The 72,089-nt window shown below is 32.2% G+C and overlaps 3 protein-coding genes and 3 long non-coding RNA genes across 6 annotated transcripts; 1 reads left to right on the forward strand and 5 right to left on the reverse strand.

Annotated features, from left to right (window-relative positions):
* Positions 1–4,341: 4,341 nt before the first annotated feature.
* LOC107933879 (rust resistance kinase Lr10-like) lies at positions 4,342–9,756 on the reverse strand. The gene is made up of 3 exons (XM_041116517.1): positions 9,468–9,756; positions 8,831–9,322; positions 4,342–4,427 (listed from the first exon to the last, which is right to left on the reverse strand). Exons 1-3 carry the CDS (start codon positions 9,754–9,756, stop codon positions 4,342–4,344), a joined length of 867 nt encoding a protein of 288 aa, XP_040972451.1.
* A 7,482-nt stretch (positions 9,757–17,238) lies between these two features.
* Positions 17,239–18,060, reverse strand: LOC107933875 (uncharacterized). Its single transcript, XR_001693734.2, has 2 exons — positions 17,898–18,060; positions 17,239–17,598 (listed from the first exon to the last, which is right to left on the reverse strand). It is a non-coding gene; the product is annotated as an uncharacterized lncRNA (long non-coding RNA).
* LOC121204464 (uncharacterized) lies at positions 17,888–18,373 on the forward strand. The gene is made up of 2 exons (XR_005899383.1): positions 17,888–18,029; positions 18,108–18,373. It is a non-coding gene; the product is annotated as an uncharacterized lncRNA (long non-coding RNA).
* A 12,054-nt stretch (positions 18,374–30,427) lies between these two features.
* On the reverse strand, positions 30,428–31,889 carry LOC107933880 (uncharacterized). Its single transcript, XR_005899384.1, has 2 exons — positions 31,851–31,889; positions 30,428–30,501 (listed from the first exon to the last, which is right to left on the reverse strand). It is a non-coding gene; the product is annotated as an uncharacterized lncRNA (long non-coding RNA).
* A 12,367-nt stretch (positions 31,890–44,256) lies between these two features.
* On the reverse strand, positions 44,257–47,339 carry LOC107933911 (uncharacterized). The gene is made up of 4 exons (XM_041074288.1): positions 46,208–47,339; positions 46,021–46,122; positions 44,826–45,926; positions 44,257–44,651 (listed from the first exon to the last, which is right to left on the reverse strand). Exons 1-4 carry the CDS (start codon positions 47,297–47,299, stop codon positions 44,583–44,585), a joined length of 2,364 nt encoding a protein of 787 aa, XP_040930222.1. The 5' UTR covers positions 47,300–47,339; the 3' UTR covers positions 44,257–44,582.
* Positions 47,340–66,791: 19,452 nt separating this feature from the next.
* On the reverse strand, positions 66,792–70,467 carry LOC107933902 (uncharacterized). The gene is made up of 3 exons (XM_016866205.2): positions 69,662–70,467; positions 68,849–68,952; positions 66,792–67,244 (listed from the first exon to the last, which is right to left on the reverse strand). Exons 1-3 carry the CDS (start codon positions 70,438–70,440, stop codon positions 66,961–66,963), a joined length of 1,167 nt encoding a protein of 388 aa, XP_016721694.2. The 5' UTR covers positions 70,441–70,467; the 3' UTR covers positions 66,792–66,960.
* Positions 70,468–72,089: the final 1,622 nt, after the last annotated feature.

Below are 72,089 nucleotides of genomic sequence, written 5' to 3' on the forward strand. Positions count from 1 at the left end.
GAACCAGAAGGCCGTAAAAGAGAGTGCGATAGCAGATTTTCTAGCCAGTAGAGCCCTAGAGGACTACGAGCCTCTAAACTTTAACTTCCCAAATGAAGATCTAATGTGCATAGCAACCACTGAAGAAGACCCTCAAGAAGGTCATCCTTGGAAGCTAAACTTTGACGGAGCATCAAATGCCGTGGGCAATGGAATCGGGGCAGTCCTGGTATCCCCGAACGGAGATCATTATCCCTTCACTAGTAAATTGGATTTTGACTGCACGAACAATATGGCAGAATACGAAGCATGCATCATGGGAATACGTGCGGCCATAGAACGTAAAATCAAGGTGTTAGAGGTATATGGAGATTCTGCCCTAGTGATTTATCAACTCAAAGGTGAATGGGAGATGAGAGACCCCAAGTTGATCAATTATCGAAGGCTGATCCTTGAATTAATTAAAGAGTATTATCTTCTGCTACCTCCCGTGAGAGGAAAATTAGATGGCTGACGCCCTAGCAACTTTAGCTTCTATGATCAAGGTGAACCAACTAGAGGATGTGAAACCAATCCAAATGAGCATTTACGAGGCCCCGGCTCATTGTTACAACCTCGAAGAAGAAGAAGAAAATGATGATCACTCTTGGTACCATGATATCCTGCGATATGTGAAGAATTGTGAGTACCCCGACCAAGCTACTGAGAACAACAAAAGAACGTTGAGAAGACTGGCCCATAACTATGTCTTAGATAGGGAGATCCTATACAAAAGAAGGAAGGATCAAGTACTGTTGAGATGTGTAGATGCTATAGAGGCTAAAAAAATCTTAGAGGAAGTCCATAAGGGCGTCTGTGGGACACATGCTAATGGCTTTACAATGGCCAAGCAAATTATGAGGTTTGGTTATTATTGGCCCACCATGGAAGGAGACTGTATTAACTACGCCAAAAGATGTCATAAGTGCCAAATCTATGGAGACAAGATTAATGTACCTCCCTCACCTCTGCATGTCATGATTTCGCCATAGCCTTTCTCGATGTGGGGCATAGATGTGATTGGGCCAATATCACCAAAAGCTTTAAATGGGCATCGTTTCATCTTTGTGGTCATCGATTATTTCACCAAGTGGGTGGAAGCCGCTTCATATGCCAATGTTACAAAATCGGCAGTTAGCAAGTTCCTAAAAAAGGAAATCATTTGTCGATATGGAATGCCGGAAAGGATCATATCTGACAACGCGTTGAATTTGAACAACAGTACAATAGCAAAGGTCTGCAGGTAGTTCAAGATTAGACACCACAACTTGTCACCGTATCGCCCGAAGATGAACGGTGCAGTTGAAGCAGCCAATAAGAACATCAAGAAGATTGTGGGAAAGATGACAGAAACTTATAAAGATTAGCATGAGAAGCTACCATTCGCCTTCTATGCTTATCGAACATCTGTCAGGACTTCCACCGGAGCAACGCCTTTCTCATTGGTCTACGAGATGGAGGCAGTTTTACCTATCGAAGTCGAGATTTCTTCCCTCAGAGTTTTGTCAAAAGTAAAGTTGGACGAAGCAGAAGGGATCCAGTCCCGATACGATCAGTTGAATCTGATTGAAGAAAAGAGGCTAAGGGCTATTCGCCATGGTCAGATGTACCAAAAGCGAATGATGCGAGCTTACAAGAAAAAGGTTCGTCCTAGGGAATTCCACGAGAGAGACCTAGTGTTGAAAAAGATCCTGCCTATACAAAAGGATTTCAGGGGGAAATGGATGTCGAATTGGGAATGACCTTATGTGGTAAAGAAGGCTTTTTCTGGAGGAGCATTGATATTGGCTGAAATGGATGGCAAGACCTTACCCAATCCCGTGAATTCGGATTCGGTTAAGAAATACTTCGCCTAAAAATAAAAAAAATAAAAAAGGGGGAGAGGCCAGGGTGAAAACTCACAAAGAGCACCTTGAGACCAAAGGGATTTTGGATTGAAAACCCGTAAAGGGCGATTCAAATTTTGATCAAAGGTGGGGCATGCGGTAGTCTTATGATACCTAAATTAACAAGGAAGAGAGATGTTACGTCTTGGGGCATCTACAAGGGTACTCTAGATCCCCTAAGCACATATTGGGCAAAAAGGGAGTCCTCAAGAAGTTCGTGCAAAGAAGCTCACACTGCGATATCTGGGGCACCTATTCCCTTTTATTCATTTTTTATTCCAGCAATGTTTGTTGACTGTGATTAATCTATTCCCTTCAAATGTTGTTTCTGATAAATTTCAGTTTTGTCATTATTATGATCTTTTTCAAGCATTTTGCATTGAAATGATGATTAATGGACTAAAGCCATTTTCGCAAAAAAAAAGTTCTGCATATTACCCTGAAAGTTTCTAAATAGTACAGGAACCTGAAACAGGACTATTTTTTAGAACTAACCAAACTCAAAGATTGGGAGCATCTGAGAAGAAAGAGTTTAAATTGGGACTACCTCTTCGGGTTTTCTGTTCAAAATTTGAGTTGAACAAGAAGACAGGGTACCATTTCTGTGAAGGAACCTTGATGAACAAAGAGCAATGGCAACCTAAACAAGGATTCAGGCTCACAATATGCTGCACTCATACATTCATAGATCATACATAAGTGCATCTAATTAGGAACATTTAATTCATTTTGATCATAGCATCCTAATTCTTTGACATAAGCATAAATACATGGAACTGATTCTACAGGTCATGTCCCTAGAATCAGTGGATTTGCAGATCTTATCTCCCTAAGCAGTAGGGAAACAAATCGAGGTTGATGGGCCTTAAACCCCTAAGAAGTAGGGTAACAGACCGAATTGCAGATCTTATTTCCCTAAGCAGTAGTGGAGCAGATCGAAAACGAAGGGTCTTAAACCCCTAAGCAGTAAGGTAACAGACCAAATTGCAGATCTTATCTCCCTAAGCAGTAGTAGAGCAGATCGAAGACGAAGGGTCTTAAACCCCTAAGCAGTAGGGTAACAGACCAAATTGCAGATCTTATCTCCCTAAGCAGTAGTGGAGTAGATCAAAGACGAATGGCCTTAAACCCCTAAGCAGTAGGGTAACAGGCTGAATTTCCAGATCTTAACCCCCTAAGCAGTAGGGAAACAGATCGAAGACGAAGGGTCTTAAACCCCTAAGCAGTAGGGTAACAGACCAAATTGTAGATCTTATCTCCCTAAGCAGTAGTGGAGCAAATCGAAGACGAAGGGTCTTAAACCCCTAAGCAGTAGGGTAACAGGCTGAATTTACAGATCTTATCCCCCTAAGCAGTAGTGGAGCAGATCGAAAGCGATGGCCTTAACCCCCTAAGCAGTAGGGTAGCAGGCTAAATTTACAGATCTTAACCCCCTAAGTAGTAGGGAAACAGATCGAAGATGATGGGCCTTAAACCCCTAAGCAGTAGGGTAACAGGTTGAATTTACAGATCTTAACCCCCTAAACAGTAGGGAAATAGATCGAAGACGATGGGCCTTAAACCCCTAAGCAGTAGGGTAACAGGCTGAATTTACAGATCTTAACCCCCTAAGCAGTAGGGAAACAGATCAAAGATGATAAGCCTTAAACCCCTAAGCAGTAGGGTAACAGGCTAAATTTACAGACCCTAAACAGTAGGGAAACAGATCGAAGGTGACAAGCCTTAAACCCCCTAAGCAGTAGGGTAACAGGCTGAAGATTTACAGATCTTAAACCCCCTAAGCAGTAGGGAAACAGATTGAAAGTGACAAGCCTTAACCCCTAAACAGTAGGGTAACAGGCTAAATTTACAGATCTTAACACCCTAAGCAGTAGGGAAACAGATCGAAGATGATAGGCCTTAAACCCTTAAGCAGTAGGGTACCAAGCTGAAAATTACAACTTTCTTCTCCCTGAAATGGCACTGGAGAGGCTCGAAGCCACTATTCATACCTCCTTGAAGTTTCAACGGATCTCTTCTCCTTGAAATGGCTTGGAGCGGTTAAAAGCCACAGCAGATCTCCTTGAAGTTTCGGCGGAGAAGATTAAAGTCACAAGTCTTATTTTTCTGAAGTTACAATGGAATAGATCGGAGCATCAAGATGTAATAGACTGAAGTGAGGCTACATGAAGAAGTGGAGCACAGAAGAAGTCGAGACCGGGTGAGACCAGGTAAATTTGGCCATTTTTAAGTCTTTGCTCCATTCTCGTTACACGACAATGAGCAAAGAGGGGCAACTGTAGAAGCCCAAATTTGCCCGGCCCAACAAATTAAAATCAAACCTAAATCCTACCCAATTCACAAACCCGATTACAAAATCGACCCAAAACTAAGCCCAAATAATAAAAACCCTAGCCTAATACAACCTAAACTTATTTAAAAAAAAAAAGACAAAACCCTAGCCACCTTGCCTCCCACTTGCACCTACTCCACCACCTTGCCTCCCACTTGCAACTACTCCACCACCTTGTCTCCCACTTCCACCTACACCATCAAATGGAGAAGAGACATAGAATGATAAGAAATGTATGTAAGATGGCTATAAAAGCAAAAACCAAAAGTCCATTGTAAAATGGGAGGAGGAAAGAATTGTATTTTTGAAAGGTTTTTTTGATACAAAAAAAAAGAGAAGAATGTAAAAGCAAAAGGTTTGCAAGCAAATCTGAAATAAAAAAAAGCGAGTATTGAAGAACAAAAGATTCAAACGCGTTAAGGTTTTTATTTCTTTTTCCTTTTTATTTTCACTTTTTTTGTACATATAAACATTTTTTTCTTTTTTTCTTTTCTTTTAAAAATAGTATACATATATTTAGATATAAAAATAAAAAAGAAAATAAAAAATAATACATTTTTTAAATTCCGGCCACCGTACGGCAAAGACGGCGGACGGCGCCGGTACGGCGCCTGGGTACTGACCAGACCATGGGCGGAATGGGGAAAGAGGGAGAGAGTTGAGAGCTTTGTTTTATTTTTTTTATTTTATCATTCTTACTATTATTTATATTATTATTATTATTTCTCATGTATATATTATTATTTATATTATTATTATATTATATATACCATCTCTATATTTATTTATATTATTACTATCATTATTGTTACTTCTATTATTTTTTATTTCTAACTACTATTATTATATATGTATATATATGTATTATTGTTTGTATTATTATTATTATTATCACCCCTATTGTTATTACTTTACTTTTGTATTCTAATATATTATTAATATTACTCATATTTTTATTATTTTTGCTATTACTATTATTATTATATATTAGTGTATATTTTTATGTATATATATTTATATATAGTATTGTTTTTTATTACTTTAATTTAATATTTTTATTATATTTGCTTTTTGTATTTCTATATTTATTGTTATTATTATATAGTAGTGTGTATTTCTATTATATACATATATATATAGTTTTATATATAGTATTATTATTTACTTTACTTTAATATTATTATTATTATCATTATATCCAACCCAATAATAATTCTTTCATAAAAGTAATATTCTGTATTTGGTAATTCGAGACAATCGTGCCCTAACTTACTAGGTTTCGATTTTTCTCCTTTAACCTAAATAACGGAATACTCTTTTAAATCGCGACATGAGTTTTGAAAAATGCTTATTCTCGGAGATACGAGGTGTTGTGCCCTAACTTACCGGGTATGGCATTTTGTTACCTCGAACTAAGATTTTTGCAAGTAAAGGCAATATTCGGTGTTCGAAAATTCGAGGAAACGTGCCCTAACTTACTGGGTATCGATTTTCCTCGTTCACCTTAACTAACTGAATAACCTTTTGAAATACACGAATTTTTATTTAAAAGGAAAGCTCGCTCTCGAAAATTCAATATGTCGTGTCCTAACTTACTGGATGTGACATTTTATATTGTGAGACAAGAAGGTCTTTAACATTTGAGCATTTTCTTTACAAAAAGGGATCGTATTTTAAATTCTTTCAAGTTTTCAAATTTTCGACACTAAGACACTAATTAATCAACTAGGTACCAATTTTGGGCGTATCGAGGGTGCTAATCCTTCCTCGTGCGTAACTGACTCCCGAACTCATTTTCTAATTTTCGTAGACCAAAAATTATCGTTTTAGTAAATCTTAACTTTTATTAAAATGATTAATTTAAGGTGATCCGATCACACCTCATCAAAAAAGATTGGTGGCGACTCCTCTATTCGTTTTCATTTCCAAAAATCTAAGTCGATTCCCGTTTTTTCAAAAAAAATGGTTACGACACTCTCTTCTCTCTGTTTTTTTCTTTTCTTTTCCTTGCTTCCTATTTCTGAAAAATAGAAAAGTAGCATTATTATGTGTTTAGAACTGATAGATAGGCATAACATTTGGACCTCCAAGAAAAAGTTAATGAACAACCATTACCTCCCCCCCTTTTTTTCGTCTATTATATTGTTTTTGACCAAACAAATTGATGAATGAATCCTATCTAGTTGTTGCTTCGAGACCATTTTTAATTCTTCTAAACCTTATAAAAAGAAGTGTAAGATGGAGATGAATAAAGCTCAAATAATAAACAGAGATCAAAATAGAGAAATGAAAGCCATTACACAAAAACAGTAAGATTATCATTGAAGTCCATACATTACAATCTTATTCAATGGGCCCGCCACTACATAATTTGGCATAAAAAATTGAAAGACTTTCATGTTCTGACATTCTCATTTCTCAAACTTGGTACTTAACATTTGAAGCATTGTCCTTTCATGTGGAGTTTGGAGTTTTGAGAATAATCCAAGCATCATAAGTAGTACACTTGGACATTTTCCTAAATTCTTAAGGATTTACACTATTGAAAATCATGTTCAAAATCCTGTGTTGAGTTAACAACTATAATTATTTTATTAAAGATATAATTAATTAGCATAATGAAACTTACATATCAAAAAGCAGAGGCAGATGTTCTAAACTGGCCTATCAAAAAAGAAAGATGTTCTAAACACATCAAGAAACTCGCTCATACCGAAATCAAAGTTTGTTTTCGTAGGAGCAGCTCTGGTAATAGCAGTAATCTCATGAAAGAAAAATACCCTCCTATAGCTTTTCTTTGATATCCAACGTAGACATGTTTGTTATATTATAAATCAAATTGGAACTTCGGCTTCCACAATGCAAAATTGATGGAAATCAGATGCAATGGTATGTCCATTTAAAAAATAGGAGTAGAAAGTTGGAAGGGAAGAGATATTGGATTTGGTAATACAACAAATGGCATCAAAATAGAGATATGATTTTGTAGGATTCGTGCAATTAACTATATACATAATGTTGGCATCATATGAATAACCATTAGAATAGTCATGATACGAACTTCCCAGAGATAAGGAAGATCATATACAGAAAAAGAAGGAAAGGGATTGCAATCATCCTTGTCTAGGCCCGCATCAACCACTTGCATTGTATAATTTTCATAAAAAAATTCTTGAACATATAATTTCTCTTATCTTAAAACCAAAGTAGTGCAATTATTCTCACACTCAAGCTCAAGGCTTTGTGGTAACCCTACTGACGACGTTGATTTTTTAATTGGAAGGGATATCTAATATTCAAACTTAGAAGAGAAAAAAAAAAGCCACAATCCTGGTTTCAATGCCTAGAGACACAAGCACCTGGGAATATAAGTAGAAATAAAGCAAAGGCGGCCATGAGGTGACCCGACAATGGGAGTTTTGCTATTAGTTGTGGCATCCTAAACATTTGGGTCGGGAAGAAGAACAATGGGATTAACAATTAAGTTCCTAACTAAGTCAGGGAAATATATGAAGTATATTTCTTTTTGAAAAGAAGCATTAATTGTGGAGAAAGAGTAACTTACTCAAAGCTCATGGACAATAATTAATTCTTATAAAATTGTGGAGAATTAATTCTTACAAAAACAACAAAAAAGGAACTTAATTGTTTTTGTAAGAAAACTAGACAGGCAACAAAAACAATAATGCCAACATTCACAAACACAACAACAAAAATGATTAAAAGAAAGACAAGACATCACACTCAAAGTGTAGAAATACTTCAACTCGAGCATTGTAACAACAAAAATGGAAACAAGACATCCAGCATCTTTGTCACCATGAAGTATACTCTGACTCACCACCGGCCAATGAATCATTGCTTTAATTGCAGAGTTTCTCCCTCAGACTCCTCTTGCTCTGCAACCACACAATAATAGGTGATCATGCCAGCAATTCTGTTGAAGTTGGCCTCCATGCAGCTCATGCAACCAAGGAGAAATTCATGCAACGTAAGTTATGCAGATGAAGTATGAAGAAATAGATCAAGCTGCTACAACATTACCGGATGAAATACATGCAACTGAGGATGTTAATGCTACTGTTCTATTTCAGTTTCATTTTGTTACTTCAATCAATATTTTGTAACTTAGTCATATTCAAAGTAAGTGAATGACACAGTTAGGTAGCATTGAGCTGATAAATCAACTTGCAAAGTGTACAAGCAATGTTTTACAAGTTTCAATGTTGCTTAGTGGTAGTAGGTGTTTGTTTAGGTGAAATTTGTTCATTTTGACCAGCTTGTGTCTGGTATATGTATTGGCTTTTAGCCTTCATTCAAGTTAATGAAAATTCATTAGAATTTCATCCAAAACTACTCTCTTTCTTTGCTTTCATTCTGTTTTTCAAGGTTCTCTTCATTCTTTATCCAGATTTATTATTTTGTTGCTTAAGTTCCAGACTGAGCTTCATACTTCCTCCAGATAAAATTAGTCACAAACCTTAACAAATTCTTATAAATAATATAAAACTCAAAGGTGAGGTAACAAAATGAAATATTTCTAATCTTATACAATTTTAGAATTGGTCATTAGTAACAGTCTCCAGTGAAGTACTTGTCTCATCATTTAAGTTCTTACCACTATGAACTTCTATTGATGTTTCAAGAGGAAGTTGATAAAATGGCTTAGGAGGCATCTCAAGGAGTTCAACATCAGTTTCAAGCATTTTCAAGACTTTACTCATTGAAGGACGATTAGTCGGCAATAATTGTATACACCAAAATGTTGTTATTATCATCTTCCTCACCATTACTTTTTCAGCATCAGAAACATCTCCAAACTCTATGTCCTCTCCGTGATCCAATCGATCATAAATCCAAGCTGGAAAATATATCTGACTAGTGTGGTCAGCGAATGCATTCACATTCTTTCTTCTTCCTACCATTTCCATCAGTAGCATTCCAAAGCTATAAACATCGGCTTTGTATGAGATACCTCTAAGATTTTTGTAAATCAATTCAGGAGCAATATATCCTATTGTCCCTCGTGCTACAGTGAGAGAGACAAAACTATCATCTACCGAATACAATTTAGCAAGACCAAAATCTGAAACTTTTGAAATAAAATTCTCATTTAGAAGAATGTTGTGTGGCTTGATATCAAAATGTAAAATTTGCCTCTCACATCCTTGATGCAAGTAGTCTATTCCTTGAGCCACCCCAAGTACAATATCAAATATTTTTTTTCCAACCCAAAGTATATGTGTTTTCTTTGGAAAATATGATTTTATCTAAAGATCCATTTGACATGAAGTCATATACCAAAGCTTGCTTTGATCTCTCTACGCAAAATCCAGTAAGTTTTGTCATATTGGCATGATGAATTCTCCCAATAGAAGCAACTTCATTTATGAAATCTTGGCCGTTACCCTTTAACATATCTAATAGTTTTACAGCCGCATGATGTCCACTACGAAGCTTTCCCTTAAACACCGAACCATAACCCCCTTCACCTAATTTTTCTTTAAAACTTCTAGTCATTTTTATGATTTCTTTAAAAGAATACCTAATCGGCACTAGATTATTTTAACTTTGAAGGAAGTCTTCGATGATATCATCCATGGATAAGTGTCTCCTTCTCAATTTATACATAACAAGAGCAAGCAAGCAAAATATCCCAGAGAAAGGCCTGAATAAGATAACTCCAACTTTGTAGAAACACAAGGTAGTAAATTAGTACTTGAAATAAATCAAATAACATATAACCTACATTCTTAAAAAAAGTCTATAATATGACAGGTATTTGGAAGAGTGATGCACTTTATTAATTTATGTAATTAATTTTTAGATAGCAGTTGACTTATTTTATACCATCATTGATGCATTGTGTTTCTTGTTCAATACCAAACGAAGATAAAATTAAGATAGATCTTTTTAATGTGCCTTTTATAGATTTTTTCACTTTTAAATCAAGAGAAATATCTTGGATTATTGTTTCTATTGTGCATTGTTTTCGTATATATAAAATTTGAGTCCACAAACATACCTGTTGCTTCAATAGAGTGATCATAAATTGCTGTAGAAATACAAAGATAAAAGATATGTATATCATTATAATTAAAGAACAAAATAGTAAAATATAAACATGCAAATAAACTCTGCAAATCATACTTTTATACATTTCATTAGCAAGGGGTCGATAGGGCCGATGGAAAATGAAATGTTCAAAGCTCTTTCAGTATCTTCTCAAACCAATTTTAACTTCATTCAATCTGCAATATGAATACACCCAAAGAAACAGATTGGTGGGTTTGATTCAAAACTTATTAAATGTTTTACTATTAACAAATTAGCTGTGTACTAATTACATATCAAACATTAGAGTTTAAAACCATCATTTGTTGCATATAAAACCAAACTCTTTACATAAGCACAAATTTTTTAGTGACAACAACTGTACCAATTAAGTTGGAAGGAATTATAAATTTCGAGTACTAAAGCATGATACTTAGCTAGCAGTAGAAGAATAAGGTAGAGGCAATTGCTTTAAACCAAAATATCTCAATTTGATGATGTTAAAAATAAAATTAAAAAAAAACACAGATTTTTACGTGGAAACCCTTTCGGGAAAAAACCACGGTCAGAAAGAAGAAAATTCACTATGTCGAATTCGAATAATTACAAGAGGATAGACTATGTCTATTTATAGGCTTGTAAAGCCATATTCTAGTAAGATTGAAATACCTTATTCTAATCAATATCAAATAGATGAAATTTAATAAGGTTTAAAAAACCTTATTCTAAAATAAAATAAAAGAAGTGTAATTCTATATGGATTCTTCTTTTATTTTATTTTATCACTGTATTTTATTTAAATAAGGATTCGGGTCACTTAAGTCTAACAATCTCCATCTTGACACGAATTCTCAATGAACAAGTTCTTCATCGTAAACTCTCAACGAACAAGCTCTCCACCTCTTCCACAAAACCCCTTAAGGGTTTTAACTTCAACAATGAACACCAACCAAGTCTAAGCAATGCTCAAACTTGGTTATAGGAAGTGACTTAGTCATCATATCTGCAGGATTTTCATGAGTACTAATTTTGCTCACAACTATATCACCACGAGCAATAATATCACGAAATGATACCAAACATCAATGTGTTTTGTTCTCTCATGAAACATTTGATCTTTTGTAAGAAAGATGGCACTCTGACTGTCACAAAATACTGTGCTGATTTGAAGGTCTTCATTGAGTTCACTAAAGAGTCCCTTCAACCAAATAGCTTCTTTACAAGCCTCATTAATCGCTATGTACTCAGCTTCAGTGGTAGACAATGCGAATGTAGTTTGCAAAGTGGCTTTCCAACTGATTGCACAACCTCCAATGGTAAAGACATAACCTGTGAGAGATCTTCTTCTATCAAGGTCTCCAGCAAAATCAGTATCAACATATCCAATGACTCCATCTCTAGTTCTTCCAAACTGTAAGCCAACATCAGTAGTACCTCATAAATATCTTAAAATCCACTGAACTGCTTTCCAATGTTCTTTACCGGGATTCGCCATATATCTGCTAACTGCACTAACTGCATATGATAAATTTGGACGTGAACAAACCATAGCATATATGAGAGATCCCACTGCACTAGAGTATGGAACATGTGACATGTACTCAATCTCATCATCTAATTGTGGAGGCAAAGCCGATGAAAGTCTGAAACGGGCTGCTAAAGGAGTACTAACAGGCTTAGCACTCTGCATATTAAACCTGCAAAGAACTTTCTCAATGTACCCCTTCTGACTTAGGTACAATTTACTTGTTTTTCTATCTCTGAGAATCTCCATACCAAGTATCTTTTTTGCTGGTCCTAAATCTTTCATCTCAAATTCTTCACTTAGTTGGGTTTTGACCTTTCTTATCTCTCATTTATCTTTTTCTACTATCAACATGTCATCAACATGAAGAAGTAGATACACAAAAGAACCATCACTGTTTTTCTTAAAGTAAACACAACTGTCAAAACTACTTCTTTTGAAATTATGAGAAGTCATAAAGGAATCAAACCTCTTGTACCACTGTCTTGGTGACTATTTCAAACCGTAAAGGGACTTTTTTAGCAAGCAAACATAGTCCTCTTTTTCTGAGACTGTAAAACCCTCTGATTGTTGCATGCTAACATCGTCCTCAAGTTCTCTATGCAAAATGCAGTTTTTACATCTAACTGCTCAAGCTCCAAATCATGCATGGCCACAATACCAAGCAAAGCTTGAATTGAACTATGCTTAACAACTGGGGAGAACACATCTGTGAAGTCCACTCCTGGAATTTGACTGTAACCCTTTGCAACAAGCCTTGCTTTATATCTGGGTTCTGCAACTCCTAGAGTCCCTTCTTTCTTTTTAAACACCCATTTACAACAAACATCCTTTTTACCTTTAGGAAGTTTTACAAGATCCCATGTTCTATTTTTGTGGAGTGATTCCATCTCCTCTTGCATGGAAAACATCCACTTTTCTGAGTCTTTACAACTAACCGCCTCAGAATAATTAGATGGCTCTTGATTCGTATCTATATCTTCAGCCACATTTAAAGCATAAGCAACTAGGTCAACCTCAGCATACTTCTTTAGAGGTTTAATTTCTCTTCTAGTTGTGTTTTTGGCGATAGAGTATTGCGGTGAATAAGCAACTCTATTCTCAATTTTTGTACTAGCTTAAGGAGTCGACTCTGTATTAATCTGATGCTCCACCTGCTTTTGATTTTCTTTATTGGAAGAGTCTTTAAGAGATAAGTTAGGTAGCATAGCAATTTCATCAAAAACAACATCTCTGCTAATCACAACTTTTTTATTTTCAGGACACCAAAACTTATACCGTTTTACATCAGCTTTATAACCAAGAAAAACGCATTTAATGGATCTCGGTTCCAATTTTCCATTATCAACATAGGCATACGCAGGATACCCAAAAATCTTTAAATCAGAATAATTAGCAGGATTACCAAACCATACCTCTTGTGGAGTCTTTTTCTCAATGGCAACGGATGGAGATCGGTTGATCAAAAAACATGCATTAGAGGCTGCTTCTGCCCAAAACGACTTTGGTAAGTTGGTATTTGAAAACATACATCGAACCTTCTCCATGATCGTTTTGTTCATTCGTTCTGCAACGCCATTTTGCTGTGGAGTATGGTGAACTGTCAAGTGTCTCACGATCCCTTCTGACTTGCACAATCTATTAAACTCATCGAACAGAACTCTAAGCCATTGTCTGTGCGGAGGTATTTTATTTGTTTTCCGGTCTGTTTTTCAATCATAATTTTCCAAGACTTAAATGCGGAAAACACATCCCTTTTCTGCTTCAGGAAGAACGCCCAAACTTTTCTAGAAAAATCATTAATAAAGGTTAGCATATAATTAGCTTTACCTCTCGAAGGCACTCTGGATGGCCCCCACAGATCAGAATGAATATACTCGAACGTTCCCTTCGTGTTATGGATTCCTCTGGTGAATCGAACTCTCTTTTGCTTCCCCAAAACACAGTGCTCACAAAAATTCAGTTTGCAAATTCCTTGCCCCTTAAGAAGTTCTTTTTTGCTCAATTTTGCCATGCCATTCTCACTCATATGCCCTAGGCGCATATGCCAAAGTTTAGTAATATCATCATCTGACAAGGAAGAGGAAGCGACAGCTGCATCACCAGTAATAGTAAGACCTTGCAACATATAACTTGGCAATCTTTCTCTGCCCTTTCATCACAACAAGGGAACCTTTGGAAATCTTTAAAACCCCACTTTTAGCTGTGTATCTGTACCCTTTTGAATCAAGAGTACTCAACGAAATTAAATTTCTTTTCAATTCTGGAACATGTCGTACGTCACTAAGTGTTCTGACAACTCCATCAAACATCTTAACTTTAATTGTTCCAACACCTACGATTTTACACGAAGCATTATTTCCAATCAAAACAACACCTTCAGACACTGTTTCGTAAGTTGTAAACCAATCCCGATTGGGACTCATGTGGAAGGTGCAGCCTGAATCAAATATCCACTCCTCGCTTACTTTAGAATCACTGACAGAAACGACTAGAAGTTCACCATCGTTGTAGTCTTCTACAACATCAGCTTCACCGAAATTTTTTAGTTGTTTTTCCTTTTTGATTCGCAGGCTCCCTTTTAATCTTATTCTGTAACTTGTAGCACTCAGATTTAATGTGCCCTTTCTTTTTGCAGAAGTTGCAAGTTTTACCTCTGTTTGAAGACTTTGATCTACCCTTAAATTTACCGCGAGGATTCCGTTCCTATGTCCTTCCACGATCATCATCAGCATTCCGATCTTGTCTCCCACGAACAATGAGACCCTCTCCTTGAGAGTGGGGTTTAACCACAAGATGCTTCATCTTATCATACGAGGTCAAAGAATCATAAACCTCATCAACTATGAGAGACTCGCGGCTATATAAAATCGTGTCTCTAAAGGTTGAATAAGACGGGGGCAACGAACAAAGTAGAATCAACCCTAGATCTTCCTTATCATACTAAACCTCCATGGCCTCCAAGTTTGAGAAAATTTCTTTAAACACTGTTAAGTGTTCATGTACAGACGCACCTTCCTCTAAATAATGAGCATAAAGACGTTGCTTCATATGCAACTTGCTTGTTAGAGATTTCGACATACATGTTTGTTCTAGCCTCTTCCATAATGCAGCGGCGGTTTTCTCTTTCATCATATCTTGCAAAATTTCATTGGACAAATGCAGATGTGATTGTGTTAATGCCTTTCGATCCTTATGCTTCTTCTCTTCATCTGTTAATGTCGAAGGCATCTTATCTATCCCTAGCAGGGCATCCTCCAGATCCATCTGCGCAAGAACTGCTTGCATCTTAATCTGCCACAATGCAAATCTGGTGTTGCGAACCAACAGCAGAATTTTATACTTTAAAGACACCATTACCGTGATCGAGATGAACAACCCGGAAGCTCTGATACCAATTTGTTAAAAATAAAATAAAATAAACACACAGATTTTTACGTGGAAACCATTTCGAGAAAAAACCATGGGCAGAAGAGAAGAAAATTCACTATGTCGAATTCGAATAATTACAAGAGGATAGACTATGTCTATTTATAGGCTTGTAAAGTCATATTCTAGTAAAACTGAAATACCTTATTCTAATCAATATCAAATAGATGGAATTTAATAAGGTTTAAAAAATCTTATTCTAAAATAAAATAAAAGAAGTGTAATTCTATATGGTTTTTTCTTTTATTTTATTTTATCACTGTATTTTATTTAAATAAGGATTCGAGTCACTTAATTCTAACAGATGATCTAATTAACCACACTAAACCTAAAGCTATATATAGAACTGAGATCTTTGAAGAAACTTGCACGTCTTGAAATGAACGTTTATAGCTGCAGCGATTGTAGGTACTCCATGAAACCACAATGCCCTCTGATAGTTAATGGGGAAGAGGAATTGGGTTTGGTGGTACAACGAAAGGCATCAACATACGTAGATAATTTGATTGATTTTGTGCAATTTAAAACTTTCATAAAGAAAGCTCGATTAATATGATCATGTCTAGAAAGATAATCATTATATATATAGACATAAATATCATATGGAGATACACAGGGATTAAGATTTGTATAACTGAGAGGAAGGGAGTTGCAATTTGTTATGGAATGAAAGAAATATTAATTGTATAAACTAGTCAAACTAGTTAGTTGAGTTAGTTGTTATGAGTCAGTTAACAGTTAGTTACGCACTTCTGGTGTTAAATACTCAGCTGGTGCTTCTTTCTAATAATCAATGAATTCAGTTTACTCCTTATCCATATCCAAGCTCGCATCAACAGCTCCCATTGAATCATTTTTGTAAAAGATTTGTTGGACAAAGAATTTTCCTTTTCCTAAAACCAAAGTGGTGCGGTTGTTCTTCTCACACTCGAGTTCGAGGTTATGGTAACCAGAATGAAGAGGTTGGTTTTTTAATCCTAATGGATAACTGATATTCAAATTTCCACAAAAAACAGAGCCGCCGTCCTGGTATCGATGCCTAGCGAGACAAGCGCCTGGGAATACAAGTAGAAATAAAGCTAAAGTAGCCATTAGGTGACCCAACAAAGGGAGTTTTAGTTTTGATTGTGGCATCCTAAAAACTTGGGCAGGGAAGAAGAACAACAGTTAATGGAGAGTCAACAATGGTGTTTAAGAAGACTGTGAGGAGCGTGTGAGACTGAACAGCTTTTAACGCTTTAGTCTTCATTTTAATAATAAAATAGTTTAATCTTTTATTCAGCGATAACGAAAAGTCGTAGTCGAATAATCAAAGTCACCTAAGTGAGGAAGACTAAGTTGCACTGACAAATCAGTATAATGGACATTTGATTTAACCCTTATTAAAAAACAAAAATAGTTAACCGGTGCAGGCCATCCATTTTTGTTTAAAAAAATATTATCATTAAAAAATTAATTAAAATGTGACTCCAACAGAACGTGTCACGTAAAATTTTGATCTAAGTAAAAAATTGTCACTTAACATCCATATGTAATAATAAAAAAATAAATTCGAAATTCAAAAATAATTTAATTAATAAAAAATTATAAAAAAATTTATTAATAATTTTGTGAAAAGAAATTACTTGTCCACAAAGGTGGAATTTTTAAGAAGGTTCACAGAATTTAGAAACATAATAGAACTTGATTACGGAAATAGTAACTAGAATAATAGAAGAGAAAACAGCAGAGGCAGTTGCGCTGAAGTGATTTTACAGTGTGTTGTTACACATACATCTGTCCATGCCTCAGTTCGCCTATTTTTTATTAACCCAATCGAGATTATTACTAAAATGTTGTTGCCGTAATTTTAGTAATTACTACTAAAATGCTATTAAAGTTTTTTTTTTTAAACAAAAACATCATCTTTAATTAGCTAAAAAAAAGTTAATTGCCGAGTTTCTCCCTCAGACTCCTCTGCTCTGCAATCACACAATAATAACTGATCATGCCAATATAAAACTCAAAGGTGAGATAACAAAATGAAATGTTTCTAACCTTATACAATTTTACAATTGGTCATTGTAAGACCCAATTTGTGCCCGGGCTTACACCAAAACCAAAACAAAAAAAATAAAACTAAAAAATATATAAATAATAGTCCAATGTCCATTTCTTACATAGTCCAGCAACCAAAATAATGGGTTCAAATTATTAAACTTAATCCAACTAGCCTAAATAACCCAAAATACCCCAAGCCCAAAACACCTAGGGAATTTTCAGCAGAAACCTTAGAAGCTTCAGCCACCGCAGCCTTTAGTTGATTCTTCCACTCGTGCCATGTTCCGCAAATAACTCCTCCACGCCATGCACACCTGCAACAAACGAAAACCACAATATCAAATGACAGCAAACAATAACAGATTACAGCAAGGATTTTTTGTATTTTTATTTACTCATTTTTTGGCTATAAAACCGAATGCAAACGATGTAAATGGGGGATCTTCTTCTTTTTTTCAGAAATACACATGCGTACCAAAATAAAAAAAGTTACTGAAATTAAAAAGTGATTGAAAGTTCTTGAAATTCTTGATTTTCTTTTCGATTTATTTTTTTTTTAGTTTATTTTTCACATTCAAAACCGAAAGAAAGAAATAAAAGAAGGAAAACTTACCGTGTGAAGAGGCCATGGCTTTCTTCTCTTTGTTTTGTTGAAATCAAATCAAAGGAGATTCCAAGGTTGAAAGGAACCTCCCAAATTGAGAGCATTATGTGAAGTTGAAACGGCAAATAAAAGAGGGAATAGGTCTTTGTTTTTTTTTTTTTTAATTGGCATTTAAATGGCTGCATATTGGATTTTAGTTTTTTAGAATTGATTGTGCAGAATTGAAAACGGTGCCATTAGCTGGATCCACACTTTGGTGCTTCAAATGGTTAATTTGCGCGCTAAGTCCTTTTGCATTCGCATGGGGCTTCAACTGCTTCCTTTTTACTTTGCTTTGTTTTTTCTTCTTTTTCAATTTGGCTCGCTGATTTGAGCGCATTTTCATTTTAATCCATGATACAGTGATGTGATTCAGGCCTGGGAGGATTTACAATATTAGTCCCTATATATTTATGCATGTTATGCATTGATCTATTTTATGGTCATTTTATTTACAAATTGTCCTTCTTACCTTGATGCATTTTTAATTGAGTCTTATATTTGTATAATCGGTTAATTTAGAATACATTCAATATGTGTATGCTTTAATCCATGTTAATAATTTTGTTTGTACATTTGTACAATTATTTTAGATTGTTTACATCATGTATCTTATTTCTTTAAATATTTCGCATATATTTGTATATTAATCATTCTTTTTTTAGTTTTTTTATAATAACTATTGTTTTGCATGTTGTAAAATTCTTTTTATATTACATTGTTTTAATATCTTATTAATAAGTGTTGTTAATATATTTATATACCTAAATTACTTAAAGTATTTCTTAACTTATGTTTAATTTACATGCCTTTATGTACATATGATATTGTTTTGAAAATTCATCTTGGTATTTATAAAATAGTTATTTTTGAAATATGTCTCCTTATTATGTTATCCTAGTATGTTATTTAGTATTTCTTTTAAGTATTTTTGAGCAAAATGATATGCATATAATTTTCTAATTTCACATGTGTTTATTTTATACATAAGTTTTTAAATGTAAAAAATCTATCATGCGTGTAATACCTTGCCATGTATTATTATTTCTTCATATTTTGTGTGTTATTTAAGTTATTATTAAACATATATTTAGAACTTATATTTAATTTGCATCCATTATTAAAACCAAGATAGTCTTATACATATATATATATATATATTTGTATAATTGTATAATTGTGTTTTTAAAATTATTATGTATATAAGTTATGATAAAATTAAGTTAATCTTATAATTCATACTTTATTCAATATTATTTTGGACATACAATTATCATTAAAATTTCTTCATTTGTACATTACCCATGCTAAATTATTTTTGCCATAGTACATGTTATTACTTTCATATAAATCTATGTAAATATTTTTCTTTCAATGTATATATTATCCTTTAAAGTCATTTATATGTATAATATATTCTTTCTAAAAACCATTTGTTTTATCATACGATTTATATATTGTATACATTATTTTATTATCCTTATGTATGTACTATCTATATGTTCCATCACTTTAACTCAGTTTGTTACATGTAAAATTATATATTATTTGTTTCCAAATGCCCTTTATAAATATAATCTTAATAATATATATTACTAAATTTACGTGTAAATATAATTTTACGTTTTGTATATATCCTTGTTTTTTTAGAAACTTATATACCTTCTATATTTACTTTGTTTCTTTCTTACATTTTTTTTTACAAACAATTATACCTAATTTTACTTGTATATACTTCTTTTATACTATTCTTTTCGTTATTTCATAGGGATAAGTTAATTTTTGTGCTTTCAATGTCACACCGGTGGTGAGAGTGTTAAAGAGAATGGGAATATTTGTCTTTGTTTGATTAGTTGTTTTATTTTTGCTACTATGTATTCAGTTAAAGGGATTTTGCAAAGTTGGTTTTTTTTGGCTTTGGTAGAGTTTATTCTATGCTGCAAGTTTTTGAGAGTGGAATGGCTTGGATTCTCCATTACCTTTTTCTGTAATTGTTAATGATTGAGAAAAAAAACAAAAAAAAATCATTAAAATTATAAAAATTATTTTTTATAAATATAAAAAATTATAATGCATTTAGTATTATTAATCTAATGTACTTATATATTTAAATTATATTTTATGCACAATTTAATTTAATCTTTTTAATTCAATATTTCTTATATTATTATAATTATTTAATTTCAAATCATATATTTCATTATTTATTATGTATTATTTTTATATATAAATTTATATTATAAATTTATGATTTTTACATGAATGCATTTGCTATAGGATTTTTAGTATATATAAAATATTTTATGTGAAAAGAAGCGTTAACGAAATACAAAAGACTTTAATGAGTAGAAATAAAGTAAAGGCGGGCATGACATGACCCAACAATGGGAGTTTTTACTTTTAAATCGTGATATTATTTTTATCTCTTTATATGAACTTTAAAAAGAATGCATTCACTTTATAGTTGTTGAACCCAAAACATTTTGATTTTCATTACTTAAAATTTACCTTATCAATCAAAGCCACTTTTAGTTTTTATATCATTTCTTTTGTAAATTTGTTATTTTCACTTATATTATGGATATGTTATAATTTAATACATCTTTATTTTAATAATTATTGGTCATATATGTATGAAAGAGTATTAAATTGAGTTATTAAGTTTAAAATTTATTATAATTAATGACTTATTGATGATAAATTTTACAATTTACTACTATTAATTTGATTATCGAAAAACAAAAATAAAATAAAATTTTAATATTATTAAAAAAATTAAATAAATTTAGACTAAATATAAACCTTTATCACTTTAATAAATTCCAACTACAATGAGAACCACCAAGACAATGCAAGTCTCCAAGTCTTCTTAGAAATACAAAAACATTGAAGTGGCTGAGAGTGACAACTGACAACCATTAGTTAGAACCGTCAAGCAAGGCACGTTCCACTTTAATCCATGCATCACGCTAGACCAGACTCAATATCCGCTTGAATAATTTTTTATTTATTTTATTGGATGAATACTTATGTACTTTTTAAATAATCTTTTAATATAATTACATGGAGTTTTTTATTAAAATAGGACAAAAAATAACAAAATACTAAAATAATACAAAGTAAAAACTATGTACCAAAATAGTACATTTGGGGTGGTGCCGCCTGTGGCAGAGGCATGACCACCCCATGTCAGATCAGAAATTACTGTAGCTATCGGTCAAATTGCGGTGCAGGACTAAAATGTAATAATATAAAGTATTTAGGGACCTGTTATTGAATTGTTCCATTTAAAATGGCTGTTGAAAAAAAAGGGAAGGGGTGCCGCCTGACAGTGTGGCGCATCAAACTTTAAATAGGGCTAATTCCCTTGTAAGCCCTCCTTATTTATTATTTTCTTTTTATTCCCCCTTCAACTCACTATATTGTTTTTAAACAAGCCCTTAACATATTTTTCAGTTAAATAAGCCCTTAACTTATAGTTTTTACTCGTAAAAGCCCTTTTATTTTAATATTGAAGTAAATATATTTTGAATTTCAAGCTTTTATCTTAAATTTTTTGTTGATGCAATAAAAATTATATACACTTTAACATCAACATAAAATCTAAAAAAGTAATTAAAATTTTCGAAAGAGTAGTTAATAATATCATGTATATAAGCACTCTCAAGAAATTTTAAAATTTTATTTTTTATTTAATAAACTATTCACATCAACCTAAAATGTGAATTAGTTTATATTTTTTTTAAATAGCTTTACTTTGGGTAAAATATATTTACTTTAATATTAAAATAAAAAGGCTTTTATGAGTAAAAATCATAAGTTAAGGGCTTATTTAACTACAAAAATAGGTTAAGGGCTTGTTTAAAAACAATATAGTAATTTGAAGAGAATAAAAAGAAAATAATAAATAAGGAGGACTTGTAACACCCTTAACCCGTATCCGTTGTCGGAATAGGGATTCGCTTCACATAACATTCATACCTGAAATCAATCAAATTTAATCATAGTGTCTCTTATGTGAGCCATCGAAGCCCAGAATATATATATTGGGATTTAACCCAGAACTCAAAAATTTTTTTTTTACTGCAAAGGGGTCACAGGCTGTGTGGCTAGGTCGTGTGGTTCACACAATATACAGGAAGTTATATTCATCAATTCACAAAGTAAATAAATCCACAACATTATTTATACATATCATCTCTAGCTTAATAAAATTTTAACTTTTCCGAGTTCCTTTATTTTCATATGTATTTCTTTACTTTTCACACTCATTCTTTATGTATAACACACCGGTTATAAGCATACCATGCCATCATACCCACAAGCTAGTGCGTTTGGACATAACTCTTTTCAATTAATCACATGATAAGTCATTTCATAAGATATTGCATAACTTAAAACTTGCCACTCTCTCACGAGCACAAGTACATTTTCATTTGAGCGCTTAACCTTTCAACACATCATACAAAAATAAACATTTTTCCATTTAACCAATAGCTTGGCACTTGTCTAAGCATCAACAGCAACACTTGTTAACATACTTGAACATATTCATATAAATTCAACATAGATAAACTTATTTTCTCATTATATCACACTTGAGTTTATTGCTCGTCTCAACATACATAATTTCCTTGTAACAACATGTTAAAGATAATTACGTTTTTACCTATCATGATACATATCATTCTTTTGCTGTTTCTTTATAAACATGTATCATTCATTTCATTATATTAATAATTCACGTACCATTATTCCCATATATTTCAGGTATATACCGGTAATAATTTATTTCAAGCTCATATTATTTAATATCAGAACTTTACCCCTTGAATCATTTAAATATCAATGGGTACACTTATTTCAGATTAATATCAATAATAACCGTAAGTCTGCCAATACTAATTTCATATCTCACTTACCAATCTTTGTCAAATTACAGAATGTCTTACGGAATTGAGTCCTTCGTGATCTGAAGCCCGAAGTTTAGCTGAAGCACATAAGTGCTAAACGGAAGCCCGGAGGCTAACTGAAGCACACAAGTGCTAAACGGAAACCCAAAGGCTAACTGAAGCACACAAGTGCTAAACGGAAGCTCGAAGGCTGACTGAAGCGCAGAAGTGCTAAACGGAAGCCCGAAGGCTAACTGAAGCACATAAGTGCTAAACGGAAGCCCGAAGGCTAACTGAAGCTCATTAGAGCTGAACTGAAATCCCAAAAGGGTTAACTGAAACTCATATGAGTTAACGGAAGCTCGTAAGAGCTAAACAGAAAGCAAACACGAGAGTTCGCAACAAATGCTGAATCTCGGTTTACTTGGGTAAATTACCGTCAATTCATCTTTTTCACCGAACGATCGTACTCATTTCCTGCGTTCCGTTCCTCCGAATTACTCAGTTCAATTTCGTAACTTTTGTACATGATTTAATTATTTTCAACAATTAACATTCATAAATATTCCAAATAAAATATTATATCATTTCTAATTCTACATTCATCGATTATAATCGGGCATGTGATCAATTTATACACAAGTCATTCATATATATATGTATATTTTTCCTCCTCCTCCTCTCCATCCACATCCTTAGTATAAACAACACACTTGTAGGTAACATTATCCATAATTTTCACTATCTACTTATGTAAATATTCAAACTGTCCATCTGTGTCATAGTCACTAAATTATTTTTATTTTGAGCTACAAAAATCCAAATTAAAATCCATAAATTTTCCCAGAAACTAGACTCATATGTCTTCTTACCATAAAAATTTCATAATTTTTGGTTGGGCCAATTAATACAGTTTATTCATTGAATTCTCCCCTATTCTGCTGTCTGACAGTTCCGACCCTTCTTCACTAAAAATTAATTATCTCCTTGTACAGGATTCGAATGATGTTCCCGTTTGTTTCTCTTGAGAATAGACTCAATAAGGAATCCATGCATGTAAAGTATGACTCTTAATAATTTTTTTACAATTTATGGTGAATTTATAAAGTCAGAACAGGGGATCTCGAATTCATTCTGACCTTGTCTCACAAAATTTATCATATCTCATGATTTACAATTCCATTACTTACATTATTTCTTCTATAAGAAACTAGACTCAATAAGCTTTAATTTCATATTTTATTCATCCTCTAATTCCATTTCTAAAATTTTTGGTGATTTTTCAAAGTTAGACTACTGCTGCTGTCCAAAACAATTTTAGTGCAAAATGTTGATTTCCATTTTGCCCCAAATTTCACAATTCATACAATTCAGTCCTTACTCAATTAACCCCTCAATTAAGATAATTTTCTCAATTAATACTTTTCATAAACATTATAAGTTATTTCATAACTATTGAAATTCATAATTTTCACATAAAACTCTAACTTCAAACTCTTTTACAATTAGGTCCCAAACATTCACTTTCTATTCAATTCTTACAATAAAATCAACATATAAACAATTTAAAGCTCTAATTCCATACCAAATCATCATATACTTCCAGAACATATGTATAGAAACTTTCAATTTCTTTCATAGAATAAAAAACTAATGAATTCAACAAATGGACCTAGTTGTAAAAGTCACAAAAATACAAAAATTTCAAGAAATAATCAAGAATTGAACTTAATTGGAGTAAAAATATGAAAAACTAGCTTAATAGAACTCCTCCATGGCGTTTTTCTGATGAGAACGCAGAAAAATAAAGAGAAATCTAGATAATTCCACTTTAGTCCTAGCTTTATTAAGTAAATTTTGCAATTTTCCAATTTTGCCCTTAATTCTCCTTATTTTCTTGCTGATTTCATGCCCTTGCCGTCGAGCCCAAATAGACCTTGGGTCTATTTTCCTTTTAAACCCTCTTTCTTTTATCAATTAAGCTATTTAATCATTTCCCATAATTTTGCATTAAATAGCTTTACTTTGGGTAAAATATATTTACTTTAATATTAAAATAAAAGAGCTTTTATGAGTAAAAATCATAAGTTAAGGGCTTATTTAACTACAAAAATAGGTTAAGGGCTTGTTTAAAAATAATATAGTAATTTGAAGGGGAATAAAAAGAAAATAATAAATAAGGAGGACTTACAAGGCAATTAGCCCTATTTGAAGTTTGGTGCCGCCACACTGTCAAATGGCACCCCTTCCCCCTTTTTTCAGCAGCCATTCTAAATGGAACAATTGCATAACAGGTCCCTAAATACTTTATATTATTACATTTTAGTCCTGGGCCGCAATTTGACCGGCAACTACAGTAATTTCTGATCTGACATGGGGTGGTCATGCCTCTGCCATAGGCGGCACCACCCCAAATGTACCATTTTGGTACATAGTTTTTACTTTGTATTATTTTGGTATTTTATTATTTGTTTTGTCCTATTTTAGTAAAAAACCCAATTACATGTGCTTTTCATGAATTTAAAATATAATAGGATATAAATTTTATTTAATTAAGTTTAATCTCAAAACTATATTCTAAAAATTAAATTATTTCAAAAACTTAAATTTGAAAAATATATGAAGAGACTTTAAATTCATTTTCAGTTTAAATGAAGTTAGTTTAGTATAAAAGTGTTTATGAGTCAGATCAGGCCAGATCGAGATTAGGTTTCAAAAAATTTCTAAATCTTAACTCATTTTTATCCAACCCGTCCAAAAGCTCGTATTTTTATTCAAAAATAATAATATATTAAAAAATATTTTTAATTGATATTTTATATATATTTATAATTAAATTTAAATTTAAAAATAATAAATTTCTAACTAAATCAAGGAAATAATATATAAGAAAGCTTCGATGGGAGAAGAAGCATTAATGGGGAGAGAAGACTTTGACTAGTCTTCACCTTAACCCATTATTTTTAATAGTTAGAACCGTCAAGCAAGTCACATTCCACCTTAACCCATGCCTCACGCTAGACGAGACTCAAATGTCTAATTAAATAATTATTTATTTATTTTATTCGACCAATACTTAAGTACTCTTTAAATATTTTTTTGTTAGAATTGTGTGACCCAAATTCTAAGAGATTATTTGCAAGTCAAGTTAAATAAAAATATATTTTCTTTCTAGAAGATTTAGTATTTATTAGTATAATATATTTAGCATTTATTAGTATAGTTTATTTGACTTACTAATTTAGCCTATAAATAGGCTCCTTTACAATCTTAGAAAAAAGAGACACCCATTAGATTAGAACTCATAACACATTCAGAGAATTTTGTGTTTACGTTTGAGGGTTCTTTGTTTTTCGGGTTTTCGGGGTTTAGTTTTTATCTCTATCTTTTATACTCTTCATTCTTTTGCCATTATAGTAAAATTATCTTTGCCCGTGGTTTTTTATCCTCTTTTGAGGGGTTTTTCCACGTTAAATTTGTGTGTTCATCTTCTCAATTTCTTCTACTATTTTTACTTGTTCGTTGCTTATTCGGGACGATCCTAACGAATGGTATCAGAGCTAGTTTAACTTTCATAGATCAGCCCGGTCAGAGATGGCAACAACAAGGTTTGAAATTGAGAAGTTCGATGGTGAGACAAATTTCAATCTGTGGCAAGTTCGGATGATGGCAATTCTAGTTCAAAATGGCTTGAAAAAGGTTGTTACAGAGAAAAAGCCTGAGAATCTAAATCAAACAGAATGGGAAGAGCTTGATGAAAAGGCCTTGTCTGCAATCCAGTTGTGCCTCGCGAATACAGTATTGCAGGAGGTATTGATGGAGAAGACCTCATTCGCCTTGTGGAAAAGGTTAGAAACTCTTTATGCGACTAAGTCTCTGGCTAACCGTTTAGTGTTGAAACAACGTCTATTTACGTTTCGCATGAACGAAGGTGAGCTTCTTAAAGATCACATCAGTCAATTCATTACTCTTTTAAATGATTTAAAGAACATTGAGGTTTATATTGACGATGAAGATCAAGCTATGCTATTATTGTGCTCTTTACCCTCTTCATACAAGTCTTTCAGGGAGACCCTGATTTATGGCAGAGACAAACTCTCGTTCGAAGATGTGAAGGGTCATTTGTTGAGTAGAGACAAACTCGACAATGAGTTTGATTTGAATAGCAAAGCAGATAGACAAGCTTTCGTTTTGGTAGCATCAAAGAAACGAGACAAAAGGTGTCGCTATTGCAAAAAGTTAGGTCACGTCAAAGCAGATTGTTATAAACTGCGAAATAAAAGAGCTGCTGAGAGTAACGAGGAAGATGTAGCTGGTGCTAATTTGGTCGATGAAGGCGGTGATGATTTCTTGTTAGTGTCAACGAGCGATAACTCCAAGCTTACGTCTGAGTGGATCCTAGATTCAGGATGTTCTTTCCACATGTGTCCCAATAGAGAATGGTTCTCCACATATAGTTCAGTTGAAGGTGGAGTTGTGCACATGGGAAACGATTCATCTAGTAAAATAATCGGTATTGGTACTGTTAAAATTAGGATACACGATGGGACGATTAGGACACTCTCAGATGTCAGGTATGTACCTGATTTACGAAAGAATCTCATCTCCTTGAGTATTTTAGACTTGAAAGGATGCAGAATCAACATCGAGTCGAGCGACATTAAAGTATCTCATGGAGCTCTCGTTTTGTTAAAAGGTAAAAGAACCGGCAGTCTTTATATTCTGGAAGGTTCTACAGTGACCGGTGAAATCGGACGTCCCTCGTCCGTTACGGAGTCAAAGTCAACTCATTTGAAGCGGAGGCAACTTGGTCATAGGAGGGAAAAAGGTATGACCGTTTCGTTGAAGAGAGGTTCTCTTTTGGATGCAGGTTTTGAAAAGTTAGGGCACTGTATTCGTGAAAATCAGACCCGGGTTAGTTTTGATTTGGCAGTGCACAAGTCGAAGGCTAGAAGTCTTCCAGCTTCTAAGCATAGATTCGACTCAGTTAATTCCCTGCATAGTTCAAGATAGGCCCGTGGCGGGTTTTGGCAAAGATGGCATTGAAAGAATTTGTGTCAAGGTGGAGATTGTTAGAATTGTGTGACCCAAATTCTAAGAGATTGCTTGCAAGTCAAGTTAAACAAAAATATATTTTCTTTCTAAAAGATTTAGTATTTATTAGTATAATATATTTAGCATTTATTAGTATAGTTTATTTGACTTACTAATTTAGCCTATAAATAGGCTCCTTTACAATCTTAGAAAAAAGAGACACCCATTAGATTAGAACTCATAACACATTCAGAGAATTTTGTGTTTACGTTTGAGGGTTCTTTGTTTTTCGGGTTTTCGGGGTTTAGTTTTTATCTCCATCTTTTATACTCTTCATTCTTTTGCCGTTATAGTAAAATTATCTTTGCCCATGGTTTTTTATCCTCTTTTGAGGGGTTTTTCCACGTTAAATTTGTGTGTTCATCTTCTCAATTTCTTCTACTATTTTTACTTGTTCGTTGCTTATTCGGGACGATCCTAACATTTTTTAATATAATTATATGTGTTTTTATCCTTTTACAAGAATTTTAAATATAATCCGGGGTGGTAAATATTTTGTATTAAATCATTGTTGTTGGGCAACCCGGTGTGACAGACTGATTGAGTTGAGATAATCATTGTTGTTTGTTGATATGATCACATGGAATTGGGCATATATAAATGTGTAATGTACACTGAATAATGAATTTATGCTTGTGATATGAATGGTAAGTTTAATAGTTTGTTTTCCGTGCACAGATTAGGTTCGATTTAAGAATCCCGAGTATTAATTTAGCATCCAATGGAGAATCCTAGACTCAATGATAATGATCTATAATGTCATGTCAGTACGAGACAAGGAACCCCGTCGCCCCGACATAACACTCTAGATTGAGTATAAGATGTTACATTTAATATATTTACACATAGCCCAATAGGTAAATCCAAATTATCCACTAACCTAGAGACCCAATTCAATTATCTAAGTAATTGTATATTTAAATTCTTTATACTCAATATTTATTAGCAATGTAGGATTACTAACACTGTAAACTAATAACATATATAATATTGCTCAATCAAGAAAATTTATTTAAAAAGAACCAAATGAGAACCATTATACAACTTTATAAAGCCCACAACACATTCGACATTTAAAGCACAAAGAAATTAGATATGTCAACAACAAAATAATAATGCCAACATTCTCATATACGAAAACAAAATTGTCCTAAAAACAGAAGATAGGGCATCGCACCTAGAGTGTAGAAATACTTGGATTCAATCATTGTAACAATGAAAATAGAAACAAGACATTCAGCGTCCTCATCATCACAATGAATTCTCCTCTAACTCGCCAACAGCCTCTGCAATGCAATAACACAAGAAAAAGCTATTTTAATAGAAACTCTTATAAGTATTTAAAATTAACTTTTAAATGCATCATGTCTTAATCTAAGGCAAAAGTTTTATCAAAACATGAAAAATTTAACCAACACAGATCAATTCAACCGAACCTCAAGCTATCTATGTGGTTTACTTTTAATTTATATATAATTTCAATTGCGGTTTAAATTTAAATATTTTTTTAACAAAAATTGTAAATACTTAATATTGATCAAATAGCCAAATTAATGAAAATTTGTAATTATGAACAATAACTTAACACATAGGTAGAAGTTTTTTTTTTTACTTAATAATATTAATAGTAATTGGACACTATTAATTGTATATAAAAATAATGAAGCTTAAAAATTAAAATTTAAAGGTAATATTATTGTCAAATTTACTCAAAATTTATTTTTAACTATAGTTATCTATTTGGATATGTGACACACATCATAAGATACAAATATATATATATATAATGCAAAATAATATAAAGCTAAAAGGTGAGATAATGAACTGAAATATTTCTAACCTTATGCAATATTTGAACTTGTTATAATAACACTATCCAATGATGTACTTGGCTCATCATTAGAGTTCTCACAGCTATGAACCTCCATTGCTGTTACAAGAGGAAGTTGATGGAATGGCTTAGGAGGCATCTCAAGGAGTTCAACATTAGATTCAAGCATCTTCAAACTTTACTCATTGAAGGATCAGAAGGCAGTAATTGTATACACCAAAAAGTTGTTATTATCATCTTCTTCACCATTACTTTTTCATAGTAAAAAACATCTTCCAACTCCAAGTCCTCTCCTTGATCCAATTTGTCATAAATCCAATATAGGAAAATATATTTGACTAGTGTGGTCAGCAAGTCCATTCACATTCTTTCTCCTTCCTACCATTTCCATTAGTAACATTCCTAAACTATAAACATCAGCTTTGTATGAGATGCCTCCAAGATTTTGTAAACCAATTCAGGAGCAATATATCCTATCGTTCCTCGTGCCGCAGTGAGAGAGACTACTATCATCTATTGAATACAATTTAGCAAGACCAAAATCTGAAACTTCTGGATTAAAATTCTCATAAAAAAGAATATTGTGTGGTTTGATATCAAAATGTAGAATTTGCATGTCACATCCTTTATGCAAGTAGTGAATTCCTTGAACTACCCCAAGCACAATATCAAACATTTTTTTCCAACCCAAAGTGTTCTTATTTTCTTCTGTAAATATGATTTTATCTAAAGATCCATTAGACATGAAGTCATATACCTGATTGATCATTTTATGAACACTAAACTAGACTACGATCACGATAAAGGTAAGCGCACCTATCGAACAGTAGTATAGCTAAGGCGAGTCTAGAGTATTGTATCCACAAGGACTAAAAGTACTAGTATTAACTCTTTTTCTATTATTTAGCCTAAAAATAAAAAAGAATTGTTTTAACCTAAAATTTAACTAACCTAATTAACTAATTAACACGAAAAAGACAAAACTTGGAAAATACTTTTAGAAAATCGATGGGGAAGACAATACCCAAGGAAGAATCCACCTAGATTTCACTTATTACTTCTGAATTTAGACGATTTATTCACTTGACTTATTTCGTAGAAATCCCTAATTTATGTTAATATCTCTGTCGAGACTAAAAATAACTGACTCTAGGTTGATTAATTGAAATCTCTTTCTAATTAAAACCCCTATCGTCGCATTAACTCGATCTATGGATTTCCCTATTAGATTAGACTCTAATCCAGCAGATTTACGTCGTCCTATGTCTAGGATTGCATTCAACTCCGCTTAATTATGCTAGATCTACTCTTAAACAGAGACTTTTGCTCCACTGAATAAGCACACCAAACTTGGATTAATATCCTGAAATATTAAAACAAGAATCAATAACACATAATTAAGAATAAGAACTAGTATTTATCATATAAATCAGATAGAAATAAGATTCGTCTTAGGTTTCATTTCCCTTAGGTATTTAAGGAGTTTAGTTCATAATAATGGGGAAAAAATCTCAAAATTTGGAAAACAACAAAACATAAAGAAACTCAAAAACTTCGGTAGAAATTGAATAGAGATCTTCAGTCTTGATGTAATCCTCTTTCCGAGCGGATTCCAATGGCTTCCTTCGAGTATTTTCTGTGTTTTGCTCTGCATGTCTCTCTGATTCTCTTCTAGGGTGTTTATATAGACTTTTGAATGCCCAAAATAGCCCAAAATTAGCCTTTTCTGAGTAGAACTAGACTTGGGCTCGACAGAGACACGGTCGTGTGTCACGCTCGTGTAAAGGTGCTCAAGCCGTGTGTACTACTGAGTTGATTTTTAGTCAACACTGCCATGTCACATAAGTGTGTGGCCTTCCCGTGTGAGTCACACGGGCGTGTGGATCAACTGTGTGGAAGTGCTTAGGCCATGTGAAACACTATTTTAAGCCCATTTGGTTCGTTTTTGGTCCGTTTCTTGCTCTTTTCGCCTTCCTATGCTCACCTAAGTATAAAACATGAATTTAAAGGATTAGGAGCATCGAATTCAATGAAATCAAGGAAAAATCATCCATAAATATGTCAAGCATGGGGTAAAAATATGTATATATTACGATTTATCAATACCAGAGCTTGCTTTGATCCATCCACGCAAAATCCAATAAGTTTTGCCATATTAGCATGATGAATTCTCCCAATAGAAGCAACTTCATTTATGAAATCTTGCATTACCCTTTGATTCGCCCAACAATTTTATTGCCGTATGATGCTCACTACGAAGTTTTCCTTTAAATACTGAACCGTAACCCCCTTCACCTACTTTATCTTTAAAATTTTTAGTCATCTTTCTAATTTTTTTAAAAGAATACCTTCATTGGACCAGATTATTTTGCTTTGAAGGAACTCTTTGATTGTATCATCCGTAGATAAATGTCTTCTTCTCCATTTTTTCGTAACAAGAGCAAGCGAACAAATTATCCTAGAAACGACCACAAAAAGTTAACTCCACCTTTAAAGGAATACAATGCAACACGTCAATACTTGTGAAATTAATCAAATAATATATAAGTTATGTCGAAACCATTTTTTAAAAAAAGGGTCAACTTTTATTTTGAAAATGAAAACGAAAAAACGGGAGTCGCCACCAATCCTTTTTATTTAGGTGTGATCGGATCATCTGGTAATTCAGTCGCTTTAACAAAAATTTAAATTTATTAAAACAATAATTTTTTGGTCAACAAAATCCAAAAAACGGGTTCGGGAGTCAGTTACACACGAGGAAGGGTTAGCACCCTCGATACGCCCAAAATTGGTACCTAGTTGATTAATTAATGTCTTGGTGTCAAAAATTTGAGAACTTTGAAGATTTTAAAAGTACGATCCTTTGTTAAAATATTATTTAATTAAAATTTTTTGAGAAAATGACGTATTTCACGTTAATCGAGGAAAAGAATTATGTCTCGTAAGTTAAGACACAATATCTTGAATCCCCGAAACGAGGATAAACACCGAAAATTATTTATTTTGGAAGATATTTGATTATCTCAGTTTTAGAAAGAGATCATATCCCATAAGTTAGAACACGAACTTTTTTTAATTCCCGAGATTATTTTAAAAAAACTTATGTTTTAAAAAGGGACTCGCGTATTCGGATTTATTGAGAAAATCGAACCCCGTAAGTTAGAGAACGACTTTTCAAATCTCGAAACACGGAGTATCGCTTATAATAATTTTTTAAACATAATTTTGTGTATCGAGTGAAGGTTACTGTGATATAATTTTGTAGTAAAATGGAAAATGAATCACGGTGTTAGTATGTGCAAAATAATATAAACACAGTGACGATAACGGAAGGGGCAGGAACAAATGGCATAAATAGACGGATTACAAATAAAATAAAATTAAAAAAAATAAAATTGCGGTAAATAGATACGTGAATGAATGGTGCATAAATCGATTAGATAATAAGATCGATAATAAAATAAAAATAAATAAAAAAAGAAGAAATAAATAAGTGAATAACAACGATATCATTAATAAAATAGCAAATAATTCAAAGTTCAAAATCATAAAATGATATAGGTAAATTAATAATGCGAGTATATAATAAAATATATTTAAAAGTTTAAGTAAATAAAAATAGAAACATAATGATAATACCATAAATAAAAAAATAGTAAATAATAATATATTAATAAGAATTATAATAATATATATTAATAATAACAAATAATAAAAAATAACAATGGGTTAATAAAAATAATAGTAATAATAGAAGTAAAAACAATAATAATAAATATAATAATAGTGATAGTGATAATAGTACAAAATATAATAATAACAAATAAATAAGTATAGAAAGGAAATGTAATAATAATAATAATAATAATAATAATAATAATAATAAAAGTAGTAATAAAAATAAAAATAACAATAATAGTAAAAATATAATAAATAATAGTAAAAGAAAATAATAAAATTAACTAATTTAATAATAAAGTAGCTAAACCGATGTATGCATGTAAGTAGATTCGAAAAGAAAAAGAAAATAAAGAAAAAGAAAAAAAAAAATAACAGTAACCTTTGCCCTTTTATAACTTGATTTTTTTTTCTCCAAATCTGTTTTGTGGATTTGCTATTCGTGTTTTTAAATCTCTTTTGTTTTTGTATTTGATGTCTGTCCCCAAAAAAATACAAAGATTAAAAGGCTTTATATAGCCATTTACAAAGTTTTTTTGTTTATCTACTTGTCATTTCTTCTTTAATTCTTGCAAGTGCAAGTGGCGAGGGCGATGGTGACGTGATAGTGTCGTTGGAGGCAGAGGTCAGAAGACCTAGGTGCGGCGCACACAGGGTTTGCTGTTTTTTTTGTTTCTGCTGATTAATGTGGGCTGGGGTAGGTTGGGTTATAATTGGGCTACCTGATTTGGGTTTAATTGGGTTGATAAGTTTTGCGTTAGGTTTAGTTTAGGCTTTGGGTTTTGTAATTGGATTGTGTTTGTATTGGGTATTGGAGTAGTTGGGTCTGAATTGTAATTTGGGTTTGATTTGATTTGGGTTTTAGTAGGCCCGGGCAGAATTGGCCCACAACAAGTTACATTATCAAAAAAGTATATAATGTGATAGTTTTATGCTCTTCTATAATTAACTACTACTTGAAAGAGGGGCATATTTCACTACTTTATGGAATTAATTTAGAAATAACAGTTAGTTTATTAGATAGCATCATTGGTGCCTTGCGTTTACTCTTCTATACCAAATGAAAAACTTTGAAAGGCCATTGAGAACCCAAGAAAAATAATTCCAAATTATGTGTTATGTTTATATAGTAGCAGGTGCACCTCAACAAATTCAAATTTATAACTTCACACACAAAGGAGTAAATCATGCAAATTGGATACCAATTATTGAAACCTCACCATGGTCCATCAAGGATACTCAACTTTTATATGCATGTCAAATATACTTGAAGAAAGACAAAATACAAATATAATAACCTTCAAACTCCATAAATGAAACACAAGTCTAGAATCACCAAAAGATGCAAGACAACCAAAAAAAAGAATTGATCGAGATTCAAGAGCTAACTTTGTTGGATGTTTTAGCAAACTAACTTATAACCTGTGAAAGTTCTAAACAAGATCATTATGAACACAAACTTAACATCTTTCTTTACTTGACAGAAATATTCTTAAATATAATAGAAGAAGATTGTTTTCTGCATTCGAACTCCTTAAAGAATGCTATAGATTTCTTAGTTTTGCAGTGACATTACACATAAACTTGTATAGCATGATAGGCTCCTGTTCTTTTTTTTTCTCCCAGAATATAGCTAATATTTTTTCTCAACTAGTGCTAGAATTTGTATCTGTGCAAATGTAAATCTGCAAATCTAAAATTAAATATACCTGTTATTGCCAAACAGAGAATATACGCTCCTGTAAAAAAAACCACGAATAAAAACGAAATATTATTATTTCAAGAGAGCAACGAAATAGCACTATCAAAGCACTTCTAATGAATTTTGGGAAGCATACTTCTTGGTCGATACAATGAATCGTACCATGGAAAAGGAATTGCTCAAATCAAAGCTGTCCATATAGGTTCTTATTGGAACCCACCCATTGTTTGAAAAGTCAAAAAGGGTGGGCACCGAAAGTAGAAAGTAAAATTGGTTGGCAAGTTGGGTTAAAAGTTGGCATGGGATAATTGCAATTTTGGTCCCTAATGTATAGAGACATTGCAAGTTGATCCTTGAACCTCAACTATAAATAGGCCTAACCATTTCTTACTTTCTTCATCCCACACTTGCCATTCTCTACTTAAGGCAATTGTTCTCTCTCCCTATTTGTAAACTTTCACTTGTATTTTTGGAGTGAAATATATTTGGTAGTGCCCGAGGACGTAGGCAAAATTTGCTGAACCTCGTTAAAATTCTAGTGTTCTTTATTTTTGTTCTGCATATTTTGCAAGTGTCATTGTAGTGATTTATTGTGCTATTAAATTACGATAGAGGGATATTCTGGCTAGGAAAGATCTGGTATGTAAGCGATCCTCGTGATCCACCTCTCTTTCCTGGGAATTGAACTTAGTGTGATTTTTCAGTACAATAATTTTACTCTTTCACACGCTTCCGCGCAACAATTGGTACCAGAGCCAGGTTCGTACTTGGGGAATACAACCGTTTATGGTACTATTCACGTATACGGCACTATTCATGTATACGGTACTATTTACGTATATGGCACTATTCACGTATACGGTACTGTTCACGTATACAGTAGTTGGGATTGAGGAGAAAATGGCAGCAGCATCGTCATCAGCAAGGACTACTGTCACAAATGCAAAATTTGAAGTAGAGAAATTTGACGGTACCAATAATTTTGGTAAGTGGCAGTGTGAGATCCTGGATGTCTTATGTCAGCAAGAGCTGGATATAGCCCTTGAAGAAAAACCTGACAAGATGGATGACAAGGAGTGGGCCAAGATCAATAGACAGGCGTGTGGTACAATCCGCCTATGTTTGGCCAAAGAGCAGAAGTACTCCGTCATGAGAGAGACATCAGCGAAGAAGCTGTGGGATACATTGAAAGAAAAGTTTCTAACGAAAAGTCTTGAAAATAGGCTTTATATGAAAAAGAAACTTTTTCGGTTCACGTATGCACCTGGTATGTCGATGAATGACCATGTGAACTCATTCAATAAAATTTTAGCAGAATTGCTAAATTTGGATGAGAAATTTGAAGATGAAGACCAGGCATTATTGTTGTTGAATTCCCTTCCTGATGAATATGATCATCTTACCACCACATTGCTTCATGGGAAAGATTCAATCACATTTGATGCAGTCTGTAGTGCGTTGTATAGATCTGAGACTCGAAAGAAAGATAAAAGAGATCACAGAGATACAACTGCAGAAGTCTTAACAGTAAGAGGTCGTTCACACAGCAGCAAACCTGGTAGAAGGGGTAAGTCCAAAGGGAGACCCGCCAAAGATGAATGTGCCTTTTGTCGTGAGAAAGGGCATTGGAAAAAGAATTGTCCTAAGTTACAAAAGGGCAAGTCTATTTCTAATGCATGTGTAGCGGAGCATGATGAGGAGTCAGACTTTAGCTTGGTTGGCATGGCAATGGCATGTCAAACGGATGAGTGGATATTGGATTCGGGATGTACTTACCATATGTGTCCTAATAAGGACTGGTTTTCTAGTCTTGAAGAACTAGAAGGTGGAGTTGTTTTTATGGGCAATGATAGTGCCTGTAAGACAATGGGTGTAGGTACAATCAAATTGAAGAACCATGACGGCTCAATCCAAGTTCTGACAGATGTTCGCTATGTACCCAGCTTGAAGAAAAATCTCATCTCATTAGGGGCCCTAGAATCTAAAGGGCTCACAATCACTTTGAGAGATGGATTACTAAAGGTAGTAGCTGGGGTATTGACGGTGATGAAAGGCACTAGAAGAAATAACTTGTACTATTTAAATGGAAGTCCAGTTATTGGATCAACATCAACAGCTTCTGCGAAAGATGCAGATTCAGAGGCTACCAGGTTATGGCATAGGCGATTGGGACATGCTGGTGAAAAAGCTTTGCAGACTTTGGCGAAGCAAGGCTTGTTGAAAGGTGCAAATTCTTGCAAATTGGAATTCTGTGAACATTGTGTTCTGGGCAAGCAGACGAGGGTAAAATTTGGTTCAGCAATTCACAATACGAAAGGAATTCTAGACTATGTTCACAGTGATGTGTGGGGACCTACCAAAGTGGCTTCTTTGGGAGGTATGCACTATTTTGTCACTTTTCTTGATGATTATTCAAGAAAAGTATGGGTGTATCTAATGAAAAGAAAAAATGAAGTTTTGGATGCATTTCTGAAGTGGAAGAAGATGGTGGAGACTCAGACAGGTCGAAAGGTCAAACGACTTCGATCAGATAATGGTACTGAGTACAAAAATGATTCATTTCTACAAGTATGTCAAGATGAGGGCATTGTGCGACACTTCACTGTTCGAGATACACCACAGCAGAATGGGGTGGCAGAACGCATGAATCGGACTATACTGGAGAAAGTTCGATGTATGTTGTCCAATGCTGGGTTGGGCAAGGAATTTTGGGCTGAGGCAGTTACATATGCGTGCCATCTAATTAACCGATTGCCATCAGCTGCAATAAATGGAAAAACTCCTATGGAGATGTGGACTGGTAAACCTGCTACTGATTATGATTCTTTACATGTTTTTGGTTCCACTGCATATTATCATGTAAAAGAATCTAAGTTAGACCCAAGAGCAAAGAAAGCATTATTCATGGGTATAACTGGTGGTGTAAAAGGATACCGTCTCTGGTGTCCTGATACAAGGAAGATTGTTTTCAGTAGAGATGTAACTTTTGATGAATCAACCATGATGAAGAACGAGGATTCACAAAAGGATGACAAAACCAGTAGTACTTTGCAGCAGGTGGAGTTTGAAAAGGTTAATGATGATCCAGCTAATATTGAAAGAACAAATGATGAATAAGTTTCGACCCAAGAACTTCTACAGCAACAAGATTCAATTGCATATAGGAGGCCAAGAAGAGAGATTCGTAAGCCTGCTCGCTTTGATGATATGGTGGCCTATGCACTTCCAATTGCAGATGATGATGTTCCTTCCACTTACACAGAAGCAATAAGTAACTCTGATGGTGTAAAGTGGAAGCAAGCTATGAATGAAGAAATGCAGTCTCTTCATAAAAATAGGACTTGGGAGTTGGTGAGACTGCCCAAGGGAAAGAAGGCAATTGGATGCAAATGGGTATATGCAAAGAAGGAAGGATTTCCTGGTAAAAATGAAATTCGATACAAGGCTAGATTGGTAGCAAAAGGTTACGCTCAGAAAGAAGGAATAGACTACAATGAAGTGTTTTCTCCAGTTGTGAAGCATTCGTCTATTCGGATTTTGCTAGCCTTGGTTGCGCAATATGATCTTGAACTAGTTCAGCTTGATGTGAAGACCGCGTTTTTACACGGTGATTTGGAAGAGGAAATCTATATGACTTAGCCAGATGGATTCAAGGTTGCTGGAAAAGAAAATTGGGTTTGCAAACTGACAAAGTTGCTTTATGGATTGAAGCAATCTCCGAGGCAGTGGTACAAGCGATTTGATCAGTTCATGAAAGGGCAAAGGTACACAAGAAGTAAATTTGATCATTGCGTATATTTTCAGAAGCTACAAGAAGGAACTTTCATATACTTGCTCTTATATGTTGATGATATGCTAATAGCATCTAAGAGCAAAGTTGAGATTGAAAGATTGAAGACTCAACTCAATCTCGAGTTTGAGATGAAAGATCTAGGAGAAGCTAAAAAGATTCTCGGCATGGAAATATGTAGAGATAGAGCTCATGGCAGAGTTAGCTTATCTCAGAAGCAGTATTTGAAGAAAGTACTACAGCAGTTTGGCATGAACGAGCAGACCAAACCTGTAAGTACCCCGTTGGCTTCTCATTTCAAGCTTTCTGCACAACTATCTCCTTCGACGAATACGGAACGAGAATACATGTTGCAAGTTCCGTATTCTAATGCAGTGGGTAGCTTGATGTATGCAATGGTGTGTACAAGACCCGACATTTCACAGGCAGTTAGTATAGTGAGCAGGTATATGCATAATCCTGGAAAAGGACATTGGCAAGCTGTGAAATGGATTCTACGGTATATTCAGAAGACCGTGGATGTTGGATTACTGTTCAAGCAGGATAATACACTTGGTAAAGGTGTTATTGGGTACGTTGATTCTGACTATGCCGGTGATTTGGACAAGCGAAGATCAACCACCGATTATGTGTTTACACTTGCTGGAGGACCAATAAGTTGGAAGTCTACACTACAGTCTACAGTTGCATTGTCAACCACAGAAGCCGAGTACATGGCTGTAACAGAGGCTGTAAAGGAGGCTATTTGGTTACAAGGTATGGCTAAAACCTTGGGGTTGGTTCAGGAGCATATTAACGTGTATTGTGATAGTCAAAGTGCTATTCATTTAGCAAAGAATCAAGTCTATCATGCACGTACAAAATATATCGACGTACGATTCCATTTTGTGCGGGAAATTATTGAAGAGGGGAAAATTTGTCTTCAGAAGATCAAGACTGCAGATAATCCCGCAGATATGATGACCAAGGTGGTAACAGCAACCAAGTTCGAACATTGTTTGAACTTGATCAATATCCTGCAAGTTTAACAGTTGAAGAAGGCACTATCAAGTATTGTTGTCAAAGGCAGAAAGAATTGTGTGAAGATAAGATTATCCTAATCAAATCTTCAAGGTGGAGATTATTGGAACCCACCCATTGTTTGAAAAGTCAAAAAGGGTGGGCACCGAAAGTAGAAAGTAAAATTGGTTGGCAAGTTGGGTTAAAAGTTGGCATGGGATAATTGCAATTTTGGTCCCTAATTGTATAGGGACATTGCAAGTTGATCCTTGAACCTCAACTATAAATAGGCCTAACCATTTCTTCCTTTCTTCATCCCACACTTGCCATTCTCTACTTAAGGCAATTGTTCTCTCTCCCTATTTGTAAACTTTCACTTGTATTTTTGGAGTGAAATATATTTGGTAGTGCCGAGGACGTAGGCAAAATTTGCTGAACCTCGTTAAAATTCTAGTGTTCTTTATTTTTGTTCTGCATATTTTGCAAGTGTCATTGTAGTGATTTATTGTGCTATTAAATTACGATAGAGGGATATTCTGGCTAGGAAAGATCTGGTATGTAAGCGATCCTCGTGATCCACCTCTCTTTCCTGGGAATTGAACTTAGTGTGATTTTTCAGTACAATAATTTTACTCTTTCACACGCTTCCGCGCAACAGTTCTGAAGGCAATTTCCAACCCTGACAATCTGAATTATATATTCAACAAATCAAAATAAAATTAATAAAGGGGTGTAAAGGAAAATTCCAAATTTGTGTAAAGAAAATCAATGGAAGGTAATTTAAAACATTATATTCTGTTTTGTGGTATATGCTAAAAAAATTACAACAATTCTTTACATTTTTTTTTGGTAAAAAGTATGCAATGTCTATTACAGTATAAGAGTTTTTAGGTAACGAAAGTTAATTTATATAATGAAAGGTGAGACAAAATTTATTTAAATTAATTACTACAAAATACAAATTATAGCATTAAAAGATTTTTTATTATGCTATAAAAGTATTTTGCGAAAAAATTTAACTCATCCACAATGGTGGAATTTTTGCGTACTACCAACTAAATTGAGAATTCATGATATCTCTTCTTAAGATATATCAAAAATAAAAATAATATAATTAAAAAGACACACATTATATGTTAATAAGGTTTACAGAATCTAGAAACATCATGGTTGTAAAAACATAATAAAATTTAATTGCCAAAAATGTGAATACAATAAAAGGAGAAAAAACACAGCAGAGGCAGCTGCACATTGATCTGTCCATGCCTCAGTTCGCCTATTTCTTATTAATACAATCGAGATTGGATATGAGTTTTTTTCATTTTAGCCCACGTTGAATTCAATTTAAAGGAAAATATTTTTAAATTTAAATTTTGTGTATAATTAATAAAAATATATTTAATTTTATTAATAAATATAGTGAAACGGACCATTAAATTTTTATTAATAAAAATATGCAATTTTGAACCATTGAAAAAGAAAAATAAAAAAACAAAAGTTCTTGTAATTACTGTTAAATGAAAATGAAAAAGTCTTTTGAATATTATCTTGATTGGTATGGTATTACTGTTAATGCAAGAGGATATGGGTTTAAGTGCGCTGAAGCACATTACCCTCATATTTATGTATTGGAGAAGGACTATCGATAATTTTAAGTATTATATCAATTAAAATAAATATTATCAGACAAAAACATGATGTTTAATTTTAAATTTTCATAAATTTTAGGCACAAAAACATGATACTTAATTAGTATGATAAAATTTAATAGCAAAAAAAGGTAACATAAGAAAAATATGTGGAACTAAGAGAAAGGGAGTTGCAATCATCCATATCCAAACTCGCATCGACCACTCGTATTATAGAATTTTCGTAAAAAAATTGTTGGACAGAGAATTTCCCTTCTCTCCCAACTAAAATGGTGCGTTGTTGTTGTCACACTCAAATTCCAGGTCATGCCAACCACACTGGGGAGGTTGTTTTTTTAATCGGAATGGAAAACTGATATTCAAATTCCCACAGAAAGTAGAGCCACACTCTTGATTAATAAGATGCCTAGCAAAGCAAGCACAGGGAATAGAATTACAAAGCGGCCATTAGGTGACCAAACAATGGTAGTTTTGCTTTTAATTTGGCATGCTAAAATTTTTAGTAGGATTGAAGAACAACAATGGGGGCAAGGAAATATATAAGAACAACAATGGGATCAAACAAGCAAAAGCTCGTTTTTTCTTATTCAAAAATAATAAAATATTTAAAATATTTTTAATTAATATTTTATATATTTTATAATTAAATTTAAATTTAAAAAATATTTCTTTTACTATTTAAATTAAATTTGAACCGAATTGATCTAAATACAAAAATATTTATCCAAGTCTAACTCAAATCAGGTTGAATCGGGTCACATTAGCAGAGTTGGTTGAAAATGAAGGTGTGTAAAGTTGAATGATTAGATAGGGATTTGGACTTCATTTATGAAAATGAAATTGAAGGTAGGTTTAATTTTTAACTAATAGAAGATGTGATTGAAGCCTATTCTTTTAGGAATTTTGGGCTCATTGATTTCAATTCCCGCTTCATCACCCATTCATTTATTTTAATTCTTGGCAGTGTGCGGCCCACTAAATTTATTTTAATTCTATAAACCCGTATTGTTATTTAGGGATAATATAATTTTTGACCCCTAATCTTGATAGTTAGGTGCACTTCAGTACATATTTGTTTTGGTCTATTTTGTCACTTGAATTTGACAATTAGGTATATTTTAATTTCTGAACTTGAAAAATACGAGAGTTTTATGATTCGACTCTTTGAGATTATGCTACATCATCACTTGAAAATTAAAAAAATATTTATATAAATTTTTAGAGGATGACGTGTTACAATCTCTAAGTGCCACGTCCATTATTTTAATAATTGGATTGGTGGTTGAATCAATCAAGACCACTAATTCTCGATTCAACCAATTTGATCAGTTCAACTGTCGGACCAACAATAATTAAATAAATCATTAAAAATTCATAAAAATCTAAAAAATAAAATAAAATATTGTTAAATTGATTAATCATGGTCAACAGTCGGGGGTTTTCTCAATTTTCGATTTTTACCAATTTCAAGCAATTTCTTATTAAATTGATTCAACTTCTGTGTTCAAATCATTATACCGATCGATTCTCAATCCAATCGGTTTGATCAATATCCCATGTGAGATATTTAAATAAAAAAAATTTATCCTCTTTCAAATCACTTGCAAAAAAACTCTAAAAATTCGAGATAAAACACAAAAAATTTAAGATCCAAAAGAAAATTAATGCATTAAAAATGTTATTTGTACGAGTAGTAATGTAGCCAATTAGTCTTGATAGGTTCTAAATCAATTAGTTTAATTCAATGTAAAGCGTAAATTATAGTATATTTTATTTGCTCGACTAATAAAATTTATTTAAAAAGAACCAAATGAAAACCACTATACAACTTTACAAAGTCGATAACACATCCAACACTCAAAAGCACAAAGAAACTAGATAAGTCAACAATAAAACAATAATCTCAACATTCTCAAACATGGCAACAAAAATATTCTAAAAAAAAGGAAATAGGACATCCCACCTAGAGTGTTGAAATACTTGGACTCAATCGTTATAACAACAAAAAAGGAGGCAAGACATCCAACATTCTCATCACAATGCATTCTCCTCTAAGTCACTAGCAACCTCTGCAATGCGATAACATAATTATAGGCTATTGTTATAGCAACTCTTATAAATATTCAAAAATTAACTTTTAGACACATCTTATCTTAATAAAAGGTAAAGGGTTGATTCAAACATGAAAATTTTAACCAATTCATCTCACCTCAATTCAATTGAACATAACTAAATTGACACAAAAATCTATTCATATGGTGTACATTTAATTTAAATATGATTTCAATTATGGTTTAAATTTAAATATTTTTAACAAAAATTTTAAATACTTAATATTAATGAAATTTTATAATTATGAATAATAACTTAACACATAAATAAAGTTTTTCTTTTTTACTTAATAATATTATTAGCAATCAGACATTATTAATTTTATATGAAAATAATGAAGCTTAAAAACTAAAATTTAAAAGTAATATCATTGTCAAATTTACTCAAAATTTATTTTTAACTATAATTATCTATGTACATATGTGGCGCACATAATAAGATATTTTATATATATATAAGGCAAAATAATACAAGGCGAAAATTAAGGTTGAGATAATGAAGTGAAATGTTTCTAACCTTATGCAATATTTGAACTATTGTTATAATAACAGTATCTAATGATGTACTTGGCTCATCATTAGAGTTTTCACAGCTATCAACCTTTATTGATGTTTTAAGAGGAAGTTGATGGAATGGCTTAGGAGGCATTTTAAGGAGTTCAACATGGACCATCAAAAGAAAGTAATTGTATACATCAAAAGGCTGTTATTATCATCTTCTATAATAATTTTTAGGTTTAAACCAGAATTGCTTAATCCTAATTTGTTTTCAAACCTATAGTAGTCTATATCTGTATCTATATACACACAAGATATATATATATATATATATGATTAGTAATTACTATTAATTAAAACAATGAAGGCCAATGTATTATAAATACTTTATGAAGGAGAAGATATGCAAAGTTAAATTCCCCTAGTCCAGCTCCTCCTTTTCTTCATCTCCCTAGGAACCAAAAATGACACAACTTCTTCCTGAAAAATGATAACAACTCCTTTAGTTTGATACATGCTAATTCAGTTTAGTTAATAATATCCTCTTTATCAACCTTTCCTTCCACAAGTTCAGTAATATCATATTGATTTCAATCGCTTAGCAATAATAAAATTCTTTTAACCTCAAAACAAAATTTATATATAAAGACTTACCTTAGAAAGTGCACAATCTATATGAGCAACAAATATTCCTGGGCATTCTTCACAATAGTAAACATGATGGTTTGGGTGTCTTTTTTCTTCACATGCATCACAGTAATGCTCCTCTGAATCATCTTCGATATACGAATCTTTAAGAGTTAAAGGATGGATGTGGCACTTGGATTTGATAATTTGAGGTAAGGATAGACATTCTAGGTGGAAATTGATGAAACACTCAAGACAACGATAGAAAGATTGCCCACTGCAAATTTCACCACAGTGACTACAAAATAGTCCAGCATAGATATCAATGAAGTCACGGTACATGGCAAAGAATCGATCAAAGTCCGTCCCAAAATAATAAAGATGGTGCATGTGAGAGTCAAGTTTCAGAGGGCGTGTTAGGGAAATTGCACATGCAATATGGTAGTTGACGCCACAATCTTTACAACCATAGTTATAACTCTTATGATAGCCAGATGGTAACAGCTTTAGTGAACATGCATGGCAACCTCCATAACTCGTGTAGCTTAGAGTCAAAGTGTGTTGGGAATGAAAAGGTACTTGCATTTCTTGTGGTAACCTAAGACAAGATTCATGAAGAATCCAACCACAGCTCATGCAATGGTATGTTGGACCAAAGATTTGCAGTCGACAAAGATTGCATTGTCTTTTAACTAGAGGGTCAGTAAAATTGCAAAATAGTAGCTTGTGCTTGTGGGTGAAATGGAATAGCTCAGTTTCCCTCTCCGACTCTTTCAAAGTTGTGCGCCCACTTTCAGAGGGTGCTTGAGTTGCGCATTTCAGATCGAGCTTGAAATCACACTGCTCGCAAAGATAAAAGAAGCCGAAATAAAAATCTTGACACTTATCACATATATTTTGGTCCGGTGATGTAGATGTAGCGTAGAGGTTGAGATGATGTTGAGGATGAAGAGGGTGTTGCATCTCATCGGGTAATTTAGCACAGTTTTCATGTAGGATATATAGGCATCCTTGACAGATGTAGCCTGGACCACTAAGTTCTAAACGACAAGCTCCGCAAACCCTTTCTCCCAAGTTTTCAGTTACCTCGCAAAATTTCAATGGATGTTTATGGAAGACTGGTCGGACCTGTACTTGTAAATAAACAACCAACAAACCTGTTAATTCATCATGTTAAATATATGTAAAGACAATATATATAATTCCTTCGTTTCCTACCAACCAGAATCGTTTCGGTCTGCTCCATTTCCTTCAGCTCCGAAGCTTTAGCATCCATGGATATGGGTGGGGAGGATGATGAGTCCTGTTTTGTTGATGTTTCCTCCTAATGTACAGCAAACATTCCATTATTAGAAAACGAGGAATTAAGTAATATATAAAAGTAAAGCAAACTAAAGAAAGGGTGCGACCTGATTGAGCACACATTCAATATGAGCAATATATGTGCATTTTTGGCAATTATAAACTTCATGTGTTGGATCTCGTTCTTTCTCACAAATATCACAGTAATACTCTCCAATTTCATCTTCTCTAATTGGTTGATTAAGGAGGAGTGGATGTCTATGATATCTATGTTTAGCTAAAGGTGGAACTGGAACACATTTAAGGTGGAGATTAAGATCACACTGCACACAACGATAAAAGGTGTCTAAACACAGCTCACGGCAGGAGCTGCATTGGAAATGATATTTGAGAATTAGATCCCTGAAAGTGGGACCAACATAAGTGAGACAGTGGTTGTGGCTCTCATGTTTAAGGGTAGGTAATAGTTTTGCACACCCAAAATCAAGGTTGAAATTGCAAATTTGGCAACCATAGGTGGCGGTGGAGAAGTCTTTACTCATACTAATCCATTGTGTACAAGCATTGCAAGTTGCGTCAACGAAATCCAAGCGAAGAGGGTGTGATGGATGGAAAGGATGGTTCAATGTTTTGGGTATCTTATCACTGCAAAATTCATGAAGGAAGAAGCCACAACTTTTACAACCGTAGAAAATGCCCGTCAGTGGCTTGTCACACCAACGGCAATTATAATCATGTTCTCCCTCATTGCTATACTCGTAGAGGACCAGCGGGTGGATGTGGCAGTAATGCTGCATTGTCTGTTTCCTCTCTGAATTGGATCTCTGCCTCTTCTTCCGAGCTACATGATCATCACTGCTTGCAAAAGCGCAAACTAAATCGAGCTCGAAAGGGCACCGACAACACGTGTAATTGGTGCCCGAAGAAATCTTCAAACATAGATCACAGGTAAATGGTGCGGCAGGACCAGACCAATCTAACATAAGATGGTGGTGTGAGTGGAGCGGATGTGTAATCTCTCGAGGCAGATATTGTATAGCTTTGGCGCACAATTCATGCAACCAGAGTTCGCACTTTACACATGCGTAGGCTGCACCACAGATTTTCTCCGTGCATTTCTCACACCATTTATCATCTGTCTCATCATCGAGACAATGATAGCCTATTGAATGCTCATGACTGGCAAGTTTGATCTCCATATCTCAAACAAAGATAAGATTAAATGATAAAAGATAAGATGGGAAGAAAACATTTGATTTCTAATTAATATATATATGTAGGTATTAATAGACACTTCAGTTTCAATCTTTAGTATTACTTTTATCTTTGATAATATGCCATTTATTGAAAGATTAATAGCTTTCAAATAATTATTTATTAATTTATTGATTATGTATCTTAACATTGTTCATAATAATATATAAACCTGTCAGTTAATTAAATATAAACTATCATTATTATTATTTCTTTCTACTATTGTATTTTACTAGATTTAGCCTTTAAAGGACGCCAATAACTTTTTGAACTAGTGATAAAAGTATTAGGTTGTATGTATAAAAGTTTGAGTTTAATTCTAAACAATCTTATCCCATACCTTAATTATAAAAAAAAATTAGTGTTTGAAAGTTATTTTATTAATTATTGATTAAAAGTTTGTAATTTTTTTAAATTGTAGACGATATATTTTTTAATAATAGATACTATCAACTTTTTATAATATTAATATTTAAATATACTATGTAACAGAGTGCAAAACATTACAACTCAAATATGCTGAATAATTTAAATGTAAATTACCTAACAATCCCACCCTGCATATTGCTTACCTAGAGGTTGAGGAATTTCTTGTTGATGACACACAAGGAACGAACTTTTTCAAGTATAAAAATAAGTTTTTTCAATTATTATAAATATTGAATTAAATAATTAATTTAATATTTAACTCAATTATAACTAAGTCATCAAAATAAATATGAGAGGAAATCACCCATAAATTACAAAAGTAATATTTGAATCTAAGCATTCAAAGTATTTAAAATAATAATTAAATAATTTTTACTTAGGAAACCTTATTTGCATAAAACAAAAAAATAACTTTTAACTAATAAAATATATAGAGAGAGAAGAAAAATACTTACATTGATATAAAACTAAAGTAGTTATAGTGTTATATGCCTTATGTATCCCCCACATATATATATATATTTATATATATATATAAAGTACAAGTAGTTTTTTAAATTTAAATCTAAATTTTAAGATAATAAATATTCACATTGTGTTTAGAGTACATAGTTTTTACACAAATGTGATAGAGTTTTTAGTTTAAAATAATATTTTATATAACTATTTTTACTTTTAATTTCTTTTTTCAACTGAAATAATTTTCAGTTAACTCAATTAAAATTATAGAAATGAATAATTTTATGATACTCTAACTAATTTATATTTTTTAGAATTAAAATATATTAGGTTGGATTTTAAAGTAGGCATATTTCCCATCATACAAGAAAATAATATTATTTTCTGATTTATCACGCAAAGAAAGTAACATATACTCTTTTTAAAGACAAAGGGCATATTTTTATTTTGGGTGGGACACAACGTTAAGGAATGTACCTTTTTCCTTTTGCTTTTCTGGAATGATTCTATTGTTTGATAATATATCTACTTGATTAATTAGCATGAAACTTTTTTTTTCTAATATGGCCAGGTTTATTGGGATTTAACTTAAGTTTTTATGCTTCATTTTGCTCAAAATTCTCATATATCATGTCAGAGGCGCTTTTGAGGGGGCTAACATGGGCTCCGACCCCTCCCTAAAATGAAAAATTACCATTTAGGCTCTCTAATTTTTTTTAAAATTTTAAATTAGTAAAGATAAAATTACACTTTGATCCCCCCTAAAATTATAAAAATTCGATTAATCCTTTAAAAATTATAAAGATATGGATTATAAAAAATTAAAATTTTATTCATCCCCCTAAAAAATTGTTCTAGCTTCGCCCTTATGCCATATTAACTTATTATTAGACCATAATATGAATAAGGATGAATATGCTAGTTATCAAGTACTACTAACTTTTATTTGGCATAATATACCACTCCTTACACTAACAACCAATAAAAAATGAAGTTTGGGATCAAACATAGGATCATAAGATAATCTCTCTCTCTCTCTCTCTCTTTTGCAACTTCTTCCATTTTGAGTTTCATAAAACTGCCATTTTGAGTTTCTTAGAGCCCTTTAATGTTGGTGTTGGATTTGGTGCCTAAGTGTAGTATTTTCATTAAGTACAATTGTAATTTTTCGAATAGATTGGTTAATAAAGTTAATCAAGAATTATATTAATACTTTATATAATTGTCCTAATATAATTTTTACACGCAAAGCAAAATAGAAGCAAATGCTTCTCATTGGTTGTCTGATGTTTAACTAATACTAAGTGGTATTACATGGTTGGATCGTAATATAGAAAGACGACTTATATTAGTAGACGAACCTAAACATATCTTTAGTCTAATTGAAATGAGCAAACTGATTGAAAGACTAATATGTCGACTATTAAGTCTAATTTGAGAGATGCTTTGCATTGGGCATCAGAGCTGATGACTCCCAAAAGATAAAGACACAGATGTGACTGACTAAACTGATAGTACATCAGACTCGACCCAAAAAAATAGACCCTAAATTCGTTTATGGATTTATTCACTGGTGACATTCATAGTGTGACATACCTAAATCCTAAGTGGATGACACACTATGTTGCGTGACTCGTACACTTTAATATAAGTAAAAGCCTGAGTTCGAAGTGATAAGGAATCAAAATGTCGGATTTTAGGTGTACGACTTCTATAGTATGTGTAACAACCTATTTTCAGTGAAATCGGAATAGTGGTTTCGGGTCCACAAATCTGAGGTCAGAAGAAAATTTATTTTAATATTATTTTATAGTCTACATTATGATAGAATTATCTTATGAAAATTTCGATAAGAAATTTTACCGATTACATGTTTAATTTGATGAAAAGGACCAAATTGCATAAAATATAAAAGTTGAATTCTGGTAGCTAAAGGTACCAAATAGCCATGAAATTCAAATTTGAAGGTCTTTATATGGAAAATAGACCATTTAGAGGAGTTAGTAGATAAGGATGATTATTCATCATTGGAAATTTAAGAAAGTAAATGGTTAAATTGGAAAGTTGATAAAATAATGATGACAAAAGAAATAAATAATTAAATTAATGTTATTTTCATAATTTTTCCTAAAACAAAAATACATGGAAACCCTAGTTATGAAGCTTGAAGATAGACAAACTTATTTTTCTTAATTAGGTGAGTATTCTTGTCCTGTTTTTAATGACTTTTATGTTTCCGAGATCGTAATAAATTAATCTAGCTATCTCGGGGATTAATTTGCAAAACTGTTAAAGTATTAGGGTTTTTCCATTGATGAATATAGTTGAATTATGAAGTTTTATGGTAGAAAATGAAAGGATGTTGATAGATAAACAACTTTTGTAAAGAGAATTATGATGAAATTATGATTTAGGGACTAAATTGAAAAGATGGAAAATTCATGGAAAAATTCTAAATTTTATGAAATAAATGGGCTGCTATTGTGATACATGAAAATTGGCTAGGCTTGGAATAAAGATTAAATTGTATGAATTTCATTTTCCGAGCCTAGGGATAAAATCGTAATTAATTAAAAGTATATGAGAAAAATAGTAATTTTGCCAAAGATGTGTATTGGACTGAATTGAATATGAATTAAATTAAATTGAGCTAAATTCATTTGTATAGATCCGGATAGTCCTAGTACAGAATTGGATCAAGGAAAAGAAAAAGTATTGGATTAGTAGCATACAAATCTACGAACACTTGTCGAGGTAAGTTCGTGTAACTAAATTGTATGTCTATATGTTTAAATTGAATGTTATATTTGTGAAATGTATAGTTGCTATGTATGTTTTTGATTACATATTCGAAAATATCTGACAAGTACCAAGTCCCATTTGAACCTAAGAAATTTGATGGATACAAATGACATTGTCATTAAGGGTTCCTGATTGGTTGTGCTCCTGCATGTGTTGCGGACACACTACAGCTCTTATGAGCATCTCGTTATTTGGCTTCTCACGAGCTTCCCGATAATTAGCTCTCATGAGCTTCTTGATTAATGGCTCTCCGGAGCTTCCCGATATTGGCTCGCATGAGCTTCCCAAATTTGGCTTTCTTGAGCTTCCCGTTAATGGCTCGTATGAGCTTCTTGATGATTAGCTCACAAGAGCTTCTAGTTATACAACTCACATGAGCTTCCTGTTACATGGCTCTAAAAAACTTCCCTATTATATGCTCCTATAGACATACCTATATATGAATTGAAAGATTACAGTTTTGTACACTTTGTGTGTACTACCCGTGTATCCAACGATATTTTAAATGGTTCAACGGGCAAAGTTCTGATATGAGATAATATGAATTTGAGATGAATTATTATGGGTATATACTTGAAATACATGGATATGATTTGTACATATTATATGGATACATGATGTGATAAGTATATGTATATGAAAATGTGATTATTGATGAGCTCATACATATTTCTTAATATTCATATGAAGTACATGACTAACATGTTATACGAACTTACTAAGTATTCAATGTTTGAATGTGCCTTGCATGTTTGAATGTGCCTTGCATGTTTATCTTACATATGAATAAATGGTAAGTTAATTACCATGTTATACAAACTTATTAAGTATTAAATGTTTACTCTATTTTATTTCCCCTATTTTATAGTAACTCGGAAACTCGTTAACGTTGAAAGCTAGTCGGAGCTATATCACACTATCTATCAACCTATTTTAGTATATATATAGTAGATCAATTTTGGTTATAATGGCATGTATAGGTTAACTTGGCCAAATGTTGGCATGTAAATGTTTTGTTGTGATTAGCCATTTGAATGGTTTGTGTTTGTTACATACTGATATATATATACATGGCCTTAACATGTTGATGTGTGTTTGAAATGGTTGAATGATAGAAATCATTTAGGCATATTGATGATTGATTTTGATTGGTTTCTGATATGAATGCTAAATGATATGAAATATCTATTATATTATCTGTAAACTCTGGTAATGCTCTGTAACCCTGTTTTAGTGATGGATGCGGGTTAGGGGTGTTATATTTATTGGTATCAGAGTTATGTGACAGCCCTAATTTGACCCTAGTCGGGAAGTGGTTTCGGGACCACAAAATTGAGTCACAAAAATAATTAAATGTTATATTCTGTGATTATTACATGTGAAAGTGCATGTGTGAAAATTTCATACTGTGATTTTGTCATTTGTGAGTGAAATTATGAAATAGGACTTATGTGAAAATTTCTGAAAATGCTATAGGCTAATTTGTAGTGGCCAAATAAATAGTAGTGCAGAATAGAAGGATTTGCATGTCAAACCTCCCATTTTATGTGTAGTGGCCGGCCAAGGTGATGGGTATTAGATAATATATGTATTTTAGCATTATAATGTTATAATGGATGATGGTCATGATGAACGACATGTGCAAATTTTTTTATTGAAGTTATGGCATAGGTATGGCACAAATTAATATATGCCATTTTGTGTCATAAAATGTTTAGGAATAAAGGATAATAAGAATAACAAAAGGGAAGTAAAGGAAAGTTTTTGTTCATTCTTGGTTCTTCATAGCCGAAAATTGAGAGAGCAAATAGGGGAGGAAACCCTTGAATATTCGGTCACTAGGAGGAGGAAAATTGAAGGTAAGTTCTTGGTACTTTGCTTCTATTTTGATGTTCATGGGTTCTTCTTGATTATACCTTAACTCATGAAGCATATTTTTGATTTTTGGTTGTGTTGTGAGCATCCGGTCATGAATTGAAATGAGGGAAATGGTTGTTATTTCATGTTCTTTTGATGAATAATGGAAGATAGGTGAAGTTGAGCCAAGCAAATGAGCATGCATGTGCCTTAGATGCTAAGGGGGAAAATCGGCTAACATGTTGTGTGTGAACTTGGATAATATTGAGTAATATTTGTGCTTTAAAATGATGAAATGGGGTTTATGCTTAAGTGAAATTATAGGTATGTGATGATGGATTTGTGATATGCATGTTTAAATAACATGCATGCAAGGTATATGTGAAAGAGTGATTTGGTAATAAATCTGCTTGGAACAACAGCAGTAACGTGATTTTGGAAAATCACCATAAATTGTGGGAGATGATTTAGAAGCATAATAAATTATGTAATTAAAGCTTAATGAGTCTAGTTTCTTATAAAAGAAACCGTGTAAACAAAAGAATTTCCGATAATGAGATATTTGAAGTGATGTGGGATAGGGTCAGAATGACTTCTAGATCCTCTGTTCTGTTTTTATAAAATCATTATAAATTGTATAAAAATGGTCCTAAGATGAAATTTATATGCTTAGACTCCTTAATGAGTATAGTTTCAAATGAAATAAAGAAGAACATATTTTGAATTCTTTACAATGAGAAATTTGATTCATAGTGAAGAGTGGTCAGATTAGTCAAATAGTGAAACAAGGGAAACTTTAAGAAAAATCTGGTATTTATTGGACAAACCAAAAATTCTGAAAATTTTATGGATAAAATATATATGAGTCTATTTTCAGAGAAAATTAACGGCACTTGATTTGGAGTTTCGTAGCTCCAGTTATAAATGATTTTGTGACTGTTGCTCAGGAAGACAGCTTGCAGTGGAATTACGATTATGTGGTAAACATTGACAAAAAAAAAATTGTTAATGAGTTGCTTATTGATTTCTTATAAGCTTACTACGATCAGTAGGTGTGACAGTCGAATGTATATATATATTATATTTTGAAAGTGATGCTTGAATAGTCGAATAATGACTAGTTTAAAATCTTTGAATTGAAGCTCAAGAGCATAGAGGGGCAAATTCGGATAAGGGAAAAGAGAAAGTAATCGAATAGCCATTGTAATCGTTCGAAAACCTTCAAGGTAAGTTCTTAAGTGTTTAAGCTTGATTCCCTTTTATATGCCTAAGAGTTAAATTAATATGGCAAGGAGAATGTAAATTTTATTTAGTTAATGTGCCGAATATTTAATGATTTAAGGCTATAAGCCGATAATGACTATTATGCTTAAGTTGAATTGGATTTGGAAATTTGATGCACTAAATGAGTGTTACAATGAATAAACTATGCCGTATATGTGCTGGTAGAGATATCACGATTTATGATTATTAAATATCTAAAGGAAACCATGATGTGTATAAAATTATTATTATTAGTCCTTTGTGGTAGCCGAATATGGCTTGGCACTAAAGTGATTAAATGTGAACTTTGATGAGGTAAACTGTTAAGAGTGTGGTGCTATAAGACTATGGGCTAATACGATATGTGGATTCGTTCCGTAAAGTAAATTATTCAGGTACGAACAACCTAATTAAGTACATGTGAATTAAATGAATTTGATGATTAGTGTGAATCGAAATGTAACTGATAGTGTTCATATGAAGCTTATATCCGAATGTAGCAAATGACTACTAATGTGATATGTTGAATGAGATGTGTTAATATATGATTAAATATGCATGATATTTGATGTGTATCCGGGCTTAAAGACCCGCAGGCTATATGCTGGAATTATATCCGGGTTAAATCCCGCAGGCCTAGTGCTGGTATTAATCTGAGTTTAAAGTCCCGTAGGCTTTGTGCTAGTGTTATGTTTGGGTTTTATACCTCGCAGGCCAAGTGTTAGTGAATTTGATAAAGTATATGACTACGAGATCCTATGCTAAGATGATAAATTGAACTCGTATTACACATTAAGTGATTCTGGTATGTGATATATATATATATATTAAGATGTGAGATTGATCTGACGGGAATTAAGAATGTGTAATGAGAAGCATATGAAAAGATGTTGTAAATTCATATGTATATTTGTATATGTGTGCATTCAGTTATTATGCAAAGTTACAAGATAGTTTTCGATATGCCATTTAACTATGAATGTTGAAAGTAAGTGTGGGTAAGAAATGATACACTAGTGAAATTTGAAAGAATTAAAGTTAATTCGGAAGCCTGTAAATACTATGTTTATATGAGTTTGAGTATAAACGGAGTAAAATGATATGTGTTTGTGCATAATCGGCCAAATAGTATTGTACTCAGAAAGTGTTATGTGATTTCGAACATTTGGTTTGTTTTTAAGTTCAACTGTTTAAATTGCTTAAGACTTACTAAGCTTATGAAAGCTTACTTTGAATGTTATGTTTCTCTGTTTATTTTTGTAGATCGTTGACTCTTACTATTAGCTCGGGGATCGTCAGCACTTCGTCACACTATCTACTATTGTAGTAATCATGTGATTTGGACTTAGCTTATGGCATGTATAGGATAGACTATAAGTAGAATGATATTTTGACTATTGTATATAAGCCATGCGAATATGGCATCTTATGGAAGTTTACTTTTATAAGTTTTAAATTCGATCTTTGTTTGTGTCTATTTGTTATATAAATAAATGATCTTTTATTTAAGAAAGGGTTCAAAATTTTACTGTTCTGATCCAATTCCTAATTTTTGGTAACGTCTCGTCCTATTCCGGCGACGGTTACGGGATAGGGGTTTTACATTTTTATTGGTATCAGAGCTACGGTTTAGTCAATTCTAGGACTAACGTAGCACGTGTGAGTCTAGCTATACATGTCATAAAGTGATAAAATGATAGTGTGATGATTTCTGACAGTTAAAATGTGTTTTTCGTAATATAATGAATTCTAATCCCGATCAAGCTGTAGCAGATGGTATTGAGAGGATTGAAACATGCTTATGATGTGTCAAAATTGAGAAAGGTATGAATAGAAGTATGATATATATTTGAAGTATTGAAATGCAAAGTAATTTTGCTGAAAGTGTTATGAAATGAATATGGAAAAGTATATTAGGATAATAGTGATGTATATTGTATGCACGAGAAGTTATATTTTGGTTCAGGATTTTATGTAAATGGGCAAAATATATACATATATATGTCATGTAATAACCCGGATTTTGCGGTTATCGGAAAAGTGTATTTTCGAGTCTTCGTTACAAAAAAAGGGATCCGTAAATATTTATCAAAAATATTTAAAAAGTTCAGAGTGGTTAATTAGAGTTTAATTAACTGAATTTAGCTTAATTAAGGATAATTGGATAACAGGATTAAATTGAATAAAGTGTGAAAGTTTAATTATAGATTAAAAGAAAATAAAAAGGACTAAAATGGCAATTATGCCATTTAGCATAAGTGAGGCAGCATATAAAATAAAAATCTAAGATTTTTACTTAGATTTTAATTAATATATATATATTAGTAATAAATGACATTAAATTAATTTATTATAATTATAATATAAGATATTTATATGATAAACAAATTAATATAAAGACAAATGTATAGTAAATAAAATATACAAGTGTATGGATAAAAATACATACATTTGTAATACATGTATTAGATATTAAATAGATATTTATTAATTAAATAATTATATTATAAGATTTTATATGATAAATATATTAAATAATGACAAATGTATGGTTATAAATAGATACAAATGTACTAATAATATACACATGAATAAATAAATAATACTTATTATTCAAGTATAAATACATGTGTGTATATATAAAAAAAAGGAAAATAAAAAGGAAAAAAGAAATAAAAGGAGAGAAATAAAGAAACAAAGCAAACGGAACAGAAAGCAGGGGAAGGAAAGAAAGAAAAAGAGAAAAGAAGGAAAAAAAGGGAAAATCAAAGGTGTGAAGCTTGGAAGTTTAATAGGTAAGTCAATTGAGCCATTTTTACTTCATTTTGATATTTTAGAAGCTTTGGACAAGATTTTGATGAAATTAAGTTGATATTTTGAAAAGATATTAGATTTTTAGATACTGTTCATGTTGAGTAAAATGATGAAATAAGGGTTAAATTGATAGAAATTCAAGTTAGAAATGAAATAAGGATTGAATTGTAAAGTAATTCATAAGTTTTATGTTGAAGGGCTAATTTGAAGAAATTTTGAAACTAGTTAAATAAGCTGAAAATTTAGGAGTTAAATTTGAGTTGGGATGGAACTTGAATAGAAATAGAGTATGAATTAAGTTAGTAAAATTAATGGAAATTGATTTTAGGACATAATTGTGAAAATGTTGGAATTAAAGTCTAGTGCTGAAATTATGATTTCCAAAAGTTGTAAAGTAGTTTAAAGTGATAGAATAAAGTGTTAATTGAGAAAAATCAGCTCAATTGAGAGGCTAATTGAGTAGGGACGAAATTGTTATTTATTAAAGTTTAAGGGAAAAATGGTAATAAACAACTTGCACTAAAACAATATTGGACAGCAGCAGTACACTAACTTTGAAAAATCACCATAAATTGTAAAAATCGAATTAGAAAATTAAAAAAAAATATTAAATTAAAGATTATTAAGTCTAGTTTCTCATAGAAGAAACAGTGTAAGAAATAGATTTGTAAATCATGAGATATAATAAATTTTGTGAGACAACATCAGAATGATTTCGGGTTCCCCTGTTCTGACTTTGAAAAATCATAAAAAATTGGATAAACATAATTATGGGCTTAAATTTATATGTTTAGAATATTGAATGAGTCTATTTTCAATATAAATAAACAGGAACATCATTCGAATTCTGTATGAGGAGATAATTAATTTTTAGTGAAGAAGGGTCACAACTGTCAGACAGCAGAATAGGGGTAACTTTAAAGAATAAACTGTACTTATTGACTAAACCAAAAATTCTGAAAATTTTATGGTAAGAAGATATATGAGTCTAGTTTCAGGGAAAATTAGCGGATCTTAATTTTGAGTTCTAGAGATCCATATATAAATAATTTAGTGATTATGACACAGATGGACAGCTTGAATATTCATAAAAGTAAATAATAAAAATTATAGATGATGTTACTTACAAGTGTGTTATATTGATAGATGAAATTAAGTTGATATTTTGAAAAGATATTAGATTTTTAGATACTGTTCATGTTGAGTAAAATGATGAAATAAGGGTTAAATTGATAGAAATTCAAGTTAGAAATGAAATAAGGATTGAATTGTAAAGTAATTCATAAGTTTTATGTTGAAGGGATAATTTGAAGAAATTTTGAAACTAGTTAAATAAGCTGAAAATTTAGGAGTTAAATTTGATTTGGGATGGAACTTGAATAGAAATAGAGTATGAATTAAGTTAGTAAAATTAATGGAAATTGATTTTAGGACATAATTGTGAAAATGTTGGAATTAAAGCCTAGTGCTGAAATTATGATTTCCAAAAGTTGTAAAGTAGTTTAAAGTGATAGAATAAAGTGTAAATTGAGAAAAATCAGCTCAATTGAGAGGCTAATTGAGTAGGGACGAAATTGTTATTTATTAAAGTTTAAGGGAAAAATGGTAATAAACAACTTGCACTAAAACAATATTGGACAGCAGCAGTAGACTAACTTTGAAAAATCACCATAAATTGTAGAAATCGAATTAGAAAATTAAAAAAATATTAAATTAAATATTATTAAGTCTAGTTTCTCATAGAAGAAACAGTGTAAGAAATAGATTTGTAAATCATGAGATATAATAAATTTTGTGAGACAACATCAGAATAATTTCGGGTTCCCCTGTTCTGACTTTGAAAAATCATAAAAAATTGGATAAACATAATTATGGGTTTAAATTTATATGTTTAGAATATTGAATGAGTCTATTTTCAATATAAATAAACAGGAACATCATTCGAATTCTGTACGAGGAGATAATTAATTTTTAGTGAAGAAGGGTCACAACTATCAGATAGCAGAATAGGGGTAACTTTAAAGAATAAACTGTACTTATTGACTAAACCAAAAATTCTGAAAATTTTATGGTAAGAAGATATATGAGTCTAGTTTCAGGGAAAATTAGCGGATCTTAATTTTGAGTTCTAGAGATCCATATATAAATAATTTAGTGATTATGACACAGATGGACAGCTTGAATATTCATAAAAGTAAATAATAAAAATTATAGATGATGTTACTTACAAGTGTGTTATATACATTAAGGATGTGGGATGGAGAGGAGGAGGAGGAAAAATATATATGAATATCCAGCTAGCATGGCTAATTTGCATGTTTTAGGCTTAAGGACTAAAGTGAATAAAAGTAAAACTTCAGGGGCAATTTTGTAAAAATGTCAAAATGATCAAATTGAAGGGAATGAATTGTTTTATTATCTAAATTAATAAATTGAATGAAATTTTCAATTTAATATCGGGTGAAAATTGGGAAAATGGTAAATTACCAAAATGTCCCTAAATCTTGATATTTCTACAATTTTGCTAGGTAAGTTTATGTAACTTGAATTATATTCTTTAATGCTTGAAATATATGTTATTGATGTGAATATGATTTGAATGTTCATTGTATGAAAATTGATGAAACATTGATATATTTGATAAAATGGGAAGAAATCTCGGTTGAATGAAAGGAAATTTCGATGGATCTCTGAAAAGGAATTGGCGGTAAAAAGGATCTAGCCCGGACGGGTGATCCTATCCTGATATAGCCCTCCCGAAGAATATTTGGAAAATGGATTTAGCCCGGACGGGTAATCCGAATTAGGGTCTGAATTTAGCCTGGACTGGTAATTCAGATCCAAGCTCATTAGAGTAATTGTCGTTGCAGGGGATTTAGCCTGGACTGGTAATCCCGACAATACTCTATGAGTTTATATTACAGGGGATTTAGCCTGGACTGGTAATCCCACTGTAAGGATGAGGTTCGCGGGAGTGTGCTCTCTGATATGAAATGTGTAAGACCATGGTTGAAAGATACCATGGCAACCTGATATGAAATGTGTAAGACCATGGTTGAAAGATACCATGGCAGCGTGACATGAAATGAATAAGACCATGGTTGAAAGATACCATGGCAACATGACAGAAAATGAGTAAGACCATAGTTGAAAGACACTATGGCATCATGTCAAAGATAAATAAGACCGTGGAAGAGAGACGCCAAGATATCTGTTAAACAACTAATATTCAGGAAATATGTATCAGATGACAAATAGTTATATGAATTGGTTGTACAAAATGGTTGTGTGAAATGTTTACAGGAATTGGTCATATGGAAATATATGTACAAAATAGTTGTAAGAAGATAGATAAATGAAATAAGTATAGATACATGGAATTTAATTTATGTTAAGTTTAATACGAACTATTACCAAAGTAAATATACATAAGATATAAGGAAATGATGATGCATGAAATATTGATATAACGAAATGAATGATATATGCTTATGAAGAAATAGTAAGAGAATAATATATTTTGTGACATGTACATATATAATTATCTTTGATATGTTGATATAAGGAAATTATGTAAGTTGAGACTATTATTGAACTTAAGTGTGATATGTTGAGAAAATAGGTATATCATTGTTGAATTTATATGAAGTATGTGCAAGTATACTAACAATGTTGTTGTATGATGCTTAGACAAGTGCCAAGTTATTAATTGAATGGTAACATATTTAATTATAAGGAGCATTGAAATGGTAAGTACTTAGATGAAAATATAATTTAAGATTTTGCCAAATTTTTTTATGATCCCGATTTTAATTCCGGTTGGTTTTTAATGTATGTTTGGGGCTTCGAGGGCCTAATAGAGGAACGTTATGATTATTTTCAAAATATGAATAATAAATGACTCAAAATTATCTGAAAATGTTTAGTAAACTCCAGTAATGCCTCATACCCTATTCCGGCAATGGATACGGGTTAGGGGTGTTACATTTGTTGGTATCAGAGCTATAGATTAGTCGATTCTTGGACCGAGTGTAGTATATGTGAAGTCTAAAAATACATGCCATTATAATCTCTTGACCTTGACGAGAATTGTTTTACTAATAGATAGAGATGCTTCTAACCAAGCTACTTCAAACAATGATAAAAGTGATATTTGAGTATTTGATAAAAAAAATGGATTGTCTATGATGAGTAAAGATTTATATAGGTATGAAATGAATGTTTGTAATGAATATATTGACGATAAAAGTCGTATTATGTGTGTATATATGAAAACTAAAGTTTAAGGCTTTATGTCCTCTGCCCCCTCATAAGTATAAGTTTATTATAGTGAAATTTACTAGATTTATATTTATTAAGTTTACAAGTGTGAAATTAAAGAGTTTAATGGTTAAATGATTAATAATGTCCTCTGATCCAATTCCTAATTTCTGGTAACGTCTCGTCCTATTCCGGCGACGGTTACTGGATAGGGGTGTTACATTTTTATTGGTATCAGAGCAGTAAAATTTTGAACCCTTTCTTAAATAAAAGATCATTTATTTATATAACTAATAGACACAAACAAAGATCGAATTTAAAACTTATAAAAGTAAACTTCCACAAGATGCCATATTCACATGGCTTATATACAATAGTCAAAATATCATTCTACTTATAGTCTATCCTATACATGCCATAAGTTAAGTCCAAATCACATGATTACTACAATAGTAGATAGTGTGACGAAGTGCTGACGATCCCCGAGCTAATAGTAAGAGTCAACGATCTACAAAAATAAACAGAGAAACATAACATTCAAAGTAAGCTTTCATAAGCTTAGTAAGTCTTAAGCAATTTAAACAGTTGAACTTAAAAACAAACCAAATGTTCGAAATCACATAACACTTTCTGAGTACAATACTATTTGGCCGATTATGCACAAACACATATCATTTTACTCCGTTTATACTCAAACTCATATAAACATAGTATTTACAGGCTTCCGGATTAACTTTAATTCTTTCAAATTTCACTAGTTTATCATTTCTTACCCACACTTACTTTCAACATTCATAGTTAAATGGCATATCGAAAACTATCTTGTAACTTTGCATAATAACTGAATGCACACATATACAAATATACATATGAATTTACAACATCTTTTCATATGCTTCTCATTACACATTCTTAATTCCCGTCAGATCAATCTCACATCAAATATATATATCACATACCAGAATCACTTAATGTGTGATACGAGTTCAATTTATCATCTTAGCATAGGATCTCGTAGTCATATACTTTATCAAATTCACTAACACTTGGCCTGCGAGGTATAAAACCCGAATATAACACCAGCACGAAGCCTACGGGACTTTAAACTCAGATATAATACCAGCACTAGGCCTGCGGGATTTAACCCGGATATAATTCCAGCATATAGCCTGCGGGTCTTTAAGCCCGGATACACATCAAATATCATGCATATTTAATCATATATTAACAGATCTCATTCAACATATCACATTAGTAGTTATTTGCTACATTCGGATATAAGCTTCATATGAACACTATCATTTACATTTCGATTCACACCAATCATCAAATTCATTTAATTCACATGTACTTAATTAGGTTGTTCGTACCTGAATAATTTACTTTACGGAACGAATCCACATATCGTATTAGCCCATAGTCTTATAGCACCACACTCTTAACAGTTTACCTCATCGAAGTTCACATTTAATCACTTTAGTGCCAAGCCATATTCGGCTACCACAAAGGACTAATAATAATAATTTTATACACATCATGGTTTCCCTTAGATATTTAATAATCACAAATCGTGATATCTCTACCAGCACATATACGACATAGTTTATTCATTGTAACAACACTCATTTAGTGCATCAAATTTCCAAATCCAATTCAACTTAAGCATAATAGTCATAATCGGCTTATAGCCTTAAATCATTACATATTCGGCACATTAACTAAATAAAATTTACATTCTCCTTGCCATATTAATTTAACTCTTAGGCATATAAAAGGGAATCAAGCTTAAACACTTAAGAACTTACCTTGAAGGTTGCCGAACGATTACAATGGCTATTCGATTACTTTCTCTTTTCCCTTATCCGAATTTGCCCCTCTATGCTCTTGAGCTTCAATTCAAAGATTTTAAACTAGTCATTATTCGACTATTCAAGCATCACTTTCAAAATATAATATATATACATTCAACTTTCACACCTACTGACTGTAGTAAGCTTATAAGAAATCAATAAGCAACTCATTAACATTTTTTTTTTGTCAATGTTTACCACATAATCATAATTCCACTGCAAGCTGTCTTCCTGAGCAACAGTCACTAAATCATTTATAACTGGAGCTACGAAACTCCAAATCAAGTGCCGTTAATTTTCTCTAAAAATAGACTCATATATATTTTATCCATAAAATTTTCATAATTTTTGGTTTGTCCAATAAATACCAGATTTTTCTTAAAGTTTCCCTTGTTTCACTGTTTGACTAATCTGACCACTCTTCACTATGAATCAAATTTCTCATTGTAAAGAATTCAAAATATGTTCTTCTTTATTTCATTTGAAACTATACTCATTAAGGAGTCTAAGCATATAAATTTCATCTTAGGACCATTTTTATACAATTTATAATGATTTTATAAAAACAGAACAGAGGATCTAGAAGTCATTCTGACCCTGTCCCACATCACTTCAAATATCTCATTATCGGAAATTATTTTGTTTACACGGTTTCTTTTATAAGAAACTAGACTCATTAATATTTAATTACATAATTTATTATGCTTCTAACTCATTTCCCACAATTTATGGTGATTTTCCAAAATCACGTTACTGCTGTTGCCTCAAGCAGATTTATTACCAAATCACTCTTTCACACATACCTTGCATGCATGTTATTTAAACATGCATATCACAAATCCATCATCACATACCTATAATTTCACTTAAGCATAAACTCCATTTCATCATTTTAAAGCACAAACATTACTCAATATTATCCAAGTTCACACACAACATATTAGCCGATTTTTCCCCTTAGCATCTAAGGCACATGCATGCTCATTTGCTTGGCTCAACTTCACCTATCTTCCATTATTCATCAAAAGAACATGAAATAACAACCATTTCTCTCATTTCAATTCATGACCGAATGCTCACAACACAACCAAAAATCAAAAATATGCTTCATGAGTTAAGGTATAATCAAAAAGAACCCATGAACATCAAAATAGAAGCAAAGTACCAAGAACTTACCTTCAATTTTCCTCCTCCTAGTGACCGAATATTCAAGGGTTTCCTCCCCTATTTGCTCTCTCAATTTTTGGCTATGAAGAACCAAGAATGAACAAAAACCTTCCTTTACTTCCCTTTTGTTATTCTTATTATTCTTTATTCCTAAACATTTTATGACACAAAATGGCATATATTAATTTGTGCCATACCTATGCCATAACTTCAATAAAAAAATTTGCACATGTTGTTCATCATGACCATCATCCATTATAACTATTATAATGCTAAAATACATATATTATCTAATACCCATCACCTTGGCCGGCCACTACACATAAAATGGGAGGTTTGACATACAAATCCTCCTATTTTGCACTACTATTTATTTGGCCACTACAAATTAGCCTATAGCATTTTCAGAAATTTTCACATAAGTCCTATTTCATAATTTCACTCACAAATGACAAAATCAAAGCATGAAATTTTCACACATGCACTTTCACATGTAATGATCACAGAATATAACATTTAATTATTTTTGTGACTCAATTTTGTGGTCCCGAAACCACTTCCCGACTAGGGTCAAATTAGGGCTGTCACAAGCTATGGTTTAGTCGATTCTCATACTAACGTGGCATATGTGACTCTAGCTATACATGCCATTATATAACTTGTAATAGTGTGATATCTCCTGACCATTTTAAAATATGTTTTTCATATAGCAATGTCATCCAACCGAGCTGATTCCGAAGAAACTGAAAAAGTCTTCTTCCAAATAATGAATAAATGGTTTACTGAATATGTAAGAACAAATCTGGCTGTACAACAACCTCCACCCCCTTCTGTTTCTCAACCGGTTCCTGATATGCCTCAGAGTACATAAATTATTAAAGCTGGTAAGCCTTGTACAACAACCTCCACCCCCTTCTGTTTCTCAACCGGTTCCTGATATGCCTCAGAGTACATAAATTATTAGAGCTGGTAAGCCTTCCGTTGATAAAATTCGTAAGTATGGTGCAGAAGAATTCCGCGCTACAGTTGAAGATGATCTTGAAAGAGTTGAGTTTCTGGTTAGAAAACACTATTAGAGTTCTTGATGAACTATCTTATCCACCGACTGAATGTCTTAAATATGCAGTGTCTTTCCTAAAAGATTCAGCTTATCAATGGTGGAATACACTAATTTCTGTTGTACCAAAGGAAATGGTCACTTGGGAATTATTTCAAACTGAGTTCCGAAAGAAATACATCAGCTAGAGATTCCTTGATCAGAAATGTAAACAATTTTTGGAGCTTAAACAGGGGCATATGATAGTATCTGAATATGAATGGGAATTTGTTTGACTAAGCAAATATGCTAGAGAATGTATCCCAACTGAAACTGCAACGTGTAAGTTGTTTAAAGACGGTTTAAATGAAGATATTAAACTATTAGTCAGGATTCTTGAATTGAACGAATTTGTTGTACTGGTTGACTGAGCATATTAAACTGAAGAGCTTAGTAAAGAAAAAAGACAAGCTGAGATTGAAGCCAAAACTTCAAGTAAAAGATTTACGGGAAAGTCACACCAATTGGCATCAAAGAAATCAAAGAAATATCATGACCGTTCTACTACCTCTGTGAGGTACTCTGAGAGAGATAGAGGCACTAAACGCTTCAGTCCAAGATCTCAGGCTACATCTGTAGCAAGTGCAAGTAGTGTTAGAAACATTAAAACCAAGTGTAAGCACTATAATAAGCTACATTTTGGTGAATGTAGAATGAAAAGTGAAGCTTGTTTTAGATGTGGTTCCGTTGATCACTATCTTAGAGACTACCCAGAGAAAACCGAAAAAGATACTATTCAAACTTCGTGGCCGAGCAACACCGCTATGAGAGGTAGACCACCTCGTAATCCCGACAATGTAAGTGGTAGTCGTGGTGTCTGAAACATGGGCACCAGCTAGAACTTATTCTATTCGTGCACGTGAAGATGCTTCTGCATCAGATGTTATTACTGGTACTTTCTCTCTTATTGATACTGATATAATTGCTTTAATTGATCATAGTTCAACTCATTCATATATTTGTACGAATTGAGTGTCTAGTAAAAATTTGCCTGTCGAGTCCACTAAATTTGTGGTTGAAAGTATCAAACCCCCTAGGCCAGTATGTGTTGGTTGATATAGTGTACATTTAATTTATATATAATTTTAATTATGGTTTAAATTTAAATATTTTTAACAAAAATTTTAAATACTTTATATTGAACAAATAGTCAAATTGATGAACTTTATAATTATGAATAATAACTTAGGTAAAAGTTCTTTTTTACTTAATAGTATTAATAGCAATTGGACACTATTAATTGTATATGAAAATAATGAAGCTTAAAAATTAAAATTTAAAGGTAATATCATTGTCAAATTTACTCAAAATTTATTTTTTTAACTATAGTTATCTATTTGGATATGTGACACACATCATAAATACAAATATATATATATAAGGAAAAATAATATAAAGCTAAAAGGAGAGATAATGAACTGAAAGATTTCTAACCTTATGCAATATTTGAACTTCTTATAATAATAGTATCCAATGATGTACTTGGCTCATCATTAGAGTTTTCACAGCTATCAACCTTTATTGATGTTTTAAGAGGAAGTTGATGCAGTTCAACATCAGATTCAAGCATCTTCAAGACTTTATTCATTGAAGGACGATCAGAAGGAAGTCATCGTATACACCAAAAGGCTGTTATTATCATCTTCTTCACCATTGATTTTTCATCATCAGAAACATCTCCCAACTCCAAGTCCTCTCCTTGATCCAGTCGGTCATAAATCCAAGATGGAAAATATATTTGACTAGTGTGGTCAGCAAATGCATTCACATTCTTTCTCCTTCCAGCCATTTCCATCAATAACAATCCCAAACTATAAACATCAGCTTTGTATGAGATGCCTCCAAGATTTTTGTAAACCAATTCAGGAGCAATATATCCTATTGTTCCTCGTGCTGCAGTGAGAGAGACAATGCTATCATCTACTGAATACAATTTAGCAAGACCAAAATCGAAAACTTTTGGAATAAAATTCTCATCAAGAAGAATATTGTGTGGCTTGATATCAAAATGTAGGATTTGCATGTCACATCCTTGATGCAAGTAGTGAATTTCTTGAGCCACCCCAAGCACAATATCAAACATTTTTTTCTAGCCCAAAGTGCTATTATTTTCTTCTGTAAATATGATTTTGTCTAAAGGTCCATTAGACATGAAGTCATATACCAGAGCTTGCTTTGATCCCTCCACACAAAATCCAATAAGTTCTGTCACATTAGCATGATGAATTCTCCCAATAGAAGCAACTTCATTTATGAAATCTTGGCCATTAACCTTTGACTTACCCAACAATTTTATTGCCACATAATGCCCGCTATGAAGCTTTCCTTTAAACACTAAGCCATAACCCCCTTCACCTAATTTATCTTTAAAATTTTTAGTCATTTTTTTCAATTTCTTTAAAAGAATATCTTATTGGCAGTAGATTATTTTGACTTTGAAGGAATTCTTCGATCGTATCATCCATAGATAAATATCTTCTTCTCTATTTGTACATAATAAGAGCAAGCAAACAAATTATCCCAAGGACAAACCTCAATAAGATAACTCCCAAATTAAGAGAAATGCAATGTAAGATGTCAGTACTTGTGAAATTAATCAAATAATATTTAAATTACATTCTCAAAAAAAATACATAATGTGATAGTTTGATGCTGTTTTTTAATTAACTACTACTTGAAAGAGGGGCGTATTAATTTCACTACTTTATGAAATTAATTTAGAAATAACAGTGATGCCTTGTGTTTACCCTTCTATACCAAATGAAAAACTTTGACAGGCTAATGAGAACCCAAGAAAAATAATTCCGCATTATATGTTATGTTTTATATTCTTTTATATTCTAGTAAGTGCATCTCAACAAATTCAAACTTAGAACTCCACACACAAAAGAGTAAATCATTCAAATTGTATACCAATTATTGTAACCTCACCATGGTCCATGAAGGATACTCTACTTTTATATTCATGTCAAATATACTTGAAGAAGGACAAAGTACAAATATAATAACCTTCAATCTTTCTAAATGAAACAAAGTCTATAATCACCAAAAGATGCAAGACAACCAAAAAAAAAAAAAGAATGGATCGATTCAAGAGCTAACTTAATATGAATATTCACCAAACTTACAACCTGTGAAAGTACTAAACAAGACCATTATGAACACAAACTTAACCGAAACTCCAATATCTTTAAAGAATGCTATAGATTTCTTAGGTTTGCAGTGAAATTAAATATGAACTTGTATAGTACTATGATAGGCTCCTTCTTCTTCTTTTTTCCCAAGAATATTTCTAATATTATTTTCTCAACTAGTGCTAGAATTTGTATCTGAAAAATTGCAAATCTGCAAATCCAAAATTAACTATACCTGTTATTGCCAAACAGAGAATATAAGTTGCTGTAAAAAAACCACGAATAAAAACGAAATATCATTATTTCAAGAGAGCAGCGAAATAGCAAAATCAAAGCACTTCTAATGAGTTTTGTGAAGCATACTTCTTGGTGCATCATTGCGATCGTAGTAGACATGGGGGCCATGGAAAAGGAAGTGTACAAAGCTGTCCATATAGTTTCTGAAGGCAAATATCAACTCTGGCAATCTGAATTATATATTCAACAAATCAAAGTAAAATTAATAAAGAGGTGTAAAGGAAAATTCCAAATTTGTGTAAAGAAATCAATGGAAGGTAATTTAAAACATTATATTCTGTTTTGTGGTATATGCTCAAAAAAATTACAACAATTCTTTACATATTTTTGTTTGCAAAAAGTATGCAATAATGTATTACAGTATAAGAGTTTTTAGGTAACTAAAATTATTTAATATAATGAAAGGTGAAATAAAATTAATTAATATATTATAGCATTAAAAGAGTTTTTGCGAAAAAAATAAACTCATCCATAATGGTGGAATATTTACGTACTACCAACTAAATTGAAAATTCATCAAAAATTAAAAATGAAAATAAAAAGAGAGACATTACATTTTAAGAAGGTTTGCAGAATTTAGAAACATTGTGGTTGTAAAAACATAATGAAATATAATTGCCCAAAAAAGAAGACAAAACAGCAGAGGCAGATACTAAATTAGAAATGCTTTTAGTTCATTTGATTGTTATATCTTCATAAATTTTAGATGCAAAATCATGATACTTAATTAGCATCATAAATTTTAATTGCGAAAAAAGTAACCTAAAAAAAAAGAAAAAAAAAGTAGGTCATACAAAAGGCTAAGGTAGATGTTCTAAATAAAATTCCAGTCTGATGATTTAATTAAAGATCCAAACTGAAATTATTAAAGAAACTTACACATCTTCAAACGAAACTTTATTTTTATAGTAGTCACAGCTCTGGTAGTAGCATCGATTCCATTTGACCCCAAAACCCTCTAATAGTTTTTTGTAGATATCCAACGTAGACATGCCTGTTATATTATCAACCATAATTGGAACCGCCGCTTCGATTGTGCAAGCTTGATTGATATCAAATGGGTAGGTGTTTCCATTTAAAAAATAGAAATGGGAAGTTAGAAGAGAAGAGGAAGTATTGGATTTGATGGTACAACGAGAAGCCTCAATATAAAGTGACGATTTTATAGGTTTCGTGCAATTCATAACATAAATAATGCTAACCACGAACCCTCTATCATAATAACAAATATTTGAAGAAGAAGAAGAAGAAGAAAGGGAAAAATATAATAGTTCATAATCATAAGGAAAATAAGAATGATGATAATAAGAATAATAATATACAGAACTAAGAGGAAGGGAGTTGCAATCATCCGTGTCCAAGCTCGCATCAACCATTCGTATTGTATAGTTTTCATAAAAGATTTGTTGGACAGAGAATTTCCCTCCTCTCCCAACCAAAGTGGTGCGATTATTGTTCTCACACTCAAAGCCATAATGACCACACTGGGGAGGTTGGTTTTTTAATCGGAATGGAAAACTGATATTCAAATTCCCACAGAAAGTAGAGCCGCAGTCAAAATGCCTAGCAAAACAAACAGCAGGAAATAGAATTACAAATAAAGCAAAAGCGGGCATTAGGTGACCCAACAATGGCAGTTTTGCTTTCAATTTTGGCATGCTATAATTTTGGGTAAGGAAGAAGAACAACAATGGAGGTTAATGATTAAGTTTCTAACTAAATCAGGGAAATATATAAGAAAGCTTCAGTGGGAGAAGAAGCATTAATGGGGACAGAAGACTTTGACTAGTCTTCAGCATTATTTGGGATGAATATTTTATTTTCGATAAATTTTTTACACCTATTTTTTTTTTCTGGGAAGCACCTCAATCAAAGCACATCTGATTTCAAGAAGGTTATGTCACCAAGTTATTTCTCTAATGCATCTGTCTTATGTTTAAAAGTTTAATCTTTTCATTTGTTTATTTTTTTAAACTTAAAAGGGAAGGTTGAAAGTTATTTCAGTAATGCATTTAAGAATTTGATTAAATTAATGTTACATGTTTTAATATAATTGTAAAATTATCAAAAATTTATAATTTGTACAAAATAATAAATATTATTTTGAGAGTATTTAGGAACAAAGTTAGAAATATTTATAGGAGCCCTGATATTTATATAAAGTAGATATATGTATAAAGTGTTTTAAAATTCGAGGTAGTTTTGATCGCCCAAATCAAATTTAAAAAAGTAAAATAGGTTAAATGCTCAATCTATATTAGATATCGCAATTATTTAAGTTATTTTTTATTAAATTAATATTTCAATACTATTTCATTTTTAGATATCGTAATCATTTAATTTTTTTTTTACTAAATTAAGATTTAGATACTACTTTGTATTAATTTATCAAATTAAACTAAGAATGTTACCAAACATTTTTTACCAAATTAATATTTAGATACTACTTTATTTTAGTTTATTAAAGGGTTAAATATAATATTGGTACCCGAACTTGTCTACTTTTCCTAGATTAATACTTATGGTTTTTTTGTCCTAGATTAGTACCCGAACTTTTCCACTTATCCCAGTTTGATTTTTTTTCCTAGATTGGTGCCCAGACTTTTTTTCTATCCACTATATTGGTACCTAAGACTAATGGCATTAATTTTTTTCTAACGTAGCAGCATTGGTCAATCGCACGCCGCCACGTGGCATCCTTTTATGCCTATTTTTTTCTTTTTCTTTTCTATTTTATTTTCCTTCCTCTTCCTTTTCCTTTACTTTTCTTATTTTCCTTTTTTTTTCTGGGTCTAGGCTAAGAAAAAAGGAAAATAAGAAAAGAAAAGAAAAATGGGAAAATGAGGTATAAAAGGATGCCACGTGGTGGTATGTGATTGGCCAACACTGTCACATTAGCAAAAAATTAACGTCGTTAGTCTCATATACCAATATAGTAGACAAAAAAAAGCTCGAGTATCAATCTGGAACAAAAAAAATCATAAGTACTAATCTGGGAGAATAACAAAATCTCTTGATTGAAAGAACAAAAGATGTAATAAATAAATAAATTTAATTCTAATATTCCGAAGAGATTTGTCAATCTCGATATTCCGGAGAGATGGTGAATACTGATTTGAAGGATTTTTACTGCGGATACATTTCTCACAATTCCTAACCGAAAAGAATATCAAAATTAGTGAAGCATGAAATTAATCATGCTTTGGTTGGTTATGGAGGTGGATTTGAATGGAAATGGTGGTAGGTGAAAGGGGAAGAGCTTGGGAAACAATTAAGCCAAAATATTTGATACGAGCAACTCGGCCCA

This window comes from Gossypium hirsutum, chromosome A01 (genome assembly GCF_007990345.1).
Source record: "Gossypium hirsutum isolate 1008001.06 chromosome A01, Gossypium_hirsutum_v2.1, whole genome shotgun sequence".
In the NCBI taxonomy this organism is placed as follows: domain Eukaryota; kingdom Viridiplantae; phylum Streptophyta; class Magnoliopsida; order Malvales; family Malvaceae; genus Gossypium; species Gossypium hirsutum.

Excerpts from the sequence above, each read along its gene's own strand:
- LOC107933911 (XM_041074288.1), bottom strand. The coding sequence starts at position 47,299 with ATGGAGATCAAACTTGCCAGTCATGAGCATTCAATAGGCTATCATTGT. Across the intron at positions 46,123-46,207 it reads TTGAATGTGTGCTCAATCAG|GAGGAAACATCAACAAAACA; the intron begins GTCGCACCCTTT and ends GCTGTACATTAG. Across the intron at positions 44,652-44,825 it reads TAGATTGTGCACTTTCTAAG|GAAGAAGTTGTGTCATTTTT; the intron begins GTAAGTCTTTAT and ends ATCATTTTTCAG.
- LOC107933879 (XM_041116517.1), bottom strand. The coding sequence starts at position 9,756 with ATGACTAGAAGTTTTAAAGAAAAATTAGGTGAAGGGGGTTATGGTTCG. Across the intron at positions 9,323-9,467 it reads AGAAAACACATATACTTTGG|ATTTTGGTCTTGCTAAATTG; the intron begins GTTGGAAAAAAA and ends CAAAAGTTTCAG. Across the intron at positions 4,428-8,830 it reads GAACTTAAATGATGAGACAA|GTGGAAGTGGGAGACAAGGT; the intron begins GTACTTCACTGG and ends TTGATGGTGTAG.
- LOC107933902 (XM_016866205.2), bottom strand. The coding sequence starts at position 70,440 with ATGCCAAAATTGAAAGCAAAACTGCCATTGTTGGGTCACCTAATGCCC. Across the intron at positions 68,953-69,661 it reads AAAGTTTCGTTTGAAGATGT|ATTGCCAGAGTTGATATTTG; the intron begins GTAAGTTTCTTT and ends TATATAATTCAG. Across the intron at positions 67,245-68,848 it reads TCGCAATGATGCACCAAGAA|CACGAGGAACAATAGGATAT; the intron begins GTATGCTTCACA and ends CTCTCACTGCAG.